Below are 72,089 nucleotides of genomic sequence, written 5' to 3' on the forward strand. Positions count from 1 at the left end.
TCAGGTCTCATATTGGATTAGAGTCCAGTAGTAACCTAGATGTTCTCGTAATTGGATCAAATTGGTCCTCGCGTCGGATTGGCTAAGACCCGTAGTAAGACCTGGATTTCTCGTAATTGGGTTCACCGGCCAATTCAGGTCTCATATTGGATAAGAAGACCCGGATTGGATTCTCGAAATTGGATCCAATTGGCTCTTCGAACCCGTCGTGTAAATTGGTCCTTCTCTTCCTGCTGACTCCTGTTATTGGAATCGAATGGAGCATTTCAGTATGCCCCGGCTGACTGTAACGGAGTGGCTGAACCTGACCACTCAGTATTTGCACTGGAATTGGTCGATGCTCCCAATATTCGAGGTAACTGAATATTAATAAAATTCTCCTTTCTTTTTATTTTCACTATATACTCGTATTACAACACGACATCCACCCCCTCTGAACCTGTGCATCCTCCGGTATGCACCAATTTACCCAATTGCTGTTTGATTTAGAATATATCCTCTACGTCTTTGTCCAGTTCGTCTTCGTCACCTTCATTATCCAAATCACTTTCATCTTCTTGCTGCGGAATCTCTATACCTTCATTAAGGTCTTCCATATTCATCTCTGCGTGTCTTCTTTTAAATATTTTTACTCGCTTCCCTGCAATTGGTATTTTCAATTTTGTACCATCTAACTGCCGTAATGAGTAAGTCACATTATCATGAACAGTTGTTACCACATATGGTCCAAACCAACGTTTTGAAAATTTCCGCAAAGTACTATGTTGATTATCCAGACTATTGTCATAAACAAGTACCCAGTCACCTTCCTCGACTGCTTTTGGTCTCAATCGATGTTGCTTATCGAATCACGCCTTGTTTTGTAACCTTGTTCTTTTTAACCTTCCCAATGCTATCTAGACATCTTCCGTTCTTTGCTCCAATTGTCGAATCCTAATAGCCAGAAGTTCTTTTCTTGTCAATCCATCTTCCCATGGTAGCATACTCCAAGTAAGTACCTTTTCTTCAATCGGCATAATTGGTTTTTGATCTGTCATAAGTTCTACTGGCATATATCCTGTCACCGAGCTATGTGTTGTTCGATCAGCCCATAATGCAAATGACAAAAGCCGTGGCCACTCTTTAACTTTCCCATTACAAGCTTTAACCAATGCTTTCACAATCGGTGGGTGACCACGTTCGCTTTTTGCATTCCCTTCTGGATTATAAGCAGTAGTCAGTGATAGTTTAACTCCACATCTTTCAAAGAACTTACGAGCTTCTTGTACATTTAATTCTCCACGATCTGCAGTGATTTTTCCTATGCACCCGTAATGGCAAATGACATCTTCAAGCAAAAACCTACAAATCCCCTCTGTAGATTTTGTCCTCAATGCTCTTCCTTCTACTTGATTTGATAAATCTTCACGAGCTAAGACCAAATATCTCATCTGCCATAACCCAACCGGCATAATAACCAAATCAACAACCCATTTAAAATGAATAGCCAGAGGATACGTAGGATGAAGACCATCTCGATGTCGGATATTAGAATACAATTGACAAATTTCACATGACTCTACAAATGAGAGCACAACTCGATACATATTTTTCCACCAATATCGTTCCTTGAGTTTAGCAAAAGTAGCCCAGATTCCTCTATGCCTTGCTCATAAACTATCATGAAACCCTTTTAATAATTTTAGTCTTTCTTCTTTTTTGCCTATCACTCGCTGTGGCATCCCAATTCCTTTCTTCGATCTCTTCCATAAGAATCCATCTCAAAACAAAAATCCATATGCTTTTTTTCTTATTTGTTTGAATTTTTCTGTAGACCAATTCCCCTGCTTAGTCAAGGTATTCAAATAATGACCAATATCCAATAATTCTCCTTCATAAGATTCTTCAAGAAATAGCTTGTCTTCTTTGTTGAGATTTGATATTGAATAGAATTTCAATCCGATATCATCAATGTCTTCAACCATTTCGTCCTCCCTCTCGTATCTTATTCGAGATAGCATGTCTGCTACTAAATTGTCCTTCCCAGTGATATGCTTAAATTCTGGATTTAGTGACTTAATATAAGCAATCCATCTTAACCTTATAATATCTGGCGTTGAACAGTTAGTAATCATTCCAAGCAATGGCAAGCAATCTATTTCAATTACTACTACTGCCCCAATCAAATAGTCCTTTTCAGCTTTTATAGCCGAAACAACTCTCCAAAGTTCTCTTTTGACTTGCGAATATGCACGCCGACAAATACTTAAAACTTTAGCCCCAAATCGAACTGCAAATCTATTCCCACTTGAATCATCTTTACCCACAGTCCATCCAATGGCAATTGGACTAGTATCCACAGTAAGAATCATTTGTCTATTGCACTTATAATCAACCTTCCTCAATATTGGAGGTGACATCAATAATTTCTTCAATCTTTACATTGCTTGAATATGCCTTTCTTTCCATTTAAATCCGTAGCCCTTACGTAACAGTTCATATAATGGATCTGCTATGTGAGCACAATGAAGGATCCAGATTCGATAAAATATATATGCACCTAAAAACCTGCGAACCTCTGTTAAAGAATCACAATCCTCTTTCATCCTTCCAATTGCATCAACTTTAGTCGGATCTGGTTTTCTTTCGTAAGATCCACATAAATATCCAACAATCACAACCTCTTGTATTCCAAATACGGACTTCATACCCGATAATGTAAGATGAACTTCTCCAAGTCGAGTTAAAATCTTTTCACAATCCTGTATATGATCAACAACATATCTGCGACACCCCCTCGTATCTTAAATTTCATCCTTGTCTCCTTCTCTGCACCCTTTTATAAGAACATCATCCAGAAAAAGCATAGTCTTTTCTGGAATAAAATCTCTCAATACCATATTCATCCCATTCATCATATGCACAACTCAGTTAGTCGCGCCTTGAGGAAGAGTGCACATTCTAACCAATCCAAGCAGTGTCCTCATCGTTGTCATATCTCTACTTCCTTCGGCAAGTTGAAATTGATCATAACCTGAATACAAATCACCCATTGAATAGATTGCCCTTCCAACAAACGCCTCAGCAAATTCATCCACAATAGATCCAATTCCTGCATTTTTGACAGTTATAGCATTCACCAGCTGCATATCTTGAATAAACCGTAGTGACCCATTCTTCTTAGGTACCGTAAACCATCGACTAGAATATGGCACAAATGAAGGTTCTAATATTTTCATCTTTATCTTTTCTTTTAATAGTTCTACCAATTTAGGTAAATGTGCCTTCGGTACTGGAATCGGTCTTAGATTCCAAGGTACATGCGGTGCAGTGAAGATAACCATAGGTGTTATAATATTTGGATCCACACACCCAATTTCATGACATTCGAAGGCAAACGATCTACCTTGTTTAGCCAACAACTTTTTGAAGCAAGTAATTTCCTCCGGCAATAAAGAACCATCAGAACCAATCTTCAATTCTTCAAAAGTCTCTTCAGTAAACTGATGTCCAATACTCATTGGATCTCATAAACTAGCTTCTTTTGATGCTTCTCCCATTTGTTCTTTAGAATCCTCTGGTAATGGTCCGGCAACAGGCTTTACCTTCTTATCTGCCGTTTTATATCTTGTCTCTATTGTGACTTCTGGTGCTTGAAAAGATTCAAGCATGGTATAAACCTCTCTCGAATGAATCTCAACAATCTTATCATTATCTCCTAATCCAATAGATGTAATCAATTCCAATGAATCTTCCAGTCCATTTTCTTCATAAACACCCAAAATCCTCTCATCATCTTGCAATGTATCTATCTTGCGTAATTGTCCTTCAATATTATATAATCTTTTTCTTTCTTTTCTTTTAAAATCATCAAATTTCTTATACATAATATTTCCATTCTCCAATATACCAATAAAACTCGCATCAAAGGCACCTTCATCTCTCGAGAGTACCTCTTCTTTTGTACCTCCATAATCTCGCTTTACAGTGGTACCTCCCCAAAATCCTTAAATCCTTCAACAATCTTTGGCAATGGTTTCTCCCTCAACCTATCTCGATTCCGTTCATGGTTAGGAGGTACTGTTAGAAATTGTACAGCTTTCCTCTCATCTTCGCTCCGTATCCTTGCATAAGCAGAACCATCGTCAAGTACTTTTGTTTCCATCCGTGTTGCCGTGATATAAGGTTGTCATAAAATCAACGGATAAGACGTATCTTGAACAAAGAAATGTTGCTCCATCTCAACATACCCAATCCGAATTTTGACATTTGGACAAGCTCCATATAATCTCCCCCGTGTGTTATTAGCTGCTCGTATTGCCCATCCATGTTCCATATCAATTGGCCATTTTTGCTTCTTATAAAGATCTTTAGACATGAGATTTATTTCAGAACCATGGTCCACCAAAGCAACTATTGGTTCTTCTATATTTCTTACCTTCACCAATACCTCAGTTGTTGCCCTTGCCCAATGCTTTCGAGTATAATGGCTCAAAGTTTCCATTTCCTTGTCACTAGAATCTTCGAAACGTTCTCACTGATTATATCCATTCTTTTCATTTGTTGGTTGCTTGTAACCAATATCAACCTCTTCTTCATCTCTACATATTCTTGCATCAATAGCATGACTCATTCCAGTTTCACCCATTAATTGCCTCTTTCGCTTAATGTTGTCAATGATAACATCATGAAACTCCTTCTTTGTAATTCCCAAGACTTCTTTCAATGTGAATTCTACCTTAGCGTTTAATATATGTTCTTCCAACACACCTTTCAAATTTGTTGCCGCTTCAATGTCAGAAAGTAGCTTATAAGCAATTGATTTGCTCTTATCTTTTGTCTCCCTTGTTTTTTCTTCCAATGATGCTGAGGTATCTTTTACAGGCAATTCTTGTGAAGCTGCCTCCCGAGCCTTGTCTCCTCAAGTTTGCCTCTTAGAAGAATTTCCTTCTCTAGTATCATCAAAATTTCCTCGTCTCTTTTCTTCCATCAAAGCTTCATGTTGGCTCTTAGCAATATATGCATGAACTGAAAGAGACTCAACAAGATCCTCCCAACCTGTTCTACCTCGTATTGTAGCTGCAGTTCTCAATAACGCTTCTCGAGGTAATTTCCCTTCTTGCATTGTAGAAACGACAGAAGTCCAAAACTCACTAGTTTTCATACTTCCACCAATTTCATCATCTACTCTAGCACCATAACTTGCACTTTCTCGTGCTACTGTTTCATGCTCTTTTAAGTAATCTTGAACCAATGCTCTCATTCCTCCCTTGCCAAAATTGGTTTGAAGAAGATCCTCCCTATCTTTCAATGCTATCTTCCCATCTTTCCAGCAAATAATTCCCTGCCGTATCATATTATTAAATTCATTGCAATCTTTTCTAGTGTGTGAAGCATCATCACACCAAATGCATCTTTGTACATATCCTTGTTTTGAAACATTCTTCGAATTCTTTATAGAAGTATTCTCTTCAAATCTTACCAATTTGATTTGAAGATCTCGCATTCCTCGTATAATTTCTTCCATACCCATATCTGCTTTCTTTGACAAGGATGTCGAAGGTTGAACTGTAGGCATTGTTGGTGGTGTTGTACGTACTGGAGCTTTGGGTGCTTGTACTGTTTTCGGACTATTGCTCCTATCCTTCCTCCTTTTTTTTTTTGTAAGCAACCCCACCGCATCTTCAATGTTCTTCCACTTCGTTGTCAATCCTTCATCTTCTTCTTTGTCTTCAAGAAGGGATTCTAATTTCTCTTGCAATTTTCCATCAGCAGCTTGAAGAAATAGATCAACTTTGTTCAACTCCAATGTCAATTTTTCTACCTTCGATAATTGAGAGTACTGCCTCTCAAATTCCCTTAGTAGCTCTGTTGCTTGCAAATTCTTATTGGGCCGTTCAATCCATCCCAGAAACAGCTTCTTAGTAACGCGATCAGCATCTTCCAAGAAATATTCGTCTTTCAATGCATGTGAAAAATCCTCCCATGAATTCCCATAACGATCTGTAATCGATGTAATGTGGTCCCTTATCTCCGGTATCGTGACAAGTCTAAATAGTGCAACCATTTTCTTCTCAGAAACCCGATTTAATTCCATTTCACGAACATAACATCTTAAATACCTTGAAATATTCCTCCCATCAAATTGATCAATTTTATTGACCACTGCTTGCAATGCTTTGGTTGCCAAAGCTTCCTTTCGATCATTGCTTTGCTGTTGCTGCATTGACAATGAGAAGGCTTGAAACAAACTAGCAATAGACGGATCCATGTGCATACCTTGTCCTTTAGAAGACTCCCCACTAGAAACTCCTCCCAAAAATCCTTCAAAATTTTTATTTTCGTTTTCCATAAAAATAAAGATAAAATCAACCAAAATTCAATACCTTCCACCTCTAGCTTTCACGTCGGGTTCACCACTTTTTGTCGTATTACGTGCTTTCCTACTCGAGAACGCGTCGGGCGTCTGGCTGTAGAAGGTAGTATGGAGATTTGCGGATAGTCAAGCAGTCTATCAGTTTTTGACTGCTGGAATATAAACGACTGCAACAATGTACCGTAAATCTATACGGGTGCTCTTTGACTGCTTGTCGAAGTCCTTTTTGCCCCAGCGGGTAGGTCTCTAGATGTTAAAGAGAACCCCGAACAACCGAAACTGTTAATCTTCAATACCGCTTTGTACTTACGATCTTGTATCCATTGACTGTCTTGTTAGATTAACCCAATAAATTTCATTCACTCCGCATACTCAATCCTATAGACACCCTTTTAATCCTTCAATCACAGACGTAACTCGATTTCACAAAACAGTCAAGAGTATTCAAACCCACTTCATTAAAAATCTCGATTCATCATTACAATACTGACTTCAGCAGCGATTGCCTCAGTCTTCCCAAAACACTACGAAGAAGAAAAATCCAAATTCTCTGTCTTTCCTTCCCCGACCCGAAGCATGAAGCTCCTCTCTCTAATCCCCCTCAAAAACTTCTAATGAAAACCGAACTAGTAACCTTGCAAAAGCTTGAAAACTAGCTCCCCCCGATTCCCACAAAAAAAAAAAAAAAAAAAAATCCCCTTCAAAACTATATCCCCTCTAATCTTATCCTCTGAATTTCTTCAATCTTCCATCTTAGATCCGGAATTGGCTCCCACCGTCAAGCTTGGATCCAAAATTTGCTCTTGCCGTCAGAGCTTTTTCCTCCGTTTTTACCTTTAAGAAATCCATTTACTGAAAATAACATTCCCTGAAACGGTACAGAGAACAGGACAGCCCGAAACAGAATCGAATCCCGTAATCGGGACCACATTGAGTCGCCTGACCAATTCAGGTCTCATATTGGATAAGAGTCCAGTAGTAACCTGGATGTTCCCGTAATTGGGTCAAATTGGTCCTCGCGTCGGATTGGCTAAGACCCGTAGTAAGACCTGGATTTCCCCTAATTGGGTTGACTGGCCAATTCAGGTCTTATATTGGATAAGAGCACCCGAATTGGATTCTCGAAATTGGATCCAATTGGCTCTTCGAACCCGTCGTGTGAATTGGTCCTTCTCTTCTTGCTGACTCCCGTTATTGGAATTGAATGGAGCATTTCAGTATGCCCCGAATGACTGTAACGGGGTGACTGAACCTGGCCACTCAGTATTTGTACAGGAGTTGGTCGATGCTCCCAATATTCGAGGTAACTGAATATTAATAAAATTCCCCTTTCTTTTTATTTTTATTGTATACTCATGTTACAACACGACAACGGGGTGACTGAACCTGGCCACTCAATATTTGCACCGAAGTTTGGTCGTTGCTCCCAATATTCGAGGTAACTGAACATTAATAAAAGTTCCCTTCCTTTATATTTTCATGGTATACTCGTGTTACAACACGACAACGGATCATGTTGTTATTGGTGAGTATGCCCCGACTGACTCTAACGGGGTGACTGAACCTGGTCTCTCAATATTTGCACTGGATTTAGCCACCGCTTCTAACATCTAAGGTGACTAAATATTAATAAATCTTCTTCATTTATATTTTCATCATACAGACATATTACAACACGACAACGGTCATTGGGTGTGCAGCTCCTTCAAAAAAATGATGCCATTCTTGGAAAGAATCCACTATAGCAAGAAGTTCTTTATCATGGATCTCATAATTGATTTCAACAGTAGAGAACTTTTGAGAATAGAATGCAACCGGATGGAGCTTCTTGTCTTCTTCTATTTGTGAAAGTACAGCTCCTAAAGCAAAATCCGAAGCATTAGTTTCTAAATAAAAGGGCTTTGTAAAGTCTGGATGTACCAAAATTGGAGTCGTAGTAAATGCGGTCTTGAGGTATTAAAATGCCTTCTCCACTAGAGGTCCCCATTCCAGCTTATCCTTACATGTCAACCGAGTGAGAGGAGCAGCAACTTGAGAATAATTCTTGGTGAAGATCTGATAGAAGTTGGCAAAACCAAAAAAGCATTGTACGTCTCTAACCGTCTTCGGAACCTCCCAAGTCATGATTGCTTCTACTTTCTTGGGGTCCATCTTCAAGCCTTCCGTAGTTGCAACGAACCCCAAAAACTCCATCTCTATTTGGTGAAATAAACACTTCTCCAATTTGGCATATAGTCCTCGCTCGCGTAGTTTTTTCAAGACCAAACGAACGTGCTTTTTATGCTCTTCTTTGTTTTTGGAGAATATCAGAATATCATCCAAATAGATGACAACAAAATCATCAAGGTGCTCTCGAAAAATATCATTCATCATATGTTGAAAGACCGCTAAAGCATTGGTAAGACCAAAGGGCATGACATTATACTCAAAATGGCCATACCTTATACGGAATGCTGTCTTCCACTCATCTCCTTCCTTGATTCGTACGAGGTTGTAAGCTCCCCTTAGATCAATTTCTGTAAAGATCCTTGCATGTCCAAGTTGTTCTAAGAGACCAAAAATCAAGGGTAACGGGTAACGATTCTTCTTTGTTACCTTGTTGAGGCCTCGATAGTCCATACACATCTGCAACAAGCCATCTTTCTTCTTCACAAATAAGATGGATGCTCCAGTTGACGATTTTGAATGATGGATGAAGTTCTTGGCTAGATTCTCGTCGATGTACTTTCGCAACTCCGCCAACTCCATCTGCAATAGATTGTAGATTGGGCCAAAATGCGGTTGTGCTCCTTCTTGCAAGTCTATGGTGCAATCATATGGTCGGTGTTCCGATAGCATGTCGGCATTCTTCTTTTGAAACACGTCTTTAAAATCTTTATATTGCTCAGGTATACTTGCTATCAAGATCTTCTCCCCGGTAGTTGGAGCTGCATAAATGACAAATGGTGTGCCTTCTTTGGACGATCTTATAAACGCTCTTACTCTAATGAATAAGGATTTTTCTATTCAGGGTTTTTTACTAGGCTTCCTCTTAGGTGGATTTGTGGGAAAGGTCATCTTCTGCAACCTCCAATCTATGGATGGGTTATACGTTTCCAACCAAGAAAGACCAAGAATAATAGGATTTGATGGAGTTCTAATAATATTAAAAATAATATGACCACTATGGCCCTTAAACGTCACTTCTATAGGTTCTGATTCATGGGTGACAATACCAGACAATAAAGGTCGCCCATCTATGACCTCAACGTGAACACGTTTGGATTTTATTACTAAAGGGAACTTATGATGCTTCATAAATTCTTCATCTAAAAAACAAGTACATGCTCCTAAATCTAATAATGCTAAGGTTCTCAGTTTCTGAGGGCCAATAAACAAAGGGATTGTAAAGGAAAGGGTAGGTTGAGCGGAAAGAAAAGAATCTAATTGATGTTGCGATATTTTATTGTCCAGCCGCACGATTCCTATTGTGGCTGGGCATCCTCGTTTTCCTAAACAAACGTGCCCCTAGTCCTGACAATACGTCGATTTTGCTTCTTGAGGTAGTTTCCAACTTTGTGGCTTTCTTCATCGCAATATAAGCATAGACCTTCTTCCATACGTCACTTTTTTTCTTCTAGAATAAGAGATTTGACATGTACCGCATCAATTTGCATGTCTTCTATCTCTGAATGTGAATTCACGCTGCTTACTGACATAGTTGGGGCATGGCGAACCATATGTTGTCTTAAACGTTGGTCTTGGTGACGTTGGAATAGGCAGTTATCGCACTTCACAGCTTGGCTAATAGCTTCATTGAGCATTTGCGAATCAGAAAGAGTTAACAACAAATCCTTCACATCATCCCTTAAACCACAATAGAATTGACTCATCGACGCTTCTTCATCCCAATTGATGTCACATGTTAATTGCCTGAAGTCCAATGCATAAATTGATGTAGAGCGCATTCCTTGTCGTAGTGACCGGATCATTGTTGTGGCCCATCGAACCTTGTCGTGTTCACCAAATGCTTTCGCAAACGCCTCCAAAAAGGTTTCAAAGTTGTTTAGTATAGATGATTGTTTCTCAAGTAAAGGAGCAAACCATGATAGAGCTTGTCTTATAAGTAAGGTTCCAACAAGCCCAACATGTGACTCCTCTGTTGGATAGCATTCAGGCTGTAAAACTGTTATCAACCTGATTTGGTTGACGAATCCTCAAAACTTGGAACACGTACCATTGAACTTGTCCAGAAGGCTAACTCGGAGCTCCTTATGTTGTAGAACTAGCAGTGCTTGTCCAACCTGAGGTAAAGTTGCTTCTCCAAGTGCAGAAGTTTGAGGTTGGTGCAACCTAGATTGTGCCATCCCAGATGCTCCATCATTATGAAGCCTTGCCACGACTCCTTCAATCTCTACAGTTCTTTGTGATAATGTAGCAAGGGCATTTATGATAGCATCCAACTTGGACTCCAAACTTTCCGTCATACTAATGTCTTGGCCTCCGACCATTCTAAGAGAAGGACAAAAATGACTGTACAAGAAGACAATATTGGTTTAGGAGAGGGTACTCCACAACCTCTAAAATGCCTTAAGAGCTTCAAGAAAAGAGGTAATCCACTCTCTCTAAGAAGAATAAGACTCCAATATTGTAACAAAAGAAGTATCAGTTTAGAGGAGGGTAATCCGCAACCTTTAAAATGCTAGTATACTTCAAGCAGAGGGGTAATCCACACTCTAACGAGGAAGAAACTAGCTCTGATATCTGAGGTGAGTGAAGTCTTGACAAACTATCATCAACACAGAAATACAGACTCGAGATCTAATAAGAAGTTCAAGAAGAACTGGCAAAAACTAGATTAATCAAATGAATACAAGAACAACACCAGAGAGGTGAGCTAGAGCTCCCAGAGATGTGTTGTCAAGATTGAAGAACTCTTCAGCCTTGATTTCAATATATACTCCTATTTAGGAAGCTTCTCAAGTGACTTCTACCAACTAGGAAGCTTCTAAAAGGTTCCAGAGACTTGCTTCTAGAAGGTTCTAAAAACTTGTCTCTAGAAGGTTCTAAAAACTTGTCTCTAGAAGGTTCTAAGGACTATGTCCCTAACATCTTAAGCAAACATCACATGATTGTACAAAATCTTTGATTGCCTTCCAAATTTGAGGCCACCAAAAATCCCTAGATATCAGCTCTAAAGTCTTATTGTATCCAAAATATCCTACTGCTAGGAAGTCGTGACGAGCTTGAAGAACACGTAAACGTGCTTCTTCTTCTGGAACATATAGGCATCCTTCAAAATAAAGTAGGTTGTTCTTGAACTCGAATTTAGAAGGATCATGAGATTTAGAAGAATTATTCTTGATATCATGAATAAGAGGGTCTGAAGACATACTTAACTAGACTTGCTTGAGAAAAGTTAAATCAACAGTCAATGTTGATTTTATTGCTCAAAGATGAAATTACTCCAGCTTCAAGAGAACTGTTCTTTGTTGCTCAAAAGCTGCATCTCCTTTTTTTGGTGCAAGATAAGAACGTCTAGACAAGGCATCAGACAAACCTTATTTTTTTTCTAGTCGACAAGTGATGATGAACTCGAATCTTGATAAAGACATGCTCCAATGAGCTTAACAATGCTTTAATATGCATGCTGATATGAAATACTCAAGGTTCTTATGATCCATATACACGGTGACAGGACTGAAAGCACCTTCTAGGTAATGATGCCATTCTTGAAAAGAATCCATAATTACAAGAAGTTCTTTATCATGGATTTTGTAAATATTTTCGGCTACTGAGAATTTTCTTAAATGAAAGGCTATTGGATGAAGTTTGTCATCTATTTCCATTTGTGACAAAATTCCACCCACAGCAAAGTCTGATGTATTTGTTTCCATAAAGAACGCTTTGGAAAAATCAACATAATACAAGATTGATGCAGAAACAAACGCTGTCTTCAAAGATTCAAAAGCAACTTTCGCTTCTTGATTCCATTGGAGTTTGTCTTTACAAGTCAAACGTGTAAGTGGAGCTACAACTCAAGAGAAGTCTTTGATGAAGATCCGTCATTTGAAATGATGTAACTTAAGAAATCGACTTGAATAGTGTGGAATACACACTTTTTTATCTTGGCATAGAGTCATGCATCTCTTAATTTTTGTAACACACGACGAATATGAAGTTCATGTTCTTCTAGATTCTTAGAATAGATCAAAATGTCGTCTAGATAATAGACCACAAAATCGTCCAAAAACTCTTGAAAAACATCATTTATTAGATGTTGAAAAGCTGCTGGTGCATTTGTAAGTCCAAAAGGTATGACGTTGTATTCAAAATGTCCATACCTAGTTTGAAACGTAGTCTTTTATTCATCTCCTTCTTTGATGCATACTAGATTGTATGCTCCTCGAAGATCTATTTTTGTATAGATCTTAGCTTGATTCAGCTGATCAAGAAGTCCAGATATTAAAGGTAGTGGATACTTATTCTTAATGGTAATCTTATTGAGTCCTCAATAATCAACACACATCTGCAATGATCCATCTTTTTTCTTCACAAATAGAATTGGAGCTCCTGCCGGAGATTTAGAATGGCGTATGAAATTCTTGGCTAGATTTTCTTCAATATACTCCTTGAGTTCAGTCAACTCATTTTGTGATAAACTGTAGATTGGTCCGAATGGCGGTTGTGCTCCTTCTTGAAGGTCAATTGAGCAATCATAGGGACGATGTTCCGAAAGTGTATTTGTATTTTTTTTTCAAATACATCTTGAAATTCTTGATATTGGGTTGGAATCCCACTTGAAGTCTTTCTACTAGTAGAAAGACATGTAGCATAAATAATATATGGTGATTCTTTCATAGCAGCATGCAAAAAAGCTTTTGCACCTATAAAAACAAGTTTAATTGAACTAAGCTTATGACTCTCTACTTGATCAACTACACTATTAGTTATACTTTTAAGAAAAATAAGAATTTGAAAAATCCAATCTATTTGAGAGTTGTATTTTTCTAACCACGATAAACCTACAATGACTCGATTAGAGGGAGATCTAATGATATTAAATACTACAAAGCTATTATGACTATTAATTATTACTTTTATAAGAAAGATTTTGTGAGTAATATCTCCAGAAGATAATAGACGACCATCTATGACTTCTACATGAACAGGTTTAGTTTTCTTTACTAAAGATATGCTATGTCTTTTGGTAAATTCTTCATCTAAGAAACACGCTGAGGCTCCTGAATCTAACAAGGTAGAGACTTTATAATGTTTAGGTCCTAAAATAATATTTAATGTAAAACAAGGAGAGGGCTCTGAGGAGAGAATAGGACCTTTACTAGATGTTGTACAAGGTTCCAGCCGCACGGTCCCTATTGTAGCTGGACAAACTCGTTTTCTCACATATTATCTTCTTTGATAGCCATATTACTTATTTTATGGTTGCGTCATTTCTTTGGACAATATTGAGCAGTGTGTTTTGGTTCTCCTCAATATAAACATAATCTTTCTTGACGACGACGAGTCTTTTCTTGCTCAGTAAGAGGTTTGAAACATACTGCATTAATTTGCATATCCTCTACTTTTGAATGTATGTATTGAAGAGGTATTGGTGTTGCCATTGAATTATAGTAACGTTGAAGTCCACTTGTAAGGTTCTCAGATCAAAATTCAAAAAGATGATTATCGCACTTCATAGCAAAGTCAATTGCTTGACTCAATGTTTGAAGATCAGGTAAGTTAAGCATTAATTTTTTTACCTCATATTGTAATCTATAGAGAAATTGGCTAATAAGTGCAACATCATCCCACTTCATATCAGTTATAAGTTGTCAAAATTGTGAAGTATACAACGTTACTGATCGATTGTCTTGTCGTAAAATACGGATCTTATTGATTGCAACACAAATTGCATCATGTTTTCCATACATGGATTGAAACTCCACCAAAAAAGCCTCTAGATTATCTAATATTGGATCTAGTCATTCAAGAAAAGATGAAAATCACGATAGTGCTAAACCTGAAAGAAGCATACAAATGAATCTAACTTACGATCTTGAAGTTGGATAGCTTTGGGGTTGAAGTTCAATCACAAGTTGCACTTGTTTGATAAATTCTTGAAACTTAGATCAGGTGCCATCAAACTTCTCGGGTAGGACAATTCTTGGTTCCCTAACATTGGAAGGACATTCCACCACAGGAGAAAGGATATGATTTGGTGCAGATGTTGAAGCAGCTCCAACCATTTCTATATCTTCACTTCCTACCAATCTTGTTGTTCCTTGTGGTGGTAAATTGAATTGATGCATCGCAAGCATTAACTCTCTCAATTAATCTTGCATTTGTGCCATTGTACTCTTCATTTCAATAAGTTCTACCATGATAACACTTAAAAAAGAGAAGATGTCTAATATCGCTCAAGACAAATAGAAGAGAGGACTTGAGAACAAAGAAAATACTAAGGACAATATCAGTTTAGAAGAGAGTAATCCGTAACTTCTAATATGCTTATATCTAATTAAAAAAAAGGAATAATCCACTCTTAATCAAGATTAGATAAAGCTCTGATATTATAAGTGTACTCTTGTCAATCTATCAAGGACAAGAACTGGATGAAAAAGTAATTCAGTCAAGTGAGCCTTTACACAAAGAAAGGTAACAAAATATAAATAAACAAGTATGTATATTGAAAGAAAAACTGTAATGGCTATTTCCAAAAGATAAGAAAACTAGAGACCCTTGAAACTAGACTGGAAGCAAGAAAGGAGATGATAAAAGTGAAGAAGGCTTCACTCTTGTCTCTATATATACTATCTAACTAGAGGCTATGTAGCAACATTCTATAGGACCTCCTATATGTGTTGACTTTGTAGGATATATACCTTGACTTACAAGGCAAGTTTTTCTATATGTGGGCCATATAGTTAGCTTGGTCTTCAAGCTAACAACATGTGTGGCACATGGCCAACTTATTGACCACGTTTCTAATCTAAAAAGTCAATTAAAGATACCTATGAAGTCAAAGTAGCATCTATGAAGCTTCTAGAAAGCTTTCATATCAAGTACTATAGAATTAACTTACTTTTATCTACTTTTACTTATTTCTACCTATTTGTATATGTAATTAGTGGCTTACATGAGTATGTCCATGACAATAACTCCCACTATGAAGCAAGTGACTTTGTGGTTGATAAGGCTAAAAAAACCTCAAGAATCTTCTTGATAAGGTAGCAAAGATGATGCTTCAAAAAGTTCTAAATGCTTTAAGATGTTGACATCTATTTGAAGTACTTTAGAATTTTAAAAATAAGACAATGGTAGATAAATCAGTTTTAAAAAAAATATAGCTAAGGATAGAAAATTCTATTCAAGTTTATCCAAAGAAGTAGAATCTTCTGTTGGTATTTTAGCTCTACTAGCTAAAGAACAAGAGATTTGGATTGCCATCAAAGAGCTAGAAGATAACACTCAAGATGAATGTCTTCTTTTTATCCAACTTCTATAATACAAAAGAAGACTTCTAAATCAACGAAGTAGAAGATATGTACCATGAGCTAGTATTTGAGCTTTTCATTTGAATATGGAAGATAGAAATGATGAGATCTTCCATCTTAAAGAGGATAAGGAAGACTTAGGCCATGATTTTTTCTAATGCTTTTATCAAAATTCAAGCCTCTAATTTCTCACAAACTTATATATTTACCCTAATAATTATCTAGATAATAAGAATAGATAGAAGTAAGTCAAAGTAGATAAATATGATAATATCTTGTGGAAAGCTTTCTAAAAGATTCATAGACATTGCTTTGCCTTTATACAATTATATAAGTGATTGGTAGGTTGAAAACTTGGCCAACAAAGAAGCCACATGTCGACATGTTGATCACTTGTAGTACAAGTTTGACATATGGCGCACACCTAGGAAACTTGCCTTATAAATTAGACATGTGTCATGCAAGTTGGACGCATATTAGAGATCATATAAAATATCGCTATCATATTATAATTATTTATAGTATATAAAAATTAGTTAGAATATATAATATTTTTATAAGTCTTGGTATATGTTAGAATGGTTAATAGATTAATTTAAAGAGAGTGAATATAAACTTTAAAAAAAAAAAAAAAAAAAAAAAAAACTTTATTTTGAGTTTTATCTATTTTGATTATAGCATTTAAAAAAATTATAGGACCTAAATATTTAATATTGAGCCTTGAGAAGAGATTAGAGCCTAAAGAAGGTATGGATTGGATGCAAATTTTGTATGATTTGGAGTTTTAATGAAGGAGTTATTGGCGCTCAAAATTAAGGTAACAATTTCATACCTACTGTCACTCTTTGGGGCATAACATACGTATATAGAAAGCAACGAAAAATCGGAGACTAAGGTTCAAGAGAACACTTTTTCTACTATACTTTTTATATATTTTTTGATGAATTTGGAATTTTGATAAAGAAGTTATAGAGGATTGAAATCAGTGCATCCAAATCAAAGGCAATAAGTAAGTGATTTTGTTCATTGTAATGGTTTGAGCCAAAACTTGAGTTTTTGGATGAATTTTTGGTTAAAACCTTTTGGAGAAGGTAGATCATTGTGTTAAAAAGCTATGCATACAAATTTTGTGGCATTTAAATACTTAATTTGTGAGATATGAAGAAAATTGCACATAGGTGTATAAAAACTAGGGTTTGAAGCTAATATTAGGGTTTTGGTGATATCTTAAGATCTGCAATGAATTTGTAGTTGAAAATTATTTTGATAGTTTTTAGAAGTATATCAGTACTTCTTGTAGAATTTGAGTGTATTTGAATAGTCCGATTGGAAGATATGAGCTGTTGAAGTTCAAGAATAATATCTCATAAGGATATATAAGGATTTAGAGTTTTTTTAATCATATTTTGGGTATTTTGGGGAACTTAAGACTTATATATTTGGTATAATTGCTCCTAAAAGTATTATACATATATACAAACTTGGTCTTTCTTATCTCAAGACTTGATTGACCAATTAGTGACAGCTAGGAGCCCAATGCTTACTTGAGGCAAACTCTCTCTACCCCGACATCGCCACATAGTTCTTAGTTAAGTAGTATATATAGAGGCAAGAGTGAGGCCTTCCTCACTCTTATCAACTCTTTTCTTGATTTTAGTCTAGTTTCAAGAGACTTATGTTTTCTAATCTTTGGCAATAGCCATTCCAGTTCTTCCTTGAATATACAAACTTCTTTTCATTTTGTCACTTTCCTTTTAATATAGATTCCACGAGTTTATGTATGTACTTTCAGTTTGTGTCCTTGATAGATTGACAAGAGTACACATACAATATTAGAGCTTTGTTCTTTCTTGATTAAGAGTATGTTACTCTCTTCTCTTGATAAGATATTAGCATATTAAAAGTTAAGTATTACCCTCTTCTAAACTGATATTGTTTCTAGAAATTTTTTTTTTCTTGATTCTTGAATATTATATTTTGTAAGAATAGACACTTTTCTTTTTATTGTGCTAGTATAGCAAAGCTTTCTAAAATGAAGAAAGCAATGGCTCAAATTCAAGAAAAAATGAGAGAATTAATGCTTGCAATACATCGACTCAATCTCCCACCACAAGGAGCAATAAGATTATCGAGCAATGAAGACATAAAGATAATTGGAGTTGCTTCAACATCTACACTAAGCCATACTATTGCTCCTACAATGGAACATTGTTCAAGTTTCAAGGAACAAAAAATTGCATTGCCTAAGAAGTTTAATGGCACAACATCCAAATTTTGAGGATTCATCAATCAAGTACAACTAGTGATTGAACTACAACCTCAAAGTTATCCAACTCAAGGATCATAAGTCAGGTTTATTAGAACACTACTTTTAGGTTCTATTTTATCATGGTTTTCATCATTTTTTGAACAACGTGATCCAATATTGGATAATTTAGAAGAATTTTTAGTGAAGTTTCAATCTATGTATGGAAAATATGATATAATCTATATTGCAACCAACAAGATTCATAACTTGAGATAAGGCAATTGATTAATGATATTATAAGCTTCACAATTTTAACAATTAGCGATAAATATTAAGTGAGATGATGCAGCTTTCATCAGCCAATTTCTTTATGAATTATAATATGAAATAAAGAAATTGATGTTCAATTTATCTAATTTTTAAACATTGAATCAAGCAATTGACTTTTCTGTGAAATATAATAATTGACTTTTTTAATTTTGATCTAAGAATCATAGAAGAAAACCTCAACGTTATTACAATTCAATGATGACATCAACAACTTTTCAATCTAAATATTTATAAGTAGAAGACATGCAAATTGATGCAATATGTTTTAAACCTCTTACCAAACAAGAAAAGACTTGTTGTCGCCAAGAAAGACTATGTTTATATTATGAAGAAGCTAAGTACACTGCTCAATATCATCCAAAGAATCGATGCAACTACAAAATGAAGAATAATGCTGTCAAAAATGAAAACACATTGGAAAACAAATTTGTTCAGCTATAATAGGGACCGTTTGACTAGAATCTTGTATAATTCCTAATAAAGGTCCTATTCTTTCTTCAAAACCTTCTCTTTTTTTTATAATAGATATACATTTAGGATCTAATAATCACAAAGCCTCTATTTTAATAGATTTAGGATCCTTAGCTTGTTTTTTAGATGAAAAATTTGTTAAAAGTCATAATATACAGTTAGTAAGAAAAACTAAACCCGTACATGTAGAAGTCATATTTAGTCGTCTATTATCTTTTGGAGATGTTACTCATGAAATACTTCCTATAGATGAAATAATAAATCGTCATAATAGTTGCATAATTTTTAATATAATTAGATCTCCCTCTAATCTAGTCATTTTAGGTTTATCGTGGCTACAAAAATATAATCCTATAATAGATTGGATTTCTCGTAAACTTGACTTTTATTCAAATATCATTAAGAGATTTTCTAATCCAGTAGAAAGTCATGAGTCTAATGTAGCCAAACATGTATTTGTAGGTACAAAATTTTTTTGCATGCTGCAAAAGAAGGATCATCTTTTGTTATTTATGCCACACCCATTTTAAATTATGGAAAGATTTCAAGTAAAAATTCAAGTCAATATTAATATTTTTAAGATATTTTTGAAAAGAAGAATGTAAATATTCTTCCAGAGCATCGTTGTCATAATACGTGAAGTCTTGCTTGAGAATGCTCCGAGCACCTGGCTGTAGAAGGTAGAATGGAAATTACAACAATAAAATCCTAATTCTAATAGAATACTAACAATGCTCTAATTAGACCATAATAATTCTAAGCAAACTTTAATCAAATTCAAAGAAACCTCAAAGAAATTTCAAAGAAATAATAAGAAATCTTAAAAAAATATTAAAATCATCACAAATATATCTCAAATACATCTCAATTCAATCTTAATTTTATCTTAGTTAAAATCCTATTGGACTTCATTCAAACTTTAGGCTAAAATTAATTAAATTTTAAATCCTAAACAAATCCTAATAAAATCCTAAATCCTAAATCAATTTCTAAACCCTAAACCAAACCCTAAATCTTAAACCAAATCCTAACCAAATCATAAATCCTAAATCAAATCCTAAACAAACTTTAAACCAAATTCCAACCAAACCCTGTATCAAATCTTAAATCCTAAATCAAATCCTATCCGAATCCTAAATCAAACCCTAACCAAATCCTAACCCTAAATCAAATCCTAACCAAAATCTAGTAATTTCTATAACAGAATTAAACCTCAATAACTAATGAATGAACTGTTGATTTTAATTCAAATTTTATTCACTTCTTAAAAACTAAGTTGAAAATAAGTACACAAATTTTGAAAGGAATCGGAATTACCAAATAGATGATAACTTCAAAAACGTGCTAGGATATTGGCTGGCTTCCTTCTTCACTCTTGATGTCAATCTTCCAGAGCCAATATCTCTCCTTTTCACCATTCGATTGATCTCAAAATTCTCATATACATAGAAAAATAAGTTTAATATTCTCTCACATAAATTTCACTCCAATCCAACTAGTAGACTGCAAGAAATCTTTAAAATCCTCACTGGACCTAAAATTCTACTTTTTGAGACCTTAACTCACTTAAACCTCAATAATCCTCAATTTAATCATTAGATCGAGCTAAAATTCACAACACATATTGAACACAACTATAACCATTAATTTACAAAATTTCACCTATAGATCTATTACAAAACTCTTGAAATCACTCAAAACATAAACCCTATTTTATTTCACAAAATCCAAGTCATCCAAAACAAACCTTGACTTTGCAAAGCTCTTACAAAGTCAATACAGATCCAAATCATCCAAAACTAATACTCATAAAAACATTGCCTAATCTTCTATCAAATCCTACTCTTCGATCTGCCAAAGAGTCCCAAAGTCGTTGTCGAGACTCGATTTTGTGCCTTAGGGTCTGATTTCGACCCTGATTCATAACTGGCCCTCTCCGAGTATCAACATCTAGTTTTTTTAAGTAATTTTTACTAGATTTACTCTTAATTTTTGTCTAAAGATATCTATATCATTTATTTTTCTAATCTACCTTATTTTGCCTTATTTTTGGCCCTACAAAGTAAGTAGAAGCTATTTTTTTTTAAAGTCAACATTACTACTAAAAGTTTTACTACCTTCCTATCTTTTATCCATATTTTTTTATTTTTTCTTTTAACTTGGCTCTTTTATAATAAGATCCATATTATTATCTTTCACCATATAGTCATATTACAACATGATATCGTCCATATGATTGATCAATCGATCTTAAAGAAGGTACTCAACCACCATTTGATCCAATCTATAGTTTATCACAAAATGAGTTGGCTGAACTGAAGAAGTATATTGATGAGAGTTTGACCAAGCATTTCATATGCTATTTAAAATCTCCTGTAAGAGCTCTTATCTTATTTGTGAAGAAATAGGATAGATCATTTCAAATATGTGTAGATTATCAAGGATTCAATAAGATTACTATCAAGAATAGATATCCTTTGTCTTTAATATCTGTACTTCTTGATTAATTAAATCAAGCTAAGATCTATATAAAAATAGATCTACAAGGAGAGTATAATCTACTCCATATTAAAGAAAAAGATAAATAGAAGATTACATTTCGAACAAAGTATGGACACTTTGAATATAATATCATGCCTTTTGGACTCAGGAACGCACCAGCTACTTTTCAACATCTTATGAATGATTTTTTTTGTGAGTTTTTAGATGATTTTGTTGTCCGTTACTTAGACAACATTTTAATCTACTCTAAAAATATAGAACAATATGAAGTTCATATTTGTCGCATGTTTCAAAAACTTAGAGATGAAAGATTCTATGCTAAGATGAAAAAGTGTGTATTCTATACTACTCAAGTTGACTTCTTAGGATATGTCATTTCAAACAATGGTCTAATGATGGATCTTTAAAAAATTCACACAATCATAGATTGGAAGATTTTAAAAATAGTAAAAGATGTACAATATTTTTTATAATTTATTAATTACTATTGGATTTTCATCAAAAACTTTTTTTAAATTACAGTGCCATTTATATGCTTAACTTATAAAAACAAGCTCAAGTGGAATACAAAAGCAGAAGCACCATTTGAAGCTTTGAAGAAAGCTTTTACTTCTGTACTAATCTTACATTGAATTGACTTTTTCAAAGTATTTTTTATGGAGACAGATGCATCTGACTTTATCCTAGGCACAATCTTGTCATAAATAGGAGCAAATGACAAACTTCATTTAATAGTTTTTCATTCAAGAAAATTTTCAACACTCGAAATTAATTATGAGATCCACGATAAGGAATTTCTTGCAATTATAGATTCTTTTCAAGGATGGCATTATCATTTAGAAGGCACTTCAAGTCCAATCACCATATATATAGATCATAAGAATCTCAAGTATTTCATATTAGCATGTATTTTGAATCATCGCCAGACTTGTTGGAGCATGTCTTTGTCAAGATTTGAGTTTAATATCACTTATTGGCCACAAAAACAACAAGATTTGTCTGATGTCCTTTTTAAATGTTCTTATCTTACACCAAAAGAAAGAAAAGCAACTTTTGACTAACAAAAGATAATTTTAGTGAAGCCAAAAAATTTTAATCTTCGAGCAATGAAATCAACATTGATTATTGATTTGACTTTTCTAAAGCAAATCCAAGCAAGTATGTCCTCAAACCTTCTTGTTCATGATATTAAAAATAATTCTTCTAAATCTCAAGATACTTCGAAGTTTGAATTTAAAGAGAATCTACTCTATTTCAAATGACGCTTACATGTTTTAAAAAGAAAAGTACAATTATGTGCTCTTAAAGCTCGTCATAATTTTCCTACAATAAGATAATTTGGATATAATAAGACTTTGGAGCTTATATTTAGAGATTTTTAGTGGCTTCAAATGTGGAAGTCTATTAAAGAATTTTTGCAAACATGTGATGTTTGTTCAAGATCAAAAACTCCTTGTCATTGACCTTATAGACTCCTCCAACCATTACCTATACTAAAACAACTATGGTCTTCTATCTCTATGGATTTTATTATGGATCTTCTAATTTCAAGTTCATATGATTCCATATTTGTGATTGTAGATTGTTTCACCAAGATGGCACATTTTGTACCATGTACAAAATCTATCATAGGTAAAGGAATAGCAAAACTCTTCTTTGACAACATCTATTACTATTATGGATTACCAAGGGATATTATATCAAAAAGAAGAATATAATTTTTATCAAGATTTTGGAGAATTCTTTTCAAGATATTGAAAGTGGATATAAAACTATTTTTGGCTTTTTATCTTCAAATTGATGGACAAAAAAATGGATAAATCAAGTTTTAAAGTAGTACTTGAAGTGTACCATCAATTATCAATAACATGATTGGATAACTCTTTTGTTATTGATAGAGTTTGCTTACAATAATTTAGTATATTTTCCTACTCAACAAACACCTTTTTTTGTCAATTACGGTTATTATCCACGATTTGATACTTTTGACTTTTCAAAAGTTGATAATCTTATGGTGGAATATGTAGCAAATCAATTGTCAAAGCTACATATAATAATGAAGGTACAATTAAAACAAGCTCAAGAATGACAAAAAGCCAATACAGATGTCTATTGTAAGGAACAACCCCAATTCTATATGGGAGATAAGGTATGATTACTTCATCGTAATATTAAAACTATTCATCTTTGTTACAAACTAGATTATCATAGGCTTGGACCATTTTCCATTTGTGAACAGATCAATCTAGTTGCTTATCGATTACACCTATCGGAGTTTATAAAAATCCTTTCTGTATTCCATGTGTCTTTTCTTAAGCCATACAAGACAATGGATATATAAGAAAGGAGACAAATGCCACCACCTCCTATAGAAATAGATAATAATGAAGAATTTGAAGTAGAAGAAGTCTTAGATTTAAAGTGGTGTCAAAATAGGTCAAAATATCTAATATATTGGCATTGATATGACATTAATGAATGCACACGGGAGCCGTCCACAAATTTAGCAAATGCATCAACCAAAATTAAAGCTTTTCACTAATGACATTCATCAAAATCAAGATGAAGAGTCAAGGTAATGTCACGAACATACATATTTATCCTAATAATTATCTACATAATAAGAATAGGTAGAAATAAATCAAAGTAGATAAATATGATAATATCTTGTAGAAAGCTTTCTAGAAGCTACATAGATGTTGCTTTACTTTTATACATATCTATAGGTGATTGGTAGGTTGAAAACTTGGCCCAGAAAGAGGCCATGTATCGACATGTTGACCACTTGTAGTACAAGTTGGACATATGGCGCATACCTAAGAAATTTGCCTTGCAAATTAGACATGTGTCATGCAACTTGGATGCATATTAGAGGTCCTATAGCATGTCGCCACATAGTTCTTAATTAAGTAGCATATATAGAAGCAAGAGTGGGGCCTTCCTCACTCTTGTCAACTCTTTTCTTGCTTTTAGTCTAGTTTCAAGAGTCTTATATTTTCTAGTCTTTGGCAATAGCCATTCCAATTCTAACTTGAATATACATACTTTTTTCTATTTTGTCACTTTTCTTTTGACATAGATTCCTAGAGTTTATGTATCTTCTTCCATTTTGTGTCCTTAACACAATTAGATTCAACTCTTGTTCAATTTTATTATCAAGGCAGTGCCTAATATAGGTAGGATTAAGATATTATCAATTTCTTTATATTTATACCTTATTACTGCATTAAGAGACTCTCCACCAAAGCTAAAGAAGAAGAGTGGATTAAAAAAGAAATAGCCTAGCAACTTTAAGACATGAAACCATTGAAGGAAGGAAATGAGTGGTCTCAATCAAAAGACAACAGCAAGGTAAAGATAATACATATTTCTAAAGTAGGAAGGTCTCCAAAATAGATATTTATAAACCACCAATCAATCACGGATTTTTTTTAGGATAAAAGAATGCAATAGGAGTGTCAATTGGCAATTTTTAGTTAAAGATAAGTATAGAAAATGCTACATAAAAGTAAAATATAATTAGTGGATTAAACAAAGTTATTTGTAGGAATTCTAATTAGAAATCTCAACTTTAGAAGGCATCTTAGAAGCATCAAGTGGCATCTTTTTAGTATTAATGGATCATCTAAAAGAAATCTAGAACCTTCCAACTTTTAGTATTAGACAGCCAGGATATAGCCATAAGCAATTTAGATAAGTAATAGATATGGTAGTAGATTTTGTACAAGGTATGAACACAAATACAATAGGTATATGGTACTAAGACAATCTAGATACAATATGTATCCAATATTAATACCATCTAAATATGATATATATTCCATTTTAATACAATTTGGATACAATATGATACGTAGGCGGATATAATATTGGAATGGGACCATAAGGGTACACCACATACGCCGGGTCTCATCGTCCGATTGTCGAGAGGCGGTCCTCGAGCAGCCAGGGCCTCAACGCCGGGCTCATCGCTGCCGTGGTCGCGGAATTTGTTGCAACAGGGGACTAAACCGAGTTTTTGCTACGTTTTTTATTTGTTTTAATGTTTTCCTAGGTGTGGAAGGGGGCTCCAAGAATTTAGTTGGAGCGAGCAGGATTGTGTTGAGCTTTGGTTCTCGGCACTTGTATCAAGGTGTTTTCTGTTTTTTTCCCTTTTTTTTTTAGCAGCGTGCAATGGTGCCGCAATTGCTGTCGGCGTACTCTTCACCCCTGATAGTTCTACTACGCATGGTCATCAATGTTGAGGTGGTGACGGCCTTTGAATTCCTAGAGCGGCGGGTTTACACAATCCAGGTGCAGTGTGATACTATTGGTGTTGTAATTTAGCTACTTTTTGCTCCTTGTATTGCAGCTGGACGTATACATATCGGCAGCATTTTTGTTTGAGTTCTGGAGTTGGGCTTTTATTAGGTTCTGCAACGCTGGAGATATCAACGCCTTGCTCTATTTCAATGCTCGAGGTTTGGTAGTTGCGACCAATTGTAGCGCAGTGGTCTATACATCAGTTGTCGTATTCGAGATGGAGCGATAGGCAAGAGAGTGCGCGGCTGTCATTTTTCTTTGTTAGCGTGTGCGAGTTTTATGCGGAAAGCCACACGCTGCCATTGTTGGTGTTCAATCTTCTTCCTGGTACCAAAGTATTGTATTGAAGGCAGCATGGCGGTGGATCAGCGTGATCTAAGTTTGCATGGAGGTCTTCCCGAGCGGGTGGAGTGGCGGTGTCACTCCTTGCTTTTTGGTCTTGGCTGTCGACATTCCCTTCTTGAGTTGGTGCTGTAGCGGGGATTTTATGGTTGAGAAATTCATTCCTTGACGAATTGCAAGGCGTAGACTGCTGATCGACTATGAAGATATTGCGGAGGGAGTGGAGACCCCTTAGCGACCACGTAGTGCAAGGATTCCTGAATTTTGACAATCGAGGAAGTGGCGGTTCGTGGTCTCTGCTGCGTACGGTGGAAAGCAGCGATGGCGGACTTCAAGCCGTGGCAGGTAATCTTTGGCGGATCTGTAGGTAGCCGGTTTTTATCATCGACGTTGTTTTTCTCGGCAACACTTAGCACGATCTACCATGTTCCTATGGAGAGGCCTGAAGGTTGAGGCTTGAACATCCAATTTGTAACTTAACAATTTTCTCTTAGTCTTATTAATCATAGATAGTATTTGTGTTTAGTCGAATAGGAGAAGGAAGCTGAATAGCAGATCGTTGAGTGATGCGGTGGTAGGCTAGCTCAGTGAGAAGTGGGATGTATTGTGACACTCTATTGCAACCTCGGAATCGAACTTGTTGAAAATATATAATCGGGAGGCTACTATCGCAAGTGCGCTCTAATTCAGACGCTGCTGCCTACGACCTCGTGGAGTCAGGGTCGGTGGACAAGGTGGACAATGTTTTGTCTTCTGCAAAAGTTCCCTCCCTCACTGGTGTCACTGGAGCTTGAAGGCTCGCAAGGAACCGAGCTGCTGAACGTATGCCGCAGCAAGGCGTTGAAGGCAGCGATTGCGGAGGAATTCCATCAACTTATTTCGTAAGAATTTCAGGGAACGACGTAGTTGGATGCTAAGTGCAATCGGATGAAGTAGTTTATAGTTGGATTAGGTTAGGATTTTGAGACGAACCATTTTGAATGAACTATTTGGCTGAAATTAAATCACATGGGATGAAACATTGGGGATGAATATTGGTTAAGATTGGATGAATTTTTATTCACAGATGAGAAGTCATTTATGAATGAAAAACTATTTGTGGATGATAATTGGCTTATGGATGAGGTTTTAATTTGGATTATTTTCATTACCATACATATAAAATAAAATAAAAATTACATAATAATAAAAATAAATCATATAAAAAATTCTCTTCTAAGTATGTGATTTTTGAATTGTTTAAATGGTTTGCATTGATTGCGGTGGGTTGTGTGATGATGAATTTAACTAATTAAAGAATTTAAGTTCTTCATTAAAAAGTAAAAGGGAGTTTTATGTAATCAATTCTTAAGTTAATTAAGAGTTGTGAATTAGAATAAATCACCAAGGGATTTATTTAGCTCATATTTGAAAAGTTAAAGGATTTATTGAACATTAGTTAAACAATAATCAAAAATTATTAAAATATTTAGACAATTAAATTGCTATAAATTGGAATAGACTTTTAACTAATAGGGGTTTGTTTTAATTCACACTATTTTCCAACCTATATCAGAGAAGAAAGCAAGGCATGAGGAACAACTTTTCATGTTGAGAAAGGAAAAATGGAAGGATTTAAAGAATTCAACCACAATACTATACATTGCGATGATTCTCAAGGAACTTTAGATGATCTACTCTCTAACTATAACAAGATCTATAAGATGTGGCTCAAAGTGGCTATGTTGGCAAGCGCTCTTGAAGATTGGATCACAATCTCTACAATATTTAAGACAATAAAATATAAGGTAAAGGCATTGGAGGCTATACTAAACAAGTAGAGAAAAAAAAATTGTCAAATTCAAGGAGAGCTTCAAGATGCTTAAGACCAACTCTAAAAGGCCAAAGAAGAGAATCAATAATCCAAGTAAGAATTAAAGCAAGTGAAGATAGATATATAGAAGATTGATAAATAAGCAAATGAGATAGCCTCTCTTATAGTTGATTAAATGGCTTATCAGAAAAAATTAAAATTCTTTTATATCATTGATTCCAAATTACTTGATAAAGCAAAGTTGTAGATTTAGGCAATAGATTAATAAGACCTTACTTTAACCAAGCAGATGATTAGCACCATAGCTAATTTTGTAACTTGGGCAACAAAAATATGATAAGTATTGAAGGCCTTAATAAAACAAAAAAACAAAAAAAAAACAAAAAAAAATAAAAAAAAAATTGGCATTAGATACCATATTCTATTGATATTGGAATATAAACTAAGTCAAGTCCATGTCAAGTATTGAAATCATAGAACAATAGCCTTGAATCCAAAGAGCCATTAGATATTGAGAGAATAATACTTAATGAAGTAAGAAAGAAAAAAGAGAAGATATCAATTTCAAATTTGGACAATAAACTTTTGATATTGGCAATTGTTCTAACCCAACCATGTCTATGGAATGAGATTTCATAAATGCAAAACCTCATCTCAGTCAAGATCAAGACCCTTAACAAAACCAAATTGTATCATATCAAAGAAAAATTGAAACTAAATGTGATTCCATTGCACAACTTGAAAGACTTTTATATCACTAAATAGATACATGGAATTTTTTTTTTTTTTTTATTGACTACCATGGCCAAAAGAAGTACAAAGACAAAGAGATCTTGCAAATTTTAAGATGCAAGCAAATCTCTAAAAATTAAATTAGGCTTAATTTCAAATTTTGCATAATTAGATCAATTGTACAACTTATAAATTAGTATAGCTAAAATATATCTTTATTATAGTAATAGTATTAAATCAAGATAGCTCCAATAAACACTATATAAATTTATGTAAGTTATAACCAAAATGAATATAAAAGTTGGATTTGTGTTTTTGGCCAATGTGAGGTTGTTATGCATATCAAATTGTCATGGTCATAGTAACTAATATTTGGAGTTTTTCAAGGTACAAGGCTATGGCCATAACACTTAATAGAAGGTAAACTTCTTCTTTTTCTTCTTGATAGTCACCTCTTTAATTGATCTTAATAAAGATATAGCTGGCAAATGCGCAATTGAAAGAGAAAGAAGTGACTCCATACTTATTATATTAGAATAGTGGCATGATTTTCATATCAACTCAGAAGGTGTGGATTCTTGGTAAATTAAATCATAGTAAAAATAATGTTTATAAGAGAATAAAAAAAATATTACAATTCATCATTTCTCACTACATTCAATACTTTTTTGGTAGATAAAAGATTCAAGGCAATATATTGGTGTCATTACACCGCTAGAAAGAATTTCTAAAAGCATAATAAAGGTCTTTACACAGTTGATGGGAATTGATCTTAGTTACAATTCAAAGATAAGGACCTAAAATAATGTGGTTTTAAAAAAGGTTTTGATCCAATGATCTCATTGCACTATATTAGATTGTTATTGTGTTATCAAAAAAAGATGAAAGAATCTTATATGATATATAATAAATGAATGGAATGTACATCCTTTCTTTTGGAGTTATAAAGACATTTTTATATCTTTTCTCTCTTCTTAACATTCAATTATCAAGTCTAGAAGGAGGATTTTAGAAAGAAGATATGTGAACTAAAATAAATATCTACTAATTGGAAGACTATTCTAATTCAGAATAATTTGATTATCTAATGATTCTAATAATTCTTCTTAAGCATTTGATTTATGTCCAACAAGTCTAATAACTTCTCAACTGTGAGCTATACAAATCCTTAGTTTAGGTGAGTTATTTTAATTCACAACTATTAAGTAACATATGAATTGATTTTGTAAAATTTCTTTCCACTACTTTATAAAATGACTTAAGTTATTTGGCTAATTAAACTCATACTCAAACAACCATAAAAAAAACAATATCAAAAATTAAATAATTCAACAATACTATAATTAAAAGAAAAAAAATTATATAATTTTATTTTTTTTATTTTTTTTATTAATTATCATTCAAATTTAAAACTTCATTCAAGAAAAAAATCATCCACAAATAATTTTTCATCCATAAATAAAAATTTATTCTTTTAAAATAAATTTATATTTACCAAAATTCATCCAATTTGACATAATTTCATCCATATAGTTTTTTATCTAATAGAATTTAATTTCATAATCAATTTCCATCTACATGACTCATCCATAATAGCTAATTAATGAACTTATCATATCATCCAAATAAGAACCAAAGGTCGTTGGTACTTTTAAATCTATTGCTACACCTACCTTTACAATTTAATGTACCACAACTCATTCGAAGCTTCAAATTGAATCCAACTAATCTTGTTAAAAAGAAGACTTAAAGATGTATTGATTTTCCAAATTTTCCCTTCATTCTTAATTCTGTGACTCTAATATCGCCCCTCAAAATTAATGCTTCAATTTAACAAGACAGCAAATTTCCTTCTACAAAATTGAGTGCTACAACTTGGTCCTTGATTGCCCTTTAATAAATGTAAGCTTTTTGGAATTCTAACTCTAAATGGTACCTACTCTAAAAATATTAACCCTTCACCTATCTCAATCTTCTTGATTTTGTCCTCCAAAGTTGTGCCTTCACTTGGTTACTTGAATTCATAGGCAGTACACCCCCTTCTACAAAACTCAACAATCTTAGCATGCCTCAGTTCCAATATAATTGATTCTAAGTTTTTTGAAATCTAAACTTCATCAACTTTCTTGAAAAATAACTCTTGTAGCTTTATAACTTGTGAGCAATGAAGAAGAACCTTTCAAAATAGAGATACCAAACTATGAAGGCAAAATACCTCTCTTCACTAAATTAGAGGTTTTTTCTTCAAAAAAATTCCAAATTTTAAGATTTATATGTCTACAAAACTGAAAATAATAATAATAATAATAATTCTATTTAAAATTTCAAAAATTGATTCTAAAAACTAAAAGAAACAAATCAGAGCAACCAAGTTGCTTACAAAACCTACAAGAAAATTGGCATTACTTTGCCCATCAACAAAAAGAAGAGAGAAAGAAAGGGTGTGGCTATCCAGCTCTTTTATACAAATATTTGAAGTCCTAAGAATGGTGGCCAAATCTCCACCATTGAGATCTCATGAATCTAATCAAGATCTATGATTCACAAGGCTCTGTAGATCTAAATCCAATTTTAGGATTAGAAGCCTTTATAACTATCCAATAAATATATTTTTAATAAAAATTAACACCAACATTGTATTTAAAATATATTTTTATCTTAAGATTGTCCAAATCTATGCCAAAATATAATATTTATGTAATTTTAAAGAATTATAATCTAAAGCTAATTGATTATTTAAATGCCAAAATTTAATTATCAAATGATATTATAATTTTATCAAAGAACTTGTCAAAGTTATACCACCAAATTAAACTTAATTTTTTTTAAAATTCATGGACTTTAAGAAGTTATGAATCTATTAAGATTTTAGTAATTCTAAGAAGTTAAGAGAATATTAAAAATTAATATTTTCTTTTGAAAATATAAACATAAACCTAAAAAAAAACAAAAAAAAAAAATGAAGAAAAAAAGAATTAATAAAAATAAATAAAATAACTAAGAACTAAAACTTAATAGCAATGTAATCCTTCTTCTGTAAAAAATAATTTAATTTTAAGCCTTTAGGACTTGAATATAATTTAAGTTACTATAATTGTTAATTTTTTATATTAATATATAATTTTTCTTTATTTTAAATATTTTAAATTAACCTTCATTTAATAATTATAATTTGGTACTCATCTTTTTGTTTTAAAAGAATTAGTAAGTCGATTTAATGATTCATAAGAAGAATAAAAAAGTGATAGAAGATAATAAGAACAAAGAAGTAGACTATCTAATATAGTCAAGGTTCAAGTAAGAGAAAGAATAAGCCAAGTTTACCTCCCTCTTAAGAAAAAAAAAGTAAAACATCACAATGTCAATAGAGATTAATTAGTATGGTAAATTTTTAGAATTTGATCCAACTTATAAGGTAGTTAGAATTTGATGTATGTAAAACCTTAGGATGGTGTAGACTTTGGAGTCAAAAGAATTGAAGTATCTTAGGATGTTAAAGATGCCACAACTATACAAGAAAAAAATATGGTGTCACGGCCATAATCATGTAAGCTAATAATTACATATAGAAATAGATAGAAGTAAGTAAAAGTAGATAAAAGTAAGTTAATTCTATAATATTTAATATAAAAGCTTCCTAGAAACTTCCTAGACGCTACTTTGACTTCATAGGTGTCTTTAATTGACTTTTTGGATTAGAAACGTGGTCAACAAGTTCACCATGTGCCACACATGTTGTTAGCTTGAAGATCAAGTTCACTATGTGGCCCACACGTAGAAAAACTTGGCTTGTAAGTCAAGGCATGTGTCCTACAAAGTCAACACATATTGGAGGTCCTATAGAACGTCGCCATGTAGCCCTTAGTTAGATAGTATATATAGAGACAAGAGTGAAGGCTTCTTCACTCTTGTCAACTCCTTTCTTGCTTCTAGTCCAGGTTCAAGAGTCTTTAGTTTCTTGTCTTGTGGCAATAGCCATTCCAGTTTCCTTTTAATATACCTACTTGTTTATATTTTGACTTATTATATTGAGATAGCCTTTTTGTGTATATTTTCTCTCATCGAGTCTTTGTCCTTGACAGATTGACAAGAGTACACTTACAATATCAGAGCTTTGTTTTTCTTGAGTAAGAGTGGATTACCCATTTCTCTTGACAAGACATAAGCATATTAGAAGTTTGCGGATTACCCACTTCTAAACTGATATTGTTCTTAATATCTTCTTTGTTATTAAGTCTTTCTTTTCTTTTGTCTTGAGCAGTATCAAACAAATTTTTCTTCTTAGTGTCATTATGACAGAGCTTGTTGAAATAAAGAGTGCAATGGTACAAATGCAAGAGCAAATGAGGGAGTTAATGCTTGCGATGCATCAACTCAATTCACCAACACATGAAAGAACAAGAATAGCAGAAAGTGGAGATATAGAGATGATCAAAGCTGCTTCAACATCTACAACAAATCACGTTCCTTCTCCAATTGTACAACATCCTGTAAGCACTAGAAAACCAAGAATTGCCTTACCTGAGAAATTTGATGGTACGAGATCTAAGTTTCGAGGGTTCATCAATCAAGTACAATTGGCAATTGAACTTCAACCGCAAAGCTATCCAACTCCAGGATCACAAGTCAGGTTTATTGGCACTCTACTTTCTGGTTCTGCATTATCGTGGTTTTCGTCTTTTCTTGAACAACGAAATCCAATATTGGACAATTTTGAAGCTTTTTTGGCAGAGTTTCGATCTATGTATGGTGAACATGATGCAACTCGTGTTGCAACAAATAAGATCCGAATTCTACGACAAGGAAATCGTTCAGTAACAGTGTATGCTTCACAATTTCAACAACTTGCAATTGACATCAAGTGGGATGATGCTGCACTCATCAGTCAATTTCTTTATGGATTGCAATACGAAGTAAAGAAATTGATACTCAACTTACCTGATCCTCAAACTTTGAGTCAAGCAATTGATTTTGCGGTAAAATGTGATAATCAACTTTTCGAATTTCAATCCGAGAATCATTCACGGAAATCTCAACGTTATTACTCAATGGCAACATCAACATCTTTGCCAAACGTACATTCCGAAGTAGAAGACATGCAAATTGACGTGGTACGTTTTAAACCCCTAACTGAGCAAAGAAAAGATTCGTCGTCATCAAGAAGGATTATGTTTATACTGCGGAGAACCTAAGCACACTGCTCAACATTGTCCAAAGAAACGATGCAACTATAAAATGAGGGGTACGACGGTCAAAGAAAACAACATGTCGGAAAACGGATTTGTCCAGCTACAATAGGGACCATGCAGCTGGAACCTTGTACAATTCCTAATGAAGGTCCTATCCTCTCCTCAGAACCCTCTCCTTGTTTTATAATAGACTTATATTTAGGACCTAAGAATTACAAAGCCTCTGCTTTATTAGATTCGGGAGCCTCAACATGTTTTTGAGATGAACAATTTGTTAAAAGTCATAAAATACCCTTTGTACAGAAACCTAAACCAGTACATGTAGAAGTCATAGATGGTCGTCCCTTGTCTTCTGGAGATGTCACTCATGAAACTCATCCTATAAAAGTAACAATAGACGGTCATGATAGCTACATAGCTTTTAACATAATTAAATCTCCGTCCAATCCAGTTATTTTAGGTTTATCCTGGCTAGAAAAATATAACCCTCGAATAGATTGGAATTCACGTAAACTTGACTTTTCCCAGAGCGTTATTAATAGTTCTACCAACCAAGTAAAAAATTATAAGTCTAGTATAGTAAAACCCGTACTGATAGGTGCAAAAGCATTTATACACGCAGCAAAAGAAGGATCAACTTTTGCTATTTATGCTGCACCTATTTCTAAAAACGTAAAGACTTCAAGTGGCATTCCAAGTCAATATCAGGAGTATCAAGACGTTTTTGAGAAAAAAAATGCAGATATTCTTCCTGAGCATCGTCCATATGATTGTTCAATCGACCTCAAGGAAGGAACTCAGCCACCATTTGGACCAATTTACAGTTTATCGCAAGATGAGATGGCTGAACTCAAGACATATATTGACGAGAATTTAGCGAAGAATTTCATACGCCATTCAAAATCTCCAGCAGGAGCTCCAATTCTATTCGTAAAGAAAAAAGATGGATCTTTACGAATGTGTGTTGATTATCGAGGACTCAACAAGATCACAATCAAGAACAGGTATCCATTACCTTTGATATCAGGACTCCTAGACGAGTTGAATCAAGCTAAGATCTATACAAAAATAGATCTAAGAGGAGCATATAATCTAGTATGGATCAAAGAAGGAGATGAATGGAAGACTACGTTTCGAACCAGGTATGGACATTTCGAATATAATGTCATGCCCTTTGGACTCACGAATGCACCAGCTGCTTTTCAACATCTCATGAATGATGTATTTCATGAATTCTTAGACAATTTTGTCGTCTGCTATCTAGACAATATCCTGATCTATTCTAAGAACGTCGAAGAACATGAAATACATGTTCGTCAAGTATTACAAAAACTTAGAGATGCAGGATTGTACGCCAAGATGAAAAAGTGTGTATTTCACACTACTCAAGTTGACTTTTTAGGATACATCATTTCAAATGATGGTCTCATGATGGATCCTAAGAAAGTCCAAACAATCATGGATTGGAAGATTCCAAGGACAGTAAGAGATGTCCAATGTTTCTTGGGATTCTCCAATTACTATCGGATCTTCATCAAAGATTTCTCACGACTTGCAGCTCTACTTACACACTTGACTAGTAAAGATAAATTCCAATGGAATCAAGAAGCGGAAGCAGCATTTGAAGCCTTCAAGACATCATTTGTCTCTGCACCAGTCTTATATCGTGTTGACTTTTCCAAGGTTTTTTTTATGGAAACAGATGCATCAGATTTTGCCTTGGGTGCAGTTTTATCACAAATGGGAACAGATGACAAACTTCATCCGATAGCTTTTCATTCAAGAAAATTCTCAGCAGCCGAGATCAATTATGAGATCCACGATAAAGAACTTCTTGCGATCGTGGATTCCTTTCAAGAATGGCGTCATTATCTAGAAGGCGCTTCTAGTCCAGTCACTGTGTATACAGATCACAAGAACCTCGAGTATTTCATGTCAGCACGCGTGTTGAATCGTCGTCAAGCTCGTTGGAGTATGTCTTTGTCAAGATTCGAGTTCATTATCACTTATCGACCAGGAAAACAACAAGGTTTGTTTGATGCCCTATCTAGACGTTCTTATTTTACACCAAAAGAAGGAGATGCAGCTTTTGAGCAACAAAGAATGGTCCTCTTGAAACCGGAGCAATTTCATCTCCGAGCAATGAAATCAACATTGACTGTTGATTCAACTTTTCTCAAGCAAATCCAGTCCAATATGTCCTCAGACCCTCTTGTTCATGATATCGAGAATAATTCTTTCAAGTCTCATGATCCTTCTAAGTTCGAGTTCAAGAATAATCTATTATATTTTGAAGGACGCCTATATGTTCCAGAAGGAGAAGCACGTTTACGTGTTCTTCAAGCACGTCATGACTTTCCAACAGCAGGGCACTTTGGATATAATAAGACTTTGGAACTCATATCAAGAGATTTTTGGTGGCCACAAATGTGGAAGTCAGTCAAAGACTTTGTACAATCATGTGATATTTGTTCAAGATCAAAAATTCCTCGTCATCGACCTTACGGACTTCTTCAGCCATTACCTATACCAGAACAACCATGGTCTTCTGTTTCTATGGATTTCATCACAGATCTTCCAAGCTCAAGATCTTATGATTCTATACTTATGATAGTAGATCATTTCACCAAGATGGCACACTTTGTGCCATGTACAAAATCTATCACAGGTGAAGAAACAGCTAAGCTTTTCATTGATAATATCTATCGCTATCATGGATTACCCAAAGATATCATATCGGATAGGGGAACTCAATTTGTGTTAAGATTTTGGAGGACCCTTTTCAAGATTTTAAAAGTGGACATAAAGCTATCTTCGGCTTTCCATCCTCAAACTGATGGACAAACAGAGCACGTAAACCAAGTCTTGGAGCAATATTTAAGGTGTACTATCAACTACCAATAAGATGATTGGACAACCCTTCTGCCATTGGCTGTCACGGACACAAAATACAGACTTGAAATCTAACAAGAAGTTCAAGAAGAAGTGGCAGAACTAGATTAAACAGATGACTACAAGAACAACACTAGAAAGGTGAGCTAGAACTCCAAGAGATGTGTTGTCGAGACTGAAGAATTCTTCAGCCTCGACTCCTATATATACTACTGGCCTATGGTTCTAAGGAAGCGCATCAAGAAGCTTCCCAAGAACTATGAAGCTTCTCGAGCAACTACCCAAGAGCTAGGAAGCTTCTCAAGTAACTTCCTAGAATCTACTAGAATATTCTAAGAATCTTCTAGAGCCTTCTAAGGGAATCTTTAGAGAATCTTTAAAGAATCTTTAAGGAATGTTTGAAGAATATTCTAAGAGAATATTCAAGGAATCTTCTGGAAGTTTCTAGAGACTTCTTTCTAGAAGGTTCTAGAAACTTGTCTCTAGAAAGGTCTAAGGACTATGTCCCTAACATCACCTCCTCCTTTAGCTTCGAGGTCTCCGAGAAGCAATGTTATCGTCAGTCAATACCAACGCAAGAAAATGAAGATCTGTCGCATAACCTCTGCTATGAACTCCAATTGTTGTTCACGAGGCAAGTGATTCAATGGTCCTTGAAGCCAACGGTAGTGGCCCACGCCTTCAACTTCTGACCAAGCATGAACCTCCGTGTCTTCATTGTGAAATTGTCCTGCAAACACTCCTTCTGGCTGACCATCGTAGGCAGGCTCGACCTCAAACACAATTACCAGCGATCTATTGCTCGGAATCCTTCGACGTCGTCGTGGTGCAGGCGGTTTTTCATCTCGCGGTCGTCTTCGTGAGCTAGTTGCTTGAGATGACATGACAAGTGTAGTATCTTGGCTATCCATATTCAAAGGCTATAACAATAAGAACAAACTTGGGCTACTAACAAAGTTCTACGCTATCTTGGAGAGAATGACTACATCAACTATGGATTTTGGTGGTGCTCTCTCTTCTTTTCTGTTTTCTGGATGAGCAAGCTTCAGTAAGAAGCTATCGTCGAACCGGCTTGGGTTTCTCAGGATATCGTCGATGAAACTCCTGTACCTTTTGCGGTGCATTCGCGAGATTTTCAGCCCGCTCCCATGTTCGTTCATTAATATCGTAACCGCTCCAATGCACAAAGTATTCTAATTTACCCCGTCTTTGCCGTGAATCCAGGACCTTTTCCACCTCGTATTCTTCATGGTTCTCTATTTCTATGCTAGGTGGTGGACATTGTACTCTTCCAGGAAAAGACGATTCTCGATAAGGCTCCAACAAAGAAACATGAAAGACAGGATGTACCTTCATAGTAGCTGGTAACTCCAGACGATACGCTACAGGATTGATCTGCTTCTAGATAACAAATGGTCCCAATCTCCGATAGTCCAATTTGTCACATGGTCGCTTGGTCTTAATATTTCGTCAAAGCAGCCAAACTTTGTCTCCAATCATGAATTTAGGTGCCTGATTCCGAAATTTGTCCGCGGACGCCTTATAAGATTCTTGGGCAGTTTGCAATTGAAGCTTCAATATAGTTTGAAGTTGCGAAAGCTCCTTCACCAATCCTTCAGCTGCCGGATTGTTAATCGTTGACGAACTCCATAAGTCAAGCTTCGGATGGTATCCATAATTGGAAAAGAATGGCGTTTGTTGAGTTGACGCATGAAGGGTGTTGTTATATGCGAACTCGACTAGCGGTAGATATGCGGCCCAATCATCTTGTTGATAGTTGATGGTGCAACGTAAATATTGCTCTAAAACTTGATTCACTCGTTCTGTTTGGCCGTCCGTTTGAGGATGAAATGCTGAAGAAAGCTTGATATCCACCTTCAATATCTCAAAAAGAGGTTTCCAAAACTTTGACACAAACTGGGTTCCTCGATCCGATACGATATCATCTGGTAGACCATGATATCGATACACATTATCAAGAAAGAGTCTTGTTGTGTCTTCGCTTGACGATGTCTTCTTGCAAGGGACAAAATGTGCCATCTTTGTAAGCCGATCTACGACAATAAAAATGCTGTCAAATGAATTCGATGGTGGTAGATCCGTAATAAAGTCCATGGAAATCGAAGACCATGGTCGGCGCGGAATAGGCCATGGCTGTAGAAGTCCATAAGGCCGATGTCGAGGATTTTTGGATCTTGAACAAATGTCACAAGATACAACAAAATCTTTCACATCCTTCCACATTTGAGGCCACCAAAAATCGCGGGAAATAAGTTCCAAGGTCTTATTGAATCCAAAATGTCCCGCAGCTGGAAAGTCATGACGAGATTGAAGAACTCGGAGTCGTGTTGGCCCTTTTGGGATATACAACCGCTCTTCGAAATATACTAGATCTCCTTCCATCTTGAATTTATCATCACTAGCATGTTGCTTGATATCAAGGGCTAGAGAATCTTCAATGGTTGCAGCCCGTATCTGGTCGAGGAAGTCAGCATCAATTGGTACAATAGCTGCGTTGAGTCGAAATTTCTCTGGCTTCAACAATGTCGTGCACTGTTGATCAAATGCTGCATCTCCAGCCTTTGGCGCGAGATATGATCTCCTTGATAATGCATTGGACAACCCTTGTTGCTTCCCAGGCCGATAAGTAATAACAAAGTCGAACCTGGATAGCGACATATTCCACCGAGCTTGACGCCGATTCAAAACCCGAGCCGACATAAAATACTCCAAATTCTTGTGATCCGTATATACGGTCACTGGATGTGCAGTTCCTTCGAGAAAGTGGCGCCACTCTTGGAAAGAATCTACTATAGCAAGGAGTTCCTTATCGTGGATCTCATAGTTGATCTCAACAGCAGAGAATTTTCTAAAATAGAACGCAACTGGATGGAGCTTCTCATCTACGCCCATCTGTGAAAGTACAACTCCCAAAGCAAAATCCGAAGCATCTGTCTCCAAATAAAAGGCCTTTGTAAAGTCTGGATGTATCAAGATTGGAGCTGTAGTAAATACCATTTTCAAATCTTGGAATGCTTTTTCTGCGATAGGTCCCCATTCGAGCTTGTCCTTGCACGTTAACCGAGTGAGGGGGGCAGCAACTTGAGAATAATTCTTGATGAAGATCTGATAGTAGTTAGCAAATCTAAGAAAATATTGTACGTCCCTAACCGTCTTCGGAACTTCCCAAGACATGATTGCTTCCACCTTCTTTGGATCCATCTTCAATCCTTCCGTAGTCGCGATGAATCCCAAAAACTCCATCTCAGTTTGGTGAAATAAGCACTTCTCTAATTTGGCATAGAGTCCTCGCTCCCGTAGTTTTTTGAGTACCAGACGAACGTGCTTCTCATGTTCTTCTTCGTTCTTAGAAAATATCAAAATATCATCTAGATAGATGACAACAAAATCGTCTAGATGCTCTCGAAAGATGTCATTCATCATGTGTTGAAAGACTGCTGGAGCATTAGTAAGACCAAATGGCATGACATTGTATTCAAAATGGCCATACCTTGTTCGAAAAGCAGTCTTCCATTCATCTCCTTCCTTGATTTGCACAAGGTTGTAAGCTCCCCTTAGGTCAATCTTTGTAAAGATCCTTGCACGCCCAAGTTGTTCTAGAAGACCAGAGATCAAAGGCAGTGGGTAGCGATTCTTTTTTGTCACCTTCTTGAGACCTCGATAGTCCACGCACATCCGTAGTGAGCCATCTTTCTTCTTCACAAATAAGATTGGTGCCCCAGCTGGCGACTTCGAATGACAGATGAAGTTCTTGGCTAGATTCTCGTCAATGTACTTCCGCAACTCAGTCAACTCCGTCTGCGATAAATTGTAGATTGGTCCAAAAGGTGGTTGTGCTCCTTCTTGCAATTCAATGGCACAGTCATAGGGTCGATGCTCTGGCAGCATATCAGCATTCTTCTTTTCAAAGACATCTTTGAATTCTTCATACTGCTTTGGAATAACCAAAGTCGGAATTGCATCTTCTCGAGTCGGAGTTGCAAAGATGACAAGAGGTGTATTTTGCTTGGCTTCCTTCATGAAAGCCCTTGCACCTATAAACAAGGATTTGTTTCTAGACATTGTCTTGGCAGATTCCACCTTCAAGGAGTTTGTTGGAAATGTCACTTTTCGCAACTTCCAATCTATCAATGGATTATATCTATCAAGCCAAGATAGTCCCAAAATGATAGGACATGAAGGGGTCTTGATAACATTAAACACAATATTGCTCTCATGGTTTTCAAGACGTACCTTCAATGGTTTAGTTTCATGGATAACATTGCCCGAAGACAATGGTCGTCCGTCTATGACTTCTACATGGACAGGCTTAAGTTTCTTTACAAGAGAAATATTGTGAAGCTTGGCAAACTCTTCATCTATAAAGCAAGCGGATGCACCCGAGTCTAATAAAGCATCGACTTGTAGTTCTTGAATACCCAAATGTAAAGGTACCATAAAACAATGTGAAGGTTGAGCTGAGAAAAAGGGACCTTGATTAATTTTGGATGTTGAGATGTCCAGCCGCACGGTCCCTATTGTGGCTGGGCGTCCTTGTTTTCCTGCATGCTTGTACTCCTGAGTCTTGTTGTTTGAGGCTTTTGTTTCTTCCGACAATCTACAGCTTTATGGCCCGCTTCTCCGCAATATAAACACAAGTTTTGTTCAAACCGTCGCTTCCTTTTCTCAGCTGTGAGGGGTTTGAAACGTACCGCATCAATTTGCATGGGTTCAGGATCTGTGGAGTGATTCTCTGGACCTTTTGAAAATGTAGCAAATGCTCCATCATTTCTCCAGCCTGATCGTCTTTCTTGTCGTAATTCAAAGAGGCGGTTGTCACAAATAATTGCCTGAGATATAAGTTCTTCTAAAGTATCTGCCTTAGGCATGGTGATCAATAAGTTCTTGACATCATCTCTCAGTCCATATCAAAATCATGTCATGAACGCCTTATCATTCCAATCAAGATCACATGTAAGCTGTTGAAATTCTGCAGCATAGATTGCAGCAGAACGTGATCCTTGTCGCAGATTTTGTATCTTTCTTTCAGCCACTCTTTCTCAATCGCTATCTCCAAACGCAGCAGTAAGTCTCTCTATGAAAGCCTCTAGGTCGTACAATATTGGAGAATCCTTCTCCAATAGTGGAGCAAACCAAGAGCGAGCATTTTCTGATAGAAGAGTACCTATGAAAGCAACCTGGGTAAATCCATTCGGATAACGAGAAGGGTATAGGCGTAGGTAAAGCCGTACTTGTTGCACAAAACCTCGAAAGTTGACTCTTATTCCGTCAAACTTGTCTGGCATACTCGCTTTTGGTTCTTTCATACTAATCCTTGAAGTATCTATAGGGGTCATATGTGACACATGTCTTGCTTCTCTCAGTCGAATAATCTCTTGTTGTAGGCTATGAATTTCACGTCTAGCTTCTTCGGTCACTAGATTAATTTGAGGTTCTTTACTTGGATTGCGAAAAAATGCATTCTCCTTTCGTACACTATTCATAAGAGCTTGAAGATCTGCAAGAGTTGCCACTCTATTGTCTACTTGTGGAGATGCACTGTTTATGACCTGGTCTACTTCCATATTTAGAGAATAGATGGATTAAAATTTTGAGAGAAGAAGAAATTGCTAAGTCTCTTGGAGAAAATTGTAGCACTACCTGTCACTAAAACCTACTCGGAGAAAAGGAAAAAAAAACACTAAACGATTTCAGTTTTAGAGGAGGGTAATCCGCAACCTCTAAAAATGCCTCAATGCTTTCGAGAAGAGGAGTAATCCGCACTCTATCAAGAAGGTAAAGCTCTGAAATCGATGTTAACAGTCTTTTCTACTAGCTATGCTAAACAAAAAGAAGGAATTAATATCAGTCCAAGAGAAGGTAATCCGCAACCCTTAGAACGCTCAAGTATCTCCAAGGAAAGGGGTAGTCCACTCTCTGCCTCAAAGAACTAAGCTCTGATATTTTGATTGAGAAAATATCAGTTTAGAGGAAGGTAATCCGCAACCCCTAAAGCGCTAGAATACCTTCAAGAAGAGGGGTAATCCGCTCTCAAACAAGAAGGATTCAGCTCTGATATTAAGATAAAGGTAGTCTCGACAAACTATCACGGACACAAAATACAGACTTGAAATCTAACAAGAAGTTCAAGAAGAAGTGGCAGAACTAGATTAAACAGATGAGTACAAGAACAACACCAGAAAGGTGAGCTAGAACTCCAAGAGATGTGTTGTCGAGACTGAAGAACTCTTCAGCCTCGATTCCTATATATACTACTGGCCTATGGTTCTAAGGAAGCGCATCAAGAAGCTTCCCAAGAACTATGAAGCTTCTCGAGTAACTACCCAAGAGCTAGGAAGCTTCTCAAGTAACTTCCTAGAATCTACTAGAATATTTTAAGAATCTTCTAGAGCCTTCTAAGGGAATCTTTAGGGAATCTTTAAAGTATCTTTAGGGAATGTTTGAAGAATATTCTAAGAGAATATTCAAGGAATCTTCTGGAAGTTTCTAGAGACTTCATTCTAGAAGGTTCTAGAAACTTGTCTCTAGAAAGATCTAAGGACTATGTCCCTAACATTGGCAGAGTTTGCTTATAATAATACGGTACATTCTTCCACGCAACAAACACCTTTCTTTGCCAATTATGGCTATCATCCACGACTTGATACTTTTGATTTTTCAAAAGTTGATAATCCTGCAGCAGAAGATATGGCAAATCGGTTGTCAGAGTTACATGCAATAATGAAGACGCAATTGAAGGAAGCTCAAGAACGACAAAAGATAAACGTAGATCTATATCGTAAGGAGCAACCACAACTCAACGTGGGTGATAAGGTATGGCTACTTCGTCGCAATATCAAGACTACTCAACCTTGTGACAAGTTGGACTATTGTAGGCTTGGCCCCTTTTCTGTTTCTGAACAGATCAACCCAGTTGCATATCGGTTACATCTACCGGAGTCAATGAAGATCCATGCTGTATTCCACGTGTCTCTTCTTGAACCATATAAGACAGTGGATATACAAGGAAGAAGACAAATGCCACCGCCTCCTATAGAAGTAGATAATAATGAAGAATTTGAGGTGGAAGAGATATTAGACTCAAGGCGGTGCCGAAATAAGCTGGAATATCTTGTTCATTGGCGCGGATATGATATTAGTGTACGCACATGGGAGCCATCCAGGAATCTAGCAAATGCATCAGCTAAAGTCAAAGTTTTTCATCAACGACATCCATCAAAATCAAGATGAAAATCTCTCTTATAAAAGAGAGAAGATTGAGGCAAGATAACATTCAATTTCCTATCCTTGTTTGTAACTTCTTTGCATTTGTGATGCTAATTAGATGGAGAGCCAACAACCAGCGGATTCAACTCAAGAACCTTCGTTTGCTGACCTGCCGGACGAGACATTACGATTGTCACAACCTTCAAGACGATGCAATCGAGATGAAGATCTTCAAGAACGACATGTTCTTCCTCGAACAGATGGTGAGATACAATGCGTTTGGTATCACGATTTGGAAAGGGTCTCCCGATGTTTGGTGATTTTGCTTGAGGTAGGAACAACTCCTGATGGTGTTCCAAATATTCTATTCGAAGGAAGTTACGAAGGCCTCAACAATGATCAAATAACTGGGTGGTCTTCTCGCCCTGGTATGGGACACTACCGATGGTTGAGAGGCCCTATCAATCATCTTCGAAGAGAACAGAGATCAGAGTATGTGGCGAATACAATTCGTCGCATCATAGATTTCCTCAACATATGATGACCGCTCCTCATGGAACTCGTCTCTAGAAGGGGGGGTAATGTCACGGCCATAATCATGTAAGCTAATAATTACATATAGAAATAGATAGAAGTAAGTAAAAGTAGATAAAAGTAAGTTAATTCTATAATATTTAATATAGAAGCTTCTTAGAAACTTCCTAGACGCTACTTTGACTTCATAGGTGTCTTTAATTGACTTTTTGGATTAGAAACGTCGTCAACAAGTTGGCCATGTACCACACATGTTGTTAGCTTGAAGATCAAGCTAACTATGTGGCCCACACGTAGAAAAACTTGGCTTGTAAGTCAAGGCATGTGTCCTACAAAGTCAACACATATTGGAGGTCCTATAGAACGTCGCCACGTAGCCCTTAGTTAGATAGTATATATAGAGATAAGAGTGAAGGCTTCTTCACTCTTATCAACTCCTTTCTTGCTTCTAGTCCAGGTTCAAGAGTCTTTAGTTTCTTGTCTTGTGGCAATAGCCATTCCAGTTTCCTTTTAATATACCTACTTGTTTATATTTTGACTTATTATATCGAGATAGCCTTTTTGTGTATATTTTCTCTCATCGAGTCTTTGTCCTTGATATATGGTTAGGAGCAAGCATTGGATCTTGAAGGAAAATTTTAACTATCTCTTATCATTTTTATTTCTTTTAATCAGCCTCAAAAGCATGAGAGTCTTTTCATTACAATTAAATATAAAAAAAGATAGAAATCTTAAAACCGCCCATTCCTTCTTTTCAACTAAATAGATCTAATCATTGAAAAAAAAATCTCATATCTTCTTTAAGCATATTATGTGAGCTCCACTAATGCATCTTAATTGATGGATTGATTATGAATATAACTTTAAGTCATTTAATTAAAAAAATATTAAGATTAAAGAATTTTTTAAATTATTTAGTATTTATAAGAATTTAGAATTATTTATGAATTATAAACTTCTTATTAGAAAGAAGTCACAAAAGTAAAATCTTAATTAATCTTAGAAGTAATTATTTTAGTTGATTTAATATTTTAATTATTATTAAATATTAATTATTAGGTATTGAGATTAATTTGTATATTATTATTTTATCTATATTTATTATATATAAAAGTAACCTATTAATATTAATTAATATTTAAAAGAAGTATAAGAAAAAATCTCATATCTTTTTAGTTATTTATGTTATAAAAAAAGATTTTTCACTGATTTAAATAGATTTTATTAAAATAAAATTTATTAAGATATAAAGAATAGCTTCAAAGTAATATTGGTATTATATAAATATTTAAAAAAATTAAATTTTATTTAGAATTTTTTTAGAATTATTTAGGAAGTTTTAGAGAAAATTTTAAGACTTTGATAAATTAAGTTTTTACCACCTTAGAAGCTATTATGAAAAAAATCGAGCAAGATTTGAGGACCATAAAAAATTTCTAGACTAATTGGATTTTTTTTAACACCATGATGAAGTTGAAAATGAAAAAATATTAATTTTACTAGAAAAAAATAGAATGACCAACAAATAATCTAGTCTTCCTCGAAAGGGAGGTGCATAAATTCCACAAGGATTGTAGCACCTTAAATATAGTTAGGAGAATAAGACTAAGACCTTGTGGCCTCTTTAGAACACTCATATACACTACATGTGAATCTTAGTGAGCCTTAAATTCTTAATCTATAAAAAAAATATTCTTAAAGTAAATTATTTTTATTTAATTTTTTAATTATTTATTGGCCATTTTTAAACCTTAATAAATTATTTATAGTAATTTCAATTTACATATTTCTTATGTCATTAAAAAGATAATAATAAAAAAAAAAAAAAAAAAAATAGAAATATTTTTATTTTTTAATAGATAAAAATTCAGTAAACAGACTAAGACCAAGTTTTGGAATGTGTAATTGCTTGATTGGATTCAATTCACTTATTTTGTACTCTTTCTTCTTCTTTTTTTGTTATTTGCATCCTCTACTTCATACTACTAATTACAAGCAATTCTTAATTGATGCCATTTTTTAATTTGGATTAAAAGGTAAAATTTACCATCACATTTTAGTCTTACATTTGGCATAACTAAAAAAATCTTACCAAAGTGAGAATTCAAAATATTTTTAAATTTGAATGCAAGATTGATATTCTATACTCTCAAAAATGCTTATGTATTCCAAAAAGTGAAGCAAAATTATGTATTCTTCAAGCTTATTACAAATTTTGAATTACAAGATATTTTTAATACAACAAGATTTTAGAAATAAAATAATAAAACTAAAGATCCTAAAAATAATAAGAATGGACATCTAAAATAAATCTTAAGTTAATTCTAATGTAGTTTTATATAAATCCTTAAAATATATTAATAGAATTCTAAAATATTAATGAAATTCTAAATAAATCCTGATTAAATTCCAAATAAATCTTAATTAAATTCATGTAGTTATTTTGAAATTCTTATAATTATTAATCAAATTCTTAATTCTTATTAACTAGTGAAAACAAGTGTGCTCTAAGTTTTTGGGCTGTTGAACACAGAATTCAACAACATTTGAATGGATGGTCAAAAGCCCTCCGGCATTTCACACTTTTTCAGAACTTCCAGTTATCAAGGAATACATTTAGACATCTTAGCAAATGGTGCCACTTAAACACTTATCCACTCTACCTTCTAAGGACCTAGTCCATTTGGGGGGGGAGAGGGGGGACAAAGCCCCACCTTGCCTCAAAAAGTATGGCAAAAGGATATTCATTCGATAAGAATTTCTAGGTTTTAGGCACCTACTCTAGCCTCTAGCTGCCAAAACTAATTTTGAATTGCTATGATTACATGGCAATCAATTAATTAGAATTAATAATAATTCAATCTTTAAGCAAACATCATATATTCAAAGTTTGAAAAAAATCAAACTTATTAATTAAAAGAAAAAACTCTTAATACTTTCAAGTGTAGATTGTCTTTTTTCTTCAACTTGAATCTTGATCTTTTAATAGTGATTATATCTTGTTAAACTGTTAAATTTTTTTTTAAATTGATAAAAATATAGATAGTTAAGTCTATAACACTTTTGTAACATTTTTCTTTAATTAAACTAGCAGATTAATTATGATAATAGAAAATCTCATTAGCTCTAAAATTCAAAAATCTTAGACTCAAATCCAATGAAACTCTTATATTCTTTAATCTAATCATTAAATTGATTTCAAATTTTCAAAATAAATTTAAAGAAACCACATTAACAAGCCTATAAACTTTTATCCATAGATCTATCATAATGCTTATAAATTCTTCATAAAAATAAGTCTCTTTTTATTTCTTAAAATCCAAAATCACTAAATACATATTTTACTTTTAAAACCTTTCAAAACCTCAATAGGAATTCGAATCATTTTAAATGAATGCTTAAACAAACTTCTTAAAGTTTTTTTCGTAATCTTATTCTTTAATCAAAAAAAGAATCTCAAAATCACCTAAGATATGCAATTTTGTGCATTGGAATTTGATTTTGATCCTAACTCACAATTATTCCTCTTTGAATATCAATTCTTGGATTTTTAAAATAATTTTTATTAAAATCTATACTTAATCTTTTTTTAAATTAATTTATTATTTATCTTTTTAATCTACTATTTTTGCGTTATTAATATTCAAATAAAGTAAGTAGAAGCTTTTTTCACAAAAACGTAGTATAACAACTAAATATGTTTACTAACTCTCTATCTTTTATTTATATTTTGTTATTATATTTTTTAAATAAGTTCTTCTATAATAGAATCCATATTTTTTTTCTTTCACCATATAATTGTATTACAATACAATAATAAGAGTAATATTTGAGATGTATCATCATTTACTATTAATAGAATTTATCTATAATAACACAATATATTCTTTTTTTCAGCAATGAATTTTTTACATTAATTGTGGTTATTATCTTTAATTTGATACTTTTAACTTTTCAAAAGTTGATAAACTTAAGGCAAAATTCTTAATAAATTATTTATTAGAGCTATATACAACAATGAAGGTACAATCAAAAAAAGATCAAGAATAAAAAAGATTAACATAGATATCCATTTTAAAAAAGAACCTGAATTTTATTTTAGAAATAAGATATGGTTATTTATTGTAATATCAAGACTATTTCCTCTTGTAACAAGTTGGATTATTATAGACTATGACCATTTTTTATTCATGAATAAGTCAATCCAAATGCATATTGATTATACTTAGTGTAGTCTACAGAGATCCACCTTGTACTTGATATGTCTCTTTTTGACCCATAGAAGACAATGATTATATCAAAAAATATATATATATATATATATATATATATATATCAATTCTTTTTATAAAAATAGATAATAATCAAGAATTTGAAGCAGAAGAAGTCTTAGACTCAAAGCAAGACCAACATACGTTAGAATGTCTTATATATTAGTGCAGATATGATATTATTGAACATACATAGAAGCCATCTAAGAATGCTATAAATGCAACAAACATGGTTAATGTTTTTTATTGACAACATCCATCAAAATCAAAATAAAGAACCAAAAAATAAAATAATATAAAAAAATTCAATAAAGATTATATTTTATCTTTTATCTTTGTGGTTTTTATATATTTATATTATTAAAAAAATAAAAAATCAACAATTAGAAAATTTTATTCAGAAGCTATTATTTGTTGAATTATTGAACAAGGCATTGAAATTGTCACAACCTTCAAGATGACGTAATAAAAATAAAGACCTTCAAGAATAACATTTTTTTTTTAATAGATGGCAAGATACAATGTATTTGGTATTACAACCTTAAAAGAGACTCTTAATGTTTTGTAATATTAATAGGCATAAAAACCATTCTTAATTGGGTTTCTAACCTTATAAGTTAGACATGTATCTTACAAGTTGAACACATGTTGGAGGTCCTATAAAACATTGCCATAGAGTTCTTATTTAAATAGTAAATATAGATATAAGAATAAAATCTTCTTTATTTTTGACAACACCTTTTTTACTTTTTATCTTATTTCAAAAGTGTTTAATCTTCTTATCTTTTGTAGTAGCCATTCTAATTCTAATATTATGTTATTTTAAAATAAATATCTATTCTTTTTTGGTGACACAAGAATGTATTGACTTTTTGGTTGTTTGTGATTCATATTCTTAATAATAATTGAATAGTAACTTTGTTTTTGTTATAAAATATAATATGTCTATATTTGAATTACTATTGTGTATGTCAAAAAAATTGCATCAATTTTTCATAGCTTAATTGAACCAATTGGATCCAATGTGATATTTTTTACTATATAGATATTTTGGCCAAAGTTCAAGTATGCATTTAAATATATCTCAAGATGTTATTATAGTCATAATTTTTATTAAGTGTGGATTTGATTATATTTGGAATAATAGCAATATCCTATAAACCATATAACACTTGTTTAATTTATAAGACACATACTTGACTTATAGGACATTTATCAAAATCAGTACAACATCAAGAAAAATATGTATTTAAATATCTTCAACAAAATTCTTGACATATAATTAAGAATAAGTACAATTATGCATCCAAATTCTTAATTTTGTATATCATAAAACACAATATCTACACCTAACATACAATACCATCTAAAAAGAGACTTACTTGTCAATTTGCTAGCTAGATATAGTGTCAAAATTTAGGAGGAATTTTGTAAAACGTGGTTATAGTGCAATTATCCCAAAGCGCTGCTCCCATCGGACACTTGATGATGCATGCAAGAATCCCACCCACACCCTCCACAACCTTCTCCACTTGATGATTAGCAATGGATTTGACATTCTGCCTCTAATTATTGGATGCCACTATTCCTCACATGTCGATAGCATGAGCAAGGTGGTTCACGAAATCTCATACTAAAACATCCTGCACATCATGACGATAATGTATAGATGGCTACACTTTGTTTCACTTGAGAAAGTGATAGAGAAGTATCAATAGAGAAGTACCGATCACTTTCCACTAATATTATCTAACATGATCACCAAGTACACTTTATGTTCCGATGCAGAAATAAAACTACGACAAAATTGAGGTGTCGGACATGTCGATGCCGTGTGCACAAGTTAACCGGTGTCAAAGCTTAAAGACTCATCCGACACAATTTTGACTAAAGTTGTATTAAGAGGAGAAATGAAAAGGAAATCTAACACATGGTCCAAATCCACATAGTACTGCACATTGAAAGGTTTTTTTTAAAATCACTTATGGTACCGAGATGGCATCGTCTCCAAGAGAAGGCCTTGCAGGGAAGTTGTGCATCAAAAATGAGCCAAGAGACCAAAGACACAATATACCTAACATTTGCACAACAGATAAGATGCTCTGAAGCGAGCCATTTATCGCCAAAGTTTCCGGGGTTGCCTCCACTGCCTTCAATGAGAATAGCAGCCCTGCCACCAGCTGTGCTGCACGGTTGAGTTGGTGTAGCCTATAAACCTGAAGCACAATACAAGTTAGACATCTACAACCCCTGGCATTGCCTACATTGCTTTTGTTGAATAGTTATATTGATTGCCACCGGTCTTCCTGAGGGTTTTTAAAGGGAATGCAGGATTACGATCTGCTTCTCCGTGCTTGTAGGCTAAATAGAGACTACTGCTTAATGAACAAAACAGCAACACATGACCCAAGACGTGAAAAGGACATGATTTTCAGACCATTCGTGAGGGACCTTCTGCAATGATTGTTTGTAAGAAATGCAAATACTTAGATCGCTGTAATCAAATACACCTCCATTTCAGAACAGATGAAGGAAGAGGCTGCAAATTTCTACATACCTGAAACGTAACTGGGACCAGTGTCCACACAGGAGATTTTCTGGCAATGACGAACTTTTCGAAACCCAATTGAACACCCAACCCTAAAAGGTACGGCAGCAAAGCAGCTGCTGCTGCTGGGCCAGTCCATGGCCATACCACTCCAAAGCTGATAGCTGGTAGCACCACTCCTAGTGCAACAGATATTATCATTGATACTCGGTAGCCTACAGGGGGTCTGCTAGAAGTCGAGTGACTCCCTCCATAAGCTTTTGCCGATGAGGATGCTTGCAAGAGCTGCTGCTTGTGAGAGATGTAAAGAAAAAGTGACACTCCCACGTAGAATAATGCCTCCGTGCAAAAAAGGATCACGAAATCTAGAGGTCATAAACATGAATGAATGAAACATCAGGCTTCAGGTCTTTCATAAACAGTGAAAACAAAAATACACTTCTAAAAGGGGTTTCATAATACACGTACGAAACCTTTGAAAACTAGAAGCTCCATAATTTGGTCGCTTATATTGTTAATAAACAAATCAACAATCTTGACAAATACGTCCGAGTCTGCCTAAATCAGCAATTGCAAGGAAAGCTGCAAGTGTGTAAAGTAAGGAAAGTGACGTTTACCTGTAAGTAGAGAGTCTTCCAAAATGCTCTCAAAAACCCTTCGAAGATATAAAGGAGGGCCTACGACAGAAAAAACCAAGGCCAGTGGGCCAAACAACCAAAGAAGGGAGCCCCTTTGTGAAGGCTTCAGTTCCTGGTATTCTGTGCTTTCTGGTTGCTCTTTTCCTGATCCCGCACTGCAAAATGAAACAAAACCTGGTTTGCCACCATACTGGGCTCCAGGAACCTCGCCTGAAACACTAAGTGAGTCTTCAACAATCAAGCTGGAAGAGTCTCGTCTCGACTGATCGTCATCATCGTCAGAATTTAGAGGCCTATCATCTGTTGAATCATCAGATCCTGAAGCATGCGGAAAAATTAAACCTCGTTTTGACTTTAAATACAATCCTCTAGACAAGGATGTGCTGGAATAGGATTGCGATTGCTGTTGCAGGCTTCTAGAACGCAGTTGCGAAATAGTCCTTGAAAACGTAGTGCATACTAAGCTCTGAAAGGATACTCCTGCCCGTAAAGGAAAGGTTTTGAAGTAGTCATTCCCTTGCAGACCTGCAGGCAGGTTCTTGTTAGAGCATACTAAATTGACCATTAAACCATATTTCTGGAGCTGCCATCTCTCCCATGAATCACCGACAACCAGAACCATCATTTCTAAGTTCCCTTTACAATAAAATTATTCTCTAAGAGAAATCTGGGATGACGCCGGAAAGTAGGGTTCATCCAAAACATTCAGGTTCCATCTAAAGTAAGAAGCCATCATTCAATGGTCAATTTCAACCTCGAGCACGTCAAATCTCATGTGCTTGTTCTGAATTAATTTCAATTGTCAATCATATATGCTTGTTCGCACGAGAATCGATATGCGTTGTCAGTCTTCAATATCATCCACATTGGTAACCGTATCACTTTACCCACTAATGAATATCAATAGCGTATCTGCTGAAGGACACATCGATTAACCATATAAAAAGGCGATTAGATATAACAGTAGCAAAATAATTGAGATGATCTCGTGATAATGTAATTTTGATATGATTCAGTCTGCAATTAAAACGGGAATTATAAAGACATACCTCTGCATAAACGTCCCTTGACTCCAGTCGTTTGTGACGTGCGGCAGTAGGGATTGCATACACCTAATCCTTCGCCAGTAAGGTTTGAAAACCTAGTTAAATTCATTGTGGCCAACCCTGTAGTGGCAAACAATGGCACGGTAGTATCAAAGCGCTTTTAAAATGCCGTCAACCCTCATGAATCTCAAGACTTCTCAGTAACACATAATCGACCTCCAGAACCTGGAAAACCTGCACAAGCACAAAATGCGCCAGATAAAATGCTAACATCTTGAACAGAGGAAGGAAGCCCTACTGTATGGAGAGGAGAAAGTAGAAGCAATAAATAACAACAATAATAATAGTAATCACATATAGCGAGACAATACTGCCGCCCATCTCTACACCCACGATAAAAAATGACGTTGCAACACTCAGACGCCAATGCCTCAGATAAGCCGTAACATGCTATAATTCATGAAAACTAAACAGACTCCTATTACAGAAGAAGGGGGAGAAAATAAACGAATAAATATCATGGACACCCACAAACCAAGTAAACCATTCACAATTCAGTTCTGTTTCAAAATTACATACAAGCACTGCAAGTAAAATTTGCAACAAGTACTGAAAAATAAAGAGAATCATGAAAAACAGAATGTAAATCATGCACACCACGACCACTAACCAAACCCAACTCTCTGTCAGTTTCCCAAACTCTAACATCACACCAATTCCACTTCTCAAAACTCACAGAAAATTGGAAAATTCAACCACGTACAATTTCTGTGCCCCTCATAAACCTCAACCAAGAACATCAAACACCGTAATGTGAAGCTAGACCCGAACCCAGCACGCTCACAACAAGTTGTCGCCACTTACCAACAACTCACTAGGCAGCAACAGAACGCATTAGAGGAGCACCAAGCACAGAAATCGATCTGCTGGGCCTCGCAGTAACGCAAAACTGAACCCCGAAAACCCTAAAAACAGGAATTGGACGTGGTGGAATACGCCAAACTCCACCCAGCGGAAGATTGATGTGCATGACGTTCACTCCGACTTGTGTCCCAGTGCGCCATCGAAAGCAGCCAGTCATTTCGGAAAGTTGATACCCTTATTAATACTCTCTGATGATACACAGGGAGATATTTGCAGAGGCCTTGCTTTGTGCCCTCGGGTATCACCACGGTTTTCGTCAATACGGATGCACTGAAACACCTGAAACTTTGCTGACCTCGGTATTTTGGGTCGTAAGCAATGAGTGACTGATACTGTTACCAATATTTTTTCAATGAAAGGGGATGAAAATAAATTACTCCATAGGTTGTTTTGCTTGTTCAACTCAACACAAGTGTTTTATTTCGAAATCTTTCTTTCAGAATTTGTCCTAAATGTATTTATTACCTTTATTTTTTAATTATATTATCATATTCTTTCAAATTTGATAAATTTAATTTTTGGTATTGTTCTTTAATCATCAATAAATGTGTATATTTAGATATGTACATCGTATCTTTTGGGAGTTTAGTAGTGTTTTAAAATAAGATAAGTTTCTCAAATCCACTGTCATACCTCTACATAGTTTTGAAAGTTTTTACATTTATTTATGATGATAACTCTACTTTATCATGTAATTTAGAATTTCAAGTTGTTTAAAATGAGTTTTAAAAAGAGTCCTAACTTCTAAGAATTTTTCCAACTAAATTGTAAGTATGTTAGTTAGATGTTCCATAATCGTGGATTTTTCTTCTACTAAGAGAATATTATTTTAAAATGTATTTAAAATAGATGCATAACTTATTAGCTTAATGTGCAAAAAAAATATTCAATATCTTGAGGGATCTCATATTTTGATTTAAGAGAATTTATAACAAAGCTACTAAAGTTGATTAGATAATATTCTTAGATGTTTTTGAAGCCACCTTATAGAAGTTGTATCATTTCTTTAGAAAAGTTAAGGTCTAGACAAAACATAGGCAATTAAGCCACAATAAAGTAGAGTTTTTGGTAACTTTGTGCATGAGTAGAATTTGCACTATGATTTTTATTTGTATTTAAAAACTAACTTACAATATTTTCTAGCTGTAAAACAAAAAGTAATTGCTCAAAATGGAGAATCATAACGTAAATTTCAGTACAAAATTTATACCAATATTATACATGAAAAAATTAATAAGTTTAAATACATATATACAAAAATATAACATGAAATAAGTAAATTTTGTATAAATTTTTACAGTATTTTTCAAAGTATTTTGTATCATGTGCATTGGTAGGAGGTTAAGATGAGAATGTGCTTTAAAATATTTTCTAGTGGATTTAACATAGACAAACTACAAGGAAATAAAAGTAAGAACCATTGATATTATTCTTAACCTTTCAGTAGGTATCTTTCAATTGTAAAAGAATTGAATTTTTTTAAATATATATATATATATATATATATATCTTAATTCTAGATTGGAGGTTGCAGATTTTAAATCATCACTCTCCCATACTCTCTATTTTGAACACCTGAGTAAAATGTCAGTTCCTGCTTTCCCCCAAGGATGTGGCGTTCTCCAGGAAAGTATACATGAATTGTTCTCCTTGATGAAACACATAAATAGTCCTTTGAAACACTTCGTAAGCTGGAACTTTTGATTCGAAAAGCCCATATACAGTCATTTATTTCACACTCATCAAGCTCTTGCCACCACATCACGCACTGAATCTCCGCAGCAAAACATTACAACCATTTTATGTAAGCATTCATTTTAGATTGAATTAACATGTTATTACACTTCGACGACAACCTTGAAACTCCTCACACTTAAGTATTGGTTTCTTTCTTTCTTTCAATCAATGTTTGACGTAAGATGGAGGGCGTTAGACAATTTTTTTGCACTTATACAAGAGAGCTGTTGTGGCCAAATTCCAGGCAGTGACACCGACACCGAAATCTCGATCTGATACAATGTAAGTGCTAGTCACTGGGATCACAGAGGGAGGAGAATCTGAACCGTGAAAAGCAAACATTGAATCAGCATTACGAACAGGCAGTTGATCCGTTTAGTACAAATGAAGCCTAATGAACCCAACTTTCCACACTCTACCTGAGGTCTAAACGATGTTCAGAAGCAGCTCCACAATCTGTGAACCATAAGTGGATTCAATTCTACTTTCAGCAACAGCGTCCAGATTATTGTGAACGTAACTTTTGATGGTTTCTGAAATACAATCTTATACAGTACTTGGTTCCGCCTTTGCAGGTTGACATCTTGCAAAGAATTTCCATATCGTACACTTGTGATAGCGATATCGTCACCTGGAGCATGTTTGAGCATGCGACCTTCGTCATAGATGAAAGTCAATGAGCAAGTAGAGTATTTGCTTACTGGTGTACTCAGTGCGGAGCTCTCATGACACGATGATTGCAACCTCCGTCCAAGAGAAAAGGCAGCGTCCTTGAGCAGCCTCTACTTCTCCACCAATCATTAATCATTACTTGAACTTTTCTTGCGACTTCATCAGGAAGCAAAGTGAAACCTAACCTCCGAGAATTCGCGAGGGAGCACACTGCCGTCGGTGAAGATTGTTGCTTAAAAGTTCTATACAGTCTTCGTCTAGATCTCGAGGTTCACAACTGGCTGCAGCTACCAGAATGCCAAGTTTTCGCCAGAGATCCCTGAGAAGAATGCTGATCATTGAGGATCTCCTTCTACATGTTACTACATACAAATAAACGAAGAGCGATTCTTGCTACTACGTCTTAAAAGATTTCAAATCAAAATTCGACTTGACACCCTGAACACAGTCACTGAAATTCAAATACATCCACGCATGCACGACAATCAACAAAGTAATCCAATTTCCATAACACATACAGCAAATGCTAAACCGCGATATTAGGATCAGTTTGACGCAGATGCACAACCATGCTCTCTCTCCCTTTCGTTTGCTCTCTAATGCTTAAGGATCATAATGAGGTTCTTTTAATACTCACAAAAGTATGTGTGAGAATGGGCATACCTGAAGGAAAACTGCCTGAGGAGTTGGTGAGACGACCAATCAAAGACTCCTAGAATGGCTGGCTTTGTCAAGAATAGTTTCAGCTCTCTTCAAACAATCACGTAAATCCTCTTCTAAATCCTCGCAGCCTCCATTGCCGTTAACAATGCATTCCCAAAGAGGTCCATAGTCACATCGGGACGTGACCTCATGGTGCTGCTTGTTGAAATTAGAATAAGGGTTTGAGGGAAGTTCGGATGATAATGGCGAGTCAGGAAGGGGAGTGGACGGATGCGAAGGCTGTGACGATGGGTGCGGTTTGTGGGGGATCCCGTAATGGACATAAGCAAGAGAGAGACCAGCTGAAACTAATGTAGACCCAACTGCCACCATAAATGACGCTCGCATCCTGTCCATATTTGCTTTGATATATAGGTCGATATCGGACAAAATAACAGAATCTTTATCCTAGATAAGATAAGTTTGAAAGGTTTGGAAAAAGGAAGAGAAAGGAATAGAGCTCTGAATCTCGACACAGTTCGTAGCAAACGTTTGGTCAGAACGAGCACCTCAAGAACATCCACAATATGCGGAGACAATCCAGAAGGGGCCTTTACGTCTGAAGATTCCACAACAAGCTCCAAAGAAAAGCACCACGACCACTGGGATTGAGCCGGCTTCTGCACAACCAGACACGCTAACTAAGACGAGTCTTTATCACAAGCTCCAGAGACCAAGAATCGATAACCACTTAATATCTTTGGAGTTTCTTACAAAATCGACAAAGATCGTAGGTATCAGTCCATCTTCTTCAGTTAAAGCTACAGTCGGCTTCTATTCGACAAAAACCAAAATCATTAGGTCCAAGCAACGAAGTAATCTCCTTCACTGCCTACACACAAGCAAGAACCGATCAGATTGCCGAACTCTACATGGATCATAACTCGTCAATGTCACTTTAAGGAAACCTGCCATACTGTACAAGATGGAAGCAGTGTACGGAGGGTACTCAAAGGACATAACGCGAATCAGCGCGCAGACTCCAACCAATTTCCCCCGACGACAGCAGAGATTTCGACACAACGCGAGACCCTAATGGCCTTCAAAGGGGCGAGAATGTTAAGAGTGCCTTGTCGAGGAACGCAAGGCTCCGCAGCAAACGGACTTTGCACCACGTGTGGACTATCCCACAAAAGTTTAGGTTTTCTATTTATATTTAGAATCTTGAGCTGTGATTCCATAGAGATATTCCAGCAATCGAGAATGCAAGATATGGAGACCTAACACCACAAAGGCAAGACGACTTCGTCATTCTCGTCCACAGCCCAACGTCAAAGTTGGATTCATCGCAGTTTTGCATGATGACGTACCTCAAGAATTGAACGCATTTGCGTATCTGGAAACTCATCTCTGCAAATTCCCATTCGGTGAGGCTCTACACAACCATGCACAAAATTTCACCTAAATGTGTGGAGTAAATCTTCAGCACCTTTGCACCAGACGTGTAGCGAATCGTTGAGTTTCACGCGAATTACGAACGGATTAAAATACCCCAAACGCTAAAGCTTCTAAGGTTCATGGTGTGGACCGATCAACGCAATGTGGTGGGAAAGAATGCCTAAGCCGACGTCCTGTCCACCGACTCAAACACGAGATCAACCCCATTGAGGGCAATCTTTACAGGGGACAAACACTGGCCAACGGATCACCACAGCACCGACATTCACAATCAAGAGACATCCGCAGGAAAACCGTGTTGGTCATAAACACATGTCGTATATTCCCGAACTCTATGTCAGCACTTCATGGTTCTCCTCACCAAATCAATCTACACTCGAAAATGAGCTAGAGAGCAAACACTACTTCGACTACATTGGAAATAGGAATTCCACCTTTGCTGCTAATCCATAAAAAATCCATCATGTAGTTCAAACAAATGGAGAGACGAACATTCACATTTCAATAGATGCCACACTTTGGTGAAAAAATGTAGGAGACGATTCAGTTTTCAGCTTGATCAGCCAGTTTGCTATTGTACATGGATTTGTTGTAATTCTCAGATGTCACTAACATGTGGAGGCAAGAAAAAATTCGGGGGAACCTCATGGAAATGGCACATGTAGACTGCCACCTCTTGATTTTGAGCTCTCTCGCAAACCACTCTGCCCGAGGCATTTTTCCGAGATGCTACGTAACTCCATCTCCGATTGACTCATGTGGCGACCAGATACTCGACCATCAAACATATCCACAATGAAGATCTCTCCATTCATGCTGTGGACGTCAGGTTCGAAACTATGCGATGTGCTGTAAATAGGGGCGACTCTAACAGGTGAGGAAGCCACAGATCTCGGCGACTTCAACGATGCGGGGATTTTCTCTGCAGTGGAAGGTGCTGAAACAGATGCAACAAGCTTCTCAACTTCTAATGAATTAAGATAATTGCAAGCAGCCATAAAATTAGTGACGTGGTAAGCAAGCTCTCCGCTTTGTTCGTTCTCCGCTTGCAGAGAGAGAAAATTGTCCATGTAGCAAGCGTTGGCTTGCAGATTCTTCACCCGAGACCGAGCCATGAGAAGCAACATGAAGGAGAGCAGGTCATCTGTGCAGGGAAGCAAACCATCCTTCTCGGCTGTCGTGCCGCTGCAGGAAGATATTACAGTCTGAATACCTTCAATTATACAATTGATAGTCTTCTGGAGGCAAATAGCCTTTTCCAAAGGCGTGCGGCCCCTGTTAATCATCCTAAACTGCAATAGTGCCTCCCCAAGCACGAAATCCTTAAACTCAGACCGAACGCCGAGAACAATTGGGTCTACCTTATCTAGTCGAGCGAGATTGTAGTCCAAAATTTTGTCACTCTGACCAAACATGAGCTTACATGCGCCCAGGACTTTCTCATACACGGAACCCAGCACCCATGTCTCGCAAGCACTCCGAAGTTGGCTCATGTTCTCTTCGTTGCCAATGCAATAAGATTCGAGCCTCGGGTTGCTGGCCAGAGTCTGATCAACCAAAGACTTCGCAATTTGTCGCAAAGTTTCCTTACACGCCGCAATTCGGAATTCATTAGATAAAGAGGAGTCTTCTATTTGATACGAACTTTTGAAATGGTCGACCATTCGGGCCGCATGCCTTAGGGCACGGGTGTTCAACCCACTCGACTGCAGAAAGTCCGTGCATCCTTGAAATGTATCCAAGCCCGACCACAAATCCTTTGCGACTGCGAGTGGCTCCTGTCTACCCGCCCCTTTCCCAGGCTTCTCTCCCTTCAATTTCTTCGGGCAGTACGCCTCCCATTTCAACTGGGACAGAAGCCGCAGCTGGATCCGTGCCTTCACTCCCGACACCCCAGTTGCCCCATGCTGGCTCTCAGACTTGGATTTCGTTGAAGATTTCCGCCTTCTAAATGAAAACTTCATCTTCAAGTTCTCCACCACATTCAATGGCACTCTCCCTACTCACTCACGCAAAGCTTACAAACAATATCAAATCACTCAAACCTAAAACATGGGCTATTTCGACTTCCTCATTGAGCGCCCACAAACTTCATCATTATTTCTGACGACTGCATGCACCCACCTTGCACGACTGCCTCCTAATCGCCCCACACATCACCCATGCCCTCGCAATCGGCGTAAACATGCGCATTAGCGACACAGACAGTAATCCAGAATCAACCGTGGAAGATCACAACTAATCACACCTACCCTTGTCCAACCTCTGAGAATCGCTGCACACCAAGTCCGCTAACACAAGCACACGAAAGTCCCCCAATCCAATGAAGCACCCAAAAATCATCTGAGATCGTCTAAAACCTCAAAGAGCTAATCAAAGACTTGGAAACAGAGCCACTAGCCGCAGTCGCTGACCACAATTCCAACAGCAACCACAAACAAAATACTGACCCCTCCTCACCAAAATCACCATTCACTTCCTTAATTTCAGAGCAATTAAGCCCCAAGGACTACAACCCCAAAACCCAGATTCACTTGCTACACATATTCCAGACAAACTCACGATTCCATTCCGAAACAACTCCAGGGCCAACAAAATACATCGGGGTGAGCCTATGATATATCTCAACGACTAGAAGCGATCGCCTCGGAGACAGCCTATCAAGGTAAAGATATATAATGTAATGTAATACGAGATCCAGGTGACCCAGACAGGTGGGTTGAGGGGCGAGCTATTCCGAGAGACGATGGGATCACAGATCGTCATCTTCTACTATTACAGTCTTCTGCGACCCGGGATTGTTCCAGAGAAGAGAGCTCGAAACGGACACGGTGCGCTTTCGGCAGCTTTGATTGGCAATCTGGGGGCTTTTCCGGTCGATCGGCGGTAAAACTGAGTGCTCTCGAGGGAAAATACCCACCACGTCACACCACCATGCTCTTTTCCCAGAGAATCGTGAGAGAACTTTTGGAACAGTAATTCCACCATTGTGCGCTTTCATCTCCCGGCGCGATATTACCATAATCACTCCTCGTGCGCTTTCTGGTGGGATTAAATTGAATGACGCGTCCGCTTGTGGGATGAAAATTCCCTCATCACCCCTTTCCTGTGGCCGTGGCGGAATAAGTACCCAGCGGAACTTGTACCTGGTTCTGGACGATCAGAAATTCTAAATGGCTGCTCGCACCGGAACATTTCAATAAAACCCTTACCAATCTCTAATTGCTCATAAATAATTTGTTTTTGTTTTTTAAAAACCCCAAAAACTGGTTGCGCATCATTTAGCTGCTCACAAAATCTGACCTAGCCACCCGACATGTATGAGTGTACAAACGCATGAATGACGGACGGATGAAGAAGATCAGAACGCGAAGTGGATGACGTTTTCTGTGTAATCGCTTCTCGCATGTGTCGATTTTTTGATATTATTCTCGGGAATGATCCGATCACCCCCTTTGTGCCTTCGGCAACATGTTGAGAGATCTGGTTCTTGGCGTCCCTGATGATGAACCGATTGCGTCAATCCAATCCTACTGTGGCACGCAGATATTTTTAAGACGTGAGTAGCCATCGCGTCACTCGTCGAATGCGATCACGCATTCAGGGATTGCTCAACCGTCTTGCTGGTGGTGGCCATTCATTTAGCATATGTGGCCATTTAGTGTGGTCGGCGGCTGAATTCCGTGAGACAAACCCTAAAGCCAAAACTGATGCCTTTATCAAGCTCTTCAGCGTGCCCTACTCAGCATTCATCCACCGGTAAACCATTCGTTATTCGTTGGTTTACTCTTTTAATGTTCAGCAATCATTGACATCAGCATTCCGAACACAAACCATGGTTTGTGTGGTAGAAGTGTGCCCTCACTCGGATTAGGTCTCGTGTCCAATTTCGACTGTTCGCAGTTGTGATGTATCATTCTGATACCCTAGTATTTTCACTTGGGTTTATCGCTTTAGGGCTAGGATCGGGTTTGGCATCCGCGTCGAAGTAAGGGAATACAGTGATAGAATTTCAGATATGCTCAAAAAAATATATTGGGATGAACGTTCACAACGAGCATTTATCCTTACTTAGAGCCAGTTTGAGATAGTTTCGTTTGGGTTAATATTTAAGCCTATGATATTCACTACTCATTCTCTTAAGCCCTCAGCTTTTATTAACCTCAATACATCAGAGATTGATGCCAATCTTGAGGTCCATAGCATTCATTGACCTCTGCACACTTGCACTTCCTTGGCCACGCATTGAAATTAGCTTGTGACGATTTGAGTTGTGATCTTGGTTTTATTGGAATGCTTTTAACTGAGGAAATGTATAAAATTGGGAAGGACGCTGATGTGGCACTGCCCAACTTTTCCTTTTCCACGTATTTTGGGGCTGTAAAGTGTTGTAAAAAAACATCGGCAAGTACAACTAAGGGTCAATATTTTTCTTCCATAGGTTCATTTAAGGATGTTTTGAGATAAATTGTTTAAGCTTTAATTCAAAAGTTACTAAGAAATTATTATTTTAAAATTCGGTTTCCAAACTCAAAAACCAAAGATCTTTGCAAAGCTGTACTTTATATATACATACATACATATCAATGCTTTTAAGGTCAATCCAAAATCTATTTGCTTTCAAGAATGTGTATCCAATCCAACCCAATAGATGATATAAACCTTAATTGCAAAGATTGTTTGATACCTTCAAACAAAGTATAAATGTACTTACAAAAATAAATAAATAAATAAAACAAGGTGTATATATATATATATATATATATATATATGATTAGAAAATGGTAGAAAATGGTAGAAAATGGTAAATCTTTGTAATTATTTTTTTGTTTCTTTATTTTGTTCTAGAAATATAATCTGATATATATATATATATATATATATATATACACTAGTAGAAATCCATGTTGTTAAGAATTGCAATATCTAGCACATCTATCTATTTCCCTATTTATCCATGCTCTCTTGTTCTTATGTTCTATGTGTTCTTCAAGTTTATCAAATTTCCTTCATTATGGCCAATTAGAGGACTTCTTTGTCTTGTTGTTTTATACCCAAGTTGTTTAATATATATTAAATGTGTATTCGATTTCTTTGCATGTATTCACAATCATTATAACAATGGAAAGAAAAAAAGAAAAAGAAAAATATAAATATATATATTTATATTTATTTATTTATTTATTGAGACAATAGTTGTGGATGCCATCTAACTAGTAATGTGATGCAATCTAACTAGTAACAATTTTGAATCACATGTATAAACATAACATAGGTATATATATATATATATATATATATATATATAAGTTTTTTTTAATTAAAATTTGACATCAACCAACAAAATGTTTAACTTAATCTCTATATTTTAGAATCTTTAGGAACAATTTTTTAAAAACCAACTTTGTCAAGTGCTCTTGAGAGATTTAACTCAATTATGAGATTGTTGCTAGTGTAGCAAAATAAAACAAAGAATTTGAAATATAATTGAAGTATTATGTTTGACTTGCCTTCTTCAATTTTTTAGTTTTTAGATATTGTAATTTGTAGTACCAAAATTTTAAACTTTAAAATTAATTTAAATTCTTATAGACTTTTTTTTTGTAGTCAACATCAAAATTTAAAATTTGGATTTTGATGCATGTACTATATATATATATATATATATATATATACATGTATTATAAATTTCATAATTTGTATTCTTTAACTAATATTTTTTTCTTTGTTGATGATATTTGCTAAAATATAGGGTGTTTTTAGGATTCTAAACTTAAAATCTGGTTTTTTACATAATCAATATTGTTTATATTTTTAGCAATAAATCAGATGAAAAAATTTATAACTTAAGTGTTGATTCCAACAACAAATAAATGAATGTGGGTCGGACAAGAATATAGATAATTTGTTCGTGTATTACGAATAGTTTATCAACATAATTCAATCAATGAGGAGGAGAAGAAGGAACCTGACACAAGGTGACCACATTTCAGCAAGAAAGTAACTAAATATGCACTGCACAATGCTCATTGGGCAGCCAGTGTTAGCAACTGCTGACCTTTAGCCTCACGTTTCTCAAATTCTTTCATCGCAACACGTCTTGGTGTCTAAATCTTTGCGGTTCTTCATGCATTGCCGACATGAATTTTATGATAGTATACCCGTATTTTGTGGTTTGTGATGGCAGTGTGTCCCCGGAACAGTCATGAAGGAGTGTCCTCACACATTCAAATCAGGCAATCCCATCTCTTTGGTAGAGCCAAGCGGAAACAAATGGAAAGTCATAGCAGAGGTGAGTTCTGTTTTCTCATCACCATCGCCTTTGCGAAGGCGATCAGCTTCACTTCACCCTCAAAAGACCCTCGCACTTCGTTGTGGATATGATGGACAGCAATGGCGACGAGAAAAGAAGTGCTTGAAAAGCAACAATCGATGAGAAGTATGTAGTTGCTCCCGTCGGCTTCACTTTCAGTGCACCCATGATGGATGAGCATTTCAGAAAACGGAAGGGGAGAGACATTGTCCAAGTCTCATGACATGCCAACCATTGCGGACCTAAGTGAATTTAAGCGCATAGACGGGAGGAGAGGAAGCAACAACCACAACAATCCATCGGATGAGAAGCCGAGATTCTCGGACAGAACAAAGCAGTGGATGTGCAATGAAACAAGGAACAGACGAGAGGTGGTTACAATCTTTAACATCACAAAAACACAAAACAGAACTGTTGGGTGTTAACAACAACACCGCGAGCGCCTCAGAGAGTTTTGAACGCTCACCCCTAAAATAAAACCTCAAAAGATACGCAGCTCAATTGATTCAATACAAGGAGGTGAGAGAGACAGCGTGCATCCACTGAAGCAGGGTTAGATAAGCCGTGAACGAGAAGGCGATCTTGACAATCTAAGAGTGGAGTATAAGCCACATCTCACGAAACTCGAAGCTCGGGGACATGAGGAATAATGCATTTCACAGTTGAAGTGCGCTCCTGTAGCGTGCGAAAATAGTGTAGTGCCTTCGAATAATGTTAAGGAAAAGGGGATTTATCATACAAGGTCAGTGTCATGCAAACCATAAAATACCCAACAGACAAAAACCGAACAACCACCGAACACTTCACACTTAACAGATAGTGCGACTTCACTCGCCCTACACAAAGCAGTGTTAACCGAAATGAGCTCGAGCACCGTACATTGCCCACGTGCTCCTAAATTGCAAAAAATGCTCATTTATGCGTTACAAAAATGAATGATCCCACTTAAATTATAAAACTTTACATAAATTATCAAATTTCTGTCCAATGAGCTTATAAATTAAGCAGTGTACCTCTGTGTGTATATATATATATATCTATATATAAATACATATGACTTATATGTAGTACTCTTTCATTTATTGTTCCATGTTAGTTGTATTAATATATAGAAAGTTGGAAGAAACTCTTGAAAAATCTTAAATAGTATTTTGTGAATTACGATTAAAAAATTACCATCATATAGAAATTATGGAATTATTAAATTTACAATAATTCAAATTATTCTTAAAATGCATATACAAAATCTTAAATAGTATTTTGTGAATTACGATTAAAAAATTACCATCATATAGAAATTATGGAATTATTAAATTTACAATAATTCAAATTATTCTTAAAATGCATACGCAAAAGAACATTTAAAATGATGAATTCTGAAAACCAAGTTTAATTTTGTGAAATTAAGATTAATAGTTTAATAAACATCTATTTGATATTGAAATTAATTTCACATCACTATTTCCACAATAAATTAAATGCAATTAGTTTTTATAATACAAGACAAAGTTTTAATTTATATTCTTTCATGTGCTAGATGCAAATCATAATCTTTTTTTAATAATGTATGGCAAAGTTTAAAGATATGCACAAAGTTCTTCATTCATTGAATATTTAAGAAATAACTTTTGTAAGACATTTGTAAGTCTAATAAAAAAAAATATATTTAAAAAAATAGTTGTAACCAATTTATATATAGTATATTTTTTAAGTCACATTCTTTAATACATATTAAATTGTGGACTTCTTGGATATCTATATTAGTACATGTCCTATTTCTATTTAGCTACAGAAATGTATACATTTTTATAAGCATCCATCTACATATTTACTAAAACTATTGGCATACAAGTAGGAAACTTTGTATGTTAATTAAGATTTTGAAAAAAATAAAATTACAAAAATTAGTTCAAATTATGTTTAAATTCATTTCTGCAATTATAAAGACAATTTTACTATTTTGAGATTAATACTTTTAAATTTTTATATTTTTTTTACTTTTCATATTATAACAAAATTTAAATACAACCTCTGCTTAAATAAGGACTAAATATTACATAAATGAAAAATAGACTTTTGCCTTTTGTGCCTACTATATAGGGTATTGCTCTAACAAAGAGATATTTGATCATTCTTGGCACAAGACACAATTATCAAATTTATATTTAAAATAAATTGAAAAGAAAAAAGAAGATAATAATTAATTCAAAGATTATATAAAAGTAAACTTATATTATTCATTCCCTTTTTTAGTACTAAAAAAATCATTTAATAATATATCCTTTAAAAATAAATTTTATTTATAGTATTTTATGGGTAACATCTTGAAAAAGCAAGAATTGGAAATTATTGATTTTTGTGTGTACATATTTATTTTTTGTATTAATAATATTTTGTCACTGTTAGCAATTATTTTTATGAAAAAGCAACATAGAACCATTGGTATCTAACACGGTAGAAGTCAGAATTGTAGAATTTTTAAATTTTTAATAAAATATTATTGATTATAATTTATAGATTTTTGATAACCAACAAATGATCTTTATAAGGTAATATCTAGTACTGTTGTTTCTATTGTAATTTTAAAAAATATGTTTTTAACATTCTCGTTTAAAAAAACTTAAATTGCTTCTTTCATAGTTCTAGTTTCTTTTTAAATGTTATCATATAACATGTTTTAAGCTTTTACAATAGAGATCAAATCTTTCTTCTTAATGCTAATTGTTTTAGGTCATAATAATTATATATTGGGCATTATTAATTTATGTGCCTTCTATATTTGATTTTATATCTTAATTCATAAAAGTATTCTCTACTAACCATAAAAGTATAAAATTATATCTTTATGATTTCTTTAACCAAAACTCAAAAAACTAGTAATTGCATTCAGTGTCAAAATCAATCGTTTGACTCAATCTTTGAAGATTAAAAAAAATTGAATTGTCTAATGTCTTTACATTATGTTTTAGCTTCTAATGAAATTGAGTAATGAGAGAAGCAAAATCTTAATACCACTTAAAGATTTTTAAAATTGTAACATATATATACTTTCTTTTTATAAATGTTTTTGGTTGGTGTACAAAGTTCACAATACTTTTGATATACAAATCAAAGTTTACGATAGAAATGCATCAAGGTCTATTAGAAAAAACATGCTCTAAAATACAAAAAAAATGGACTTTGTCTAAATGTTTTTGAATTGGTATATAATACATAAGTCTTAAAAAAGTGATATTTAAAACAAAATACAAATAAGTGGTTTTACAATTATAAATTGAAATAAATGAGTATATTTAATATTTGAAATCTTGAATTATCTTGCCTTGATAAGAAAATGCTGATTTTCATCTTACTATATCTACATTTACTTTTTAAAACCGAATTTCATTTTTACTTATGAAGGTAATTATTTATTCTATTTTTTAAAATTTAAAGTTTACTTTTTATGTTTAATATACATTAAATTCATCTTCTTAGAATTCCTTATAATATTACATATATTCTTTGCAATATTTGTATAAAAAGTTCCATAGCATATATATGTGCTTATAAATATAAATATGAATACATATGATTATTTGAAAATAAAATAGTATTATATCAACCATACAAGATTAAATTTACTATAAGTGAAATATTTGTTCTATGTCATAAATAAAGAACATTCCAATTTTGGAAAATAAAAATATCTTTACATCTGATGTAGTTTAATTTTGATTAAATTTCAAAATGAAGTAACACACTTTTATATATATATATATATATATATATATAATCAATAATTAATCACATGCTGGTAATTAGAATTATGATTTATTTCTTTGTGGCATGACTTTCTTTACAGTCTTATGCTCCATGGTTGTCTCCTTATTATCTACATATGGATAATGCTCACACCTCAAAGCCCACTTAGTTTTCCACTCATATTCCAAATGAACATTTTGATGTTTAATAGAGATATCAAAAACCTAATTCCTAGTTTTTAGAGGGTGTTATACTAATCTGTAGTGTGAAGGAAAATTAGGGTTTTGCGGCATCCTTTTGAAAAGGATCCCATGCAGACCACACAATACTCATCTGGTTAGACTTCTAACACCATTAATGAAGCGTTGCCAGTGGATTGACAACTTGAAGCAGATTAAGCTTCAGATAAAAATTTGGAAGCATTTAAAGTTGTGAATGAATGAAATACATCAATGGATAGAGTACCAGTTTTCATCCAGAAGAAGTTTCATAAAACACACTTAACAAGATGTTTTTAAATATCCTTCCTATTTTCAAATTGAATATTAAAATTTAACAAAAAAATAAAAATAAAAATAAAATAAAAAAATCTCTGTGTTAGTTACATTTCAGCCCACAAGGTAGTTTATTTTAATTAATTCCCAAGATATGATTATTTCAATGATGTGGAACTGACCTAATTATAACATTAACACATATGCTCTGTTTAAAGAACGCCCACTTGTGTATTTGTTTATGTAGTGTTCTCCATGTTGATTGTTCCCCTAAAAACCACCAATTCCTAATAATTAATCAAATTTTTGAGAATTAATTATTTTCTTTGGAGCAAAATTGATAGCTTCTAATTTCTAATAATTTGTTTCTCTTCGTTGATTTTTATTATATAAAAAAGGTAATTGACAAATATCATATGGCCAATAGGGCTATGTGGGCCCTATATTATAGGGCCTTGGCAATACTGATTTTCATCCCCTACCTCTTAAAACTAATAATCTTTGTTAATCAATATTTTTTTCCCACGACAGATGATATTAATTAATGGGAAAACACCATATGTGTACATTTTCTCCTCTTAAAACCAAAACAAATATGTATTTCACATTAGATAATATGTTGTGATATATACATGTACATGTTTGTACGTACATATATTACAAAATGATAGTTTTTTTTTTATAAAAAAAGGGTAATAATTTGGAAATTACAAAACATTAACATGTTTGAAGTTACAGTCTAACATTATTTTTAAACTAGAGAGGGCCTAGAGTCCGTTAACTGCCAATCAAAGAGCTTGTTTTTTAGGGTTTGGATGACTCTGCAGATGATCTTCTGTGTCAGAATGGGCTAATAAAAGAATACATTTCAAAGGATCTACAATACATGATATGTATAAAATGGAATATACTAGATTCTATTTTCGCTTGTATGTGTCCTTCTGTGAAAAGTAATTGCATAGGTTCACTATGAAATCCTGGGCTAATTTTGGATGACAAATTTATATTTAAAATTGAAAAATTAAAGGTGTTTATATAGCACGATGGCTAACATAATTATCTCTTCACATGAATGCATGTATGGATGTGTGTGTGTGTGCACATATATATATATATATATATATATATTTATTAAAATTCACAAGTAGTTGTAAAGTTTACTTTGAATTGAGTTAATTTTTGTAAATCAGATTTTCAAGCAAAACTTTATAAATTGGCAATCAATTGATGTGTGTGTGTTTGTATGTGCAGAATATTTCATTACTGTTATAGAAGTTGCAAATGTACATGACATTGGTAACTTAAATCCACGTGATATACTACATCAAAAAAAGAGGATGTTAAATTTTGTAATGTATGCAACTTGCTCTCTTTACTAGCATTGTTTCTCACAAGAGATCCAATAAATGTATGGACCCATGTTGTGAATGTAAAGGTTTTTGAAAATTAAATGTTCATGCATAATGGTACATCAATGCAATTATTGTATTTATATATTTGTTAATCATATTTTGATTAGCAATATAAGGAGCATCATTTATTGAATGTGATTATGTCAATTAGTTTTACAGTGTGAGATCACTTTTAAACCAGTCTAACTGTTTTTGTAAATTTCTATCCATTTTAAGTCTTTTGTATCACTTCCATGAAATCTTTATTAACACAAAACAATTGTATTTCATTTGACCCAAATGTTCTTATTTATATCTTGTTTTTTCTTAGAGTGCACAATTGGCAGTAAGACAGATGCTCTTCAATCACAATTGCTAAGGAAACTTTCTTTTGGGTTGAGATTAAAACTTACATTTAATGGATACCACTTTGGAAATCTTAAACATATGGAAGTTTTTTTTTTTTTTTTTTTTTTTTTTTTTTCTATTTTTGTCAATATAAATATTTGCATGATATCTTGAATGAAGAAATTGCTTTGTTCCTCACTGCGTGAATTTGAAGTTGGTTTTAGAGATAACATTCTAAATTCTTATCTTTAAAGTCTACTCCAAACTTTTCTGTATTTTTAGATCACTGTATTATTAAACTAAAAATGAATTAGAAAACTATTATTTAGATAGAGAGAGAGAGAGAAAGAGATGCACACATGATCACACATAGAGCACATTTTTCTTTTTAATGCTATTAACAACTTCAAGTATAGTTGATACTACATTTTATTTTGTTTTTTGGTTTATTTTTTTTGTAGTTTTTATAGTTTGTGATTTAATAACTTCAATTTCTTTTATATATTTAATTCATTTATATTATTTAAAGCTAATGCCAATGGTGTCAATGTGCCACGATGAAAACTTTGACTAGCTTTCAACAAGTGCATACATGTGTACATAAATCACAAGTTCATGCAGGATAGTTAATGTAATAGGAATATAAGATACCCTCAATAATACTATTTACATATTCACAACCAAGAATCAAATATTTAAATAGGTCAAAATTACATCAAATTGTATTAGACATGGTTTACATAATTCTCATAATGTTTTTTTTAGTACATTCAAATTTATGTAGATTGTTGTTGTAACTCTTCAATAAACCTTGATGTAATTTTTGTTATTGATTCGAATTTGTTCAACTTGTTTTGGCTCACACAATGTTCCATATGTTACCAAACAAAAAAATAAAAATAACATTATTGATAAAGCATATACGGTACTTCAAAACTACCATGTTGCTACTCTTTGCAATAAGAACTCAACACAAGAATGGAGATGTTGATTGATTTTTTATACATTATAATGAAAATCACTATTTCTTTGCATGAAATTTAATTAGCATAAAAAAATTAATTTATAAATGTATAAATTTTATTTTCTATTTAAAGTACATAACGTACATACATGTACAACTTTAACTTTACTTTGTCATAAGAATAAAGGATTCAAACTAAACTTATAGTAGGAAAAGATCCTTATTCCCATCCTTATACCACAAGACTCTTCCAAGAAAAATATAGGACCAAGATACATTTTGAGATTACCCTCTAGTACTAAATAAATAAAATGAAATAATATTGCATTAAATATAATAATTTATCGCTACATTTATGTATACTTCATCTAATAAGGAAAGAAAAGACAAATCCATATTGGTGAAGCTGGCCTTCATCTACTGAAGTGTGTCCTTTTATCGGATGTGATCACATTCATCCATATCTCTACCCATCGTTCCCTCGCA

General features: G+C 34.7%; 3 protein-coding genes and 1 long non-coding RNA gene across 10 annotated transcripts in view; 2 read left to right on the forward strand and 2 right to left on the reverse strand.

The window, feature by feature from the left end:
* The first annotated feature begins 24,689 nt into the window (after positions 1-24,689).
* Positions 24,690-29,303, forward strand: LOC149986690 (uncharacterized). The gene is made up of 2 exons (XR_016499884.1): positions 24,690-25,675; positions 25,793-29,303. It is a non-coding gene; the product is annotated as an uncharacterized LOC149986690 (long non-coding RNA).
* Positions 29,304-50,397: 21,094 nt separating this feature from the next.
* LOC112274502 (uncharacterized) lies at positions 50,398-53,953 on the reverse strand. Of its 2 annotated transcripts, none has more exons than XM_024504075.3 (5): positions 53,781-53,953; positions 52,920-53,150; positions 51,850-52,395; positions 51,242-51,597; positions 50,398-50,900 (listed from the first exon to the last, which is right to left on the reverse strand). In XM_024504075.3, the coding sequence occupies exons 2-5, from the start codon at positions 53,023-53,025 to the stop codon at positions 50,667-50,669; spliced, it is 1,242 nt and encodes a 413-aa protein (XP_024359843.1). In that variant the 5' UTR covers positions 53,026-53,150; positions 53,781-53,953; the 3' UTR covers positions 50,398-50,666. The 2 variants fall into 2 exon arrangements, with proteins under 2 accessions (XP_024359843.1, XP_024359844.1); XM_024504076.3 differs by having other exon boundaries at positions 52,920-53,036; positions 53,781-53,939.
* A 1,945-nt stretch (positions 53,954-55,898) lies between these two features.
* On the reverse strand, positions 55,899-61,664 carry LOC112274355 (uncharacterized). 4 transcript variants are annotated; one of them, XM_090245730.1, is made up of 4 exons: positions 58,262-61,664; positions 57,666-57,783; positions 56,913-57,571; positions 55,899-56,568 (listed from the first exon to the last, which is right to left on the reverse strand). In XM_090245730.1, exon 1 carries the CDS (start codon positions 60,311-60,313, stop codon positions 58,994-58,996), a length of 1,320 nt encoding a protein of 439 aa, XP_090101856.1. In that variant the 5' UTR covers positions 60,314-61,664; the 3' UTR covers positions 55,899-56,568; positions 56,913-57,571; positions 57,666-57,783; positions 58,262-58,993. The 4 variants fall into 4 exon arrangements, 3 of the variants coding, with proteins under 3 accessions (XP_090101856.1, XP_024359548.1, XP_090101855.1); XR_016499746.1 differs by lacking the exon at positions 58,262-61,664 and adding an exon at positions 57,901-57,973 and having other exon boundaries at positions 56,913-57,783; XM_024503780.3 differs by lacking the exon at positions 57,666-57,783.
* Positions 61,665-71,908: 10,244 nt separating this feature from the next.
* LOC112274026 (uncharacterized) overlaps positions 71,909-72,089 on the forward strand; it is a 3,265-nt gene continuing 3,084 nt past the window's right edge. For all 3 annotated transcript variants that reach the window (XR_012216308.2, XR_012216309.2, XM_024503159.3), the window contains exon 1: positions 71,909-72,089. This exon is cut by the window's right edge and continues 730 nt beyond it. The gene's annotated coding sequence lies outside the window, so the exon portion shown is untranslated.

The sequence above is a fragment of the Physcomitrium patens genome, chromosome 21 (assembly GCF_059467195.1).
Source record: "Physcomitrium patens ecotype Gransden chromosome 21, ASM5946719v1, whole genome shotgun sequence".
Taxonomy (NCBI): domain Eukaryota; kingdom Viridiplantae; phylum Streptophyta; class Bryopsida; order Funariales; family Funariaceae; genus Physcomitrium; species Physcomitrium patens.

Bases quoted from the DNA above. Each gene is read 5' to 3' on its own strand.
- LOC112274502 (XM_024504075.3), bottom strand. From the start codon at position 53,025: ATGAATTTAACTAGGTTTTCAAACCTTACTGGCGAAGGATTAGGTGTA. The intron at 52,396-52,919 runs GTATGTCTTTAT...ACCTGCCTGCAG, and splicing joins CAAGGGACGTTTATGCAGAG to GTCTGCAAGGGAATGACTAC. The intron at 50,901-51,241 runs GTATGTAGAAAT...ATTGTGCTTCAG, and splicing joins TGGTCCCAGTTACGTTTCAG to GTTTATAGGCTACACCAACT.
- LOC112274355 (XM_024503780.3), bottom strand. From the start codon at position 60,313: ATGAAGTTTTCATTTAGAAGGCGGAAATCTTCAACGAAATCCAAGTCT.